The sequence below is a fragment of the Armigeres subalbatus genome, chromosome 3 (assembly GCF_024139115.2).
Source record: "Armigeres subalbatus isolate Guangzhou_Male chromosome 3, GZ_Asu_2, whole genome shotgun sequence".
Lineage (NCBI taxonomy): Eukaryota > Metazoa > Arthropoda > Insecta > Diptera > Culicidae > Armigeres > Armigeres subalbatus.
This window is the reverse complement of record NC_085141.1, coordinates 250,434,471-250,506,559: the sequence shown is the minus strand read 5'-3', so window position 1 is coordinate 250,506,559 and position 72,089 is coordinate 250,434,471. Positions and strand designations below refer to the sequence as shown.

At 40.5% G+C, this 72,089-nt stretch overlaps 3 protein-coding genes across 5 annotated transcripts; 2 read left to right on the top strand and 1 right to left on the bottom strand.

The window, feature by feature from the left end:
• The first annotated feature begins 2,398 nt into the window (after positions 1-2,398).
• Positions 2,399-8,014, top strand: LOC134227951 (uncharacterized). 2 transcript variants are annotated; one of them, XR_009983800.1, is made up of 3 exons: positions 2,399-2,728; positions 2,957-3,112; positions 7,462-8,014. XR_009983800.1 is itself a non-coding variant. In XM_062709667.1 (2 exons), the coding sequence occupies exons 1-2, from the start codon at positions 3,210-3,212 to the stop codon at positions 7,515-7,517; spliced, it is 1,068 nt and encodes a 355-aa protein (XP_062565651.1). In that variant the 5' UTR covers positions 3,130-3,209; the 3' UTR covers positions 7,518-8,014. The 2 variants fall into 2 exon arrangements, 1 of the variants encoding a protein (XP_062565651.1); XM_062709667.1 differs by lacking the exons at positions 2,399-2,728; positions 2,957-3,112 and adding an exon at positions 3,130-4,221.
• A 4,519-nt stretch (positions 8,015-12,533) lies between these two features.
• LOC134223483 (deubiquitinase DESI2) lies at positions 12,534-42,107 on the bottom strand. Its single transcript, XM_062702645.1, has 6 exons — positions 41,628-42,107; positions 40,028-40,535; positions 14,040-14,206; positions 13,822-13,963; positions 13,568-13,656; positions 12,534-13,498 (listed from the first exon to the last, which is right to left on the bottom strand). Exons 2-6 carry the CDS (start codon positions 40,160-40,162, stop codon positions 13,420-13,422), a joined length of 612 nt encoding a protein of 203 aa, XP_062558629.1. The 5' UTR covers positions 40,163-40,535; positions 41,628-42,107; the 3' UTR covers positions 12,534-13,419.
• Positions 42,108-55,163: 13,056 nt separating this feature from the next.
• Positions 55,164-59,550, top strand: LOC134223437 (RNA polymerase-associated protein Rtf1). 2 transcript variants are annotated; one of them, XM_062702585.1, is made up of 5 exons: positions 55,164-55,276; positions 55,636-55,783; positions 56,499-58,229; positions 58,340-58,766; positions 58,844-59,550. In XM_062702585.1, exons 2-5 carry the CDS (start codon positions 55,706-55,708, stop codon positions 58,951-58,953), a joined length of 2,346 nt encoding a protein of 781 aa, XP_062558569.1. In that variant the 5' UTR covers positions 55,164-55,276; positions 55,636-55,705; the 3' UTR covers positions 58,954-59,550. The 2 variants fall into 2 exon arrangements, with proteins under 2 accessions (XP_062558569.1, XP_062558568.1); XM_062702584.1 differs by having other exon boundaries at positions 55,201-55,456.
• The last annotated feature ends 12,539 nt before the right edge of the window (positions 59,551-72,089 follow it).

Below are 72,089 nucleotides of genomic sequence, written 5' to 3'. Positions count from 1 at the left end.
ATTGTCACGCTCTGCATCATTCTGGAGCAGGTCAACGAATTCCAAGAGTCCATTTACTTGGTATTCATTGACTACGAAAAAGCTTTCGACCGTCTCAATCACGAGAATATGTGGGGCGCCCTGAGACGCAAGGGAGTTCCTGAGAAAATCATCGGCCTCATCGAGGCACAGTACGAGGCCTTCTCGTGTAGAGTGCTGCACAATGGGGTCTTGTCCGACCCTATCCGGGTCGTAGCTGGTATGAGGCAAGGATGTATTCTATCACCGTTACTGGTCCTCATCGTAATCGACGAGATTACCGCGGGCTGTTATGGCACCCTATAACCATGGAGCACCTAAATGACTTCGAATTGGCGGATGACGTTGCACTCCTCGCGCAACGGCGCTCTGATATGCAGAGTAAGCTCAACGACCTTGCCGAGCGCTCCTCTTCGGCAGGTTTAGTCATCAACGTCAACAAAACCAAATCGTTGGATGTAAACACGGTGACTCCTTCCAGTTTCACAGTAGCCGGGCAACCAGTGGAGAATGTTGAAAGCTTCCAATATCTTGGTAGCCAAATGGCGTCAGACGGCGGTACCAAGATTGACATAGGCGCACGGATCAAGAAAGCAAGGGCTGCCTTTGCGAATTTAAGAAATATCTGGAAAAACAGGCAGATAAGTGAACGCACCAAAATACGAATTTTCAACTCTAACGTGAAATCTGGGCTGTTATACGCTAGCGAAACATGGTGTGTATCAGTGGAGAACACTCAACGGCTGCAGGTGTTCATTAACAGATGCCTGCGGTATATAATTCGGGCCTGGTGGCCTCACAACTGGATCTCAAACAACGAGCTCCATCGTCGTTGTCCCCAGAGGCCGATAGCAACAGAAATTCGGGATCGGAAGTGGGGCTGGGTCGGCCACACTCTACGTTTCTGTACTTTTTTGACATCTGGCATGGGTTTGACATTCCGTTTCCTCCTGTTCCAGGATGAGTGGAGAGGGTAATCGAAATGTCAAACCCAAGCCAGATGTCAAAGAAGTACAGGGACGGATACACTTTTAAATTAACAGAGCCGCCATTACCGTGCGCGAAGAGCTGGATTAGAGACTAACCCGCATCAGGCAAGCTGATGGCGGCCATTGTCGCTATAATATTGCATGAAGGAGAAGAAGCAGAAAAATAGTGCTGTCCAATGAGAGCTTGAAGTAGCTCGAAATTTCTCCCTGTCCTGCTCATGCCTGCTCAAGTTTAAAATTCTTCTCAAAAACTCTAAAAGCAATTTAATTAATTGTATTTCAATTAAATTGCTTTTTGAATTTTTGAGAAGAGTTTTAAAAACTTCTTCGTATGCTTACCCGTGGATTTTTTTTTAAGTATCATCTTTCTGCTTCTTCTTCTTCATGCAACATCAAAGCGCCAATTGCCGCTCGCGGAAAACTGGATACAGTCGACTCTCTACATCTCGATGTTCTGTATCTCGATCAGTACTGGAATTTCTCATTTTCAATGAGAGATGTCACGCGATGTTTACATATCTGCCCCTTTCAATATCTATAGAAACGCGAAGTATGAATGGCATGCTACAAAAATCTCAAAAAATATTTGTTTCGTGACAGGGCATGAAAGTGTGCAATATCGGCTTTATTTTTGTGTTTATTACCACTTCCAACTCGGCGAATTAAAGGAATATGATTAATTTGACGACTAGTCACTATTCTTCGCATGTATTTATTAAAATACCTCAGAAATTTTAATTTTATTTTAAAGCACAACATTCTTTCATGTCTGCCTTTCATGCAAAATTGATCAAAGAACCCATGATTCTTTCATTTGGTCGCCTGAAATAGAAAAAGTCGCCTTGCTCTCTGTCTTATGACGATCACGACCTTTTCCAGTACTGATCTCGATATCTCTCCCTATGTCGATGGTTTCCACGGTCCCTTCAATCTACATACATTTGGGTACTCTACATCTCGATAACCTCCCTATCTCGATATCTCTCTATCTCGATGTGTTCTGATCATATTCTGTTCTGGATTCACTCTCCTTTTGTCGACATGTTCACATTTTTAGGCTACTAGACCATCTGTGGACAATAACAAACATATCAACAACAAGATATGACACTTGTTTTGTTGTCGCTTTTCATAGCAACGAGCTTTTTTGGATCTAGCAGCCATTTCAATTTTCCTTCTTCTCCCTATCTCGATGGTCCCTTCAATATCGAGATATGGAGAGGCGACTGTACAAATAATCCCGTGATGAATTTCAAATTCACCACTGAAGTATATAGATTTAGTGTGTGGGCGAAAGCTCAGTCGATTATCGGGCGAAACCCGTTAAACGGTAGAAATATGATATCATACGTATGTGTAGAAGCTAGAACGACGAGAATAAAAATGAGATGAGTTAGTTCATTTGGAGACGTCAAAGCAATCAGTAGTTTATTTTATTTCCTCCTACCGAACAGTTCTTTAAATTATAATAGTGGCGACGAGTGATAAAAAGTGTCAAGGTCAAGTTACTGTGCTACCATAGACATATTTCGGCGGACTTTGCGTTTGGCTGATGCAGAGGAAGAATCTTGCTGAAGGAAGAATCTGGAACACTTATGCTAGGGACATAGCTGGACACGTTACTAATTCTGGAAGATTTCCCTATTCTGGACAGATTATCTAACGAGTGATCCATCAGTGAGAGAATCTTTAGAACCTTAGCTTCTAACAACTGGTGAAGTGTACGTATCAGTTCAACATCTGCTGATCATTTAGCCATTGCACAGTTTGAAATTCTAAAGTGATATTTTTCACATTAGGGAGGCCATTTTGGACGCCGAGTGATTTCTTTATCTATTATCAGTTTTATTATGATGATATAATAGACTGGAACAAAGAAAAGAAACTGAATAGCAAAAGGACAATAAGTAGGCCTTTTTACTAATTCATTTTTCTTCTATTTTGTGTAGATAAAACAGCAAGAAAGTGAGACATTGCCGGTAATTCCACATCCAGCCTGGCCATTTATTTCGTCAATTGACGGCTCGTGAGGTTGCTGACTGGCATTGCCGCGAGTAGGAAATCCCTCTAATCCCTGGGTCGGTAAATGCTGACGACGAGTTCCGGTGAGTTTGATCTTTTTTAACTTTTGGGAAGCTGTATCTGAAGTTATTGCCTATTAGCTAATTCCTGCTGTTGCATATTGACTTATTTATAATACCAATGGCTCAGTCCAATATTACAACCACACTGGAACCTTTTCGGAAGGGTTGTTCATTCAGTGATTGGGTGGACAGACTCAGATTTTTTTTTAACATGAATAAGGTTCCCGATGACGCCAAAAGGGATCATTTCATTACTTTAAGTGGTCCGGTGATCTTCCGAGAACTCAAGCTGTTGTATCCTAACACGGATTTAGCACAAATTGACTACACTGAAATGGTTTCCAAATTGAAAGCTAGACTAGATAAGACGGAATCAGATTTGGTACAGCGCCTAAAATTCAATGTTAGAATGCAACAGCCAGATGAGTCATTGGAGGATTTTGTATTATCAGTCAAACTTCAGGCTGAATTTTGCAACTTCGAGAACTTTAAAGAAATGGCCGTTAGAGATCGTATAGTCGCTGGGATTCGTGACAAGGCACTCCAGCAGAGACTTCTCAATGAAGAGAAACTTAGCTTGGAGAGTGCTGAGAAATTAATAGCTACTTGGGAGATTGCAAGAAATAATGCCATAAATATGGATTTTAATAGTGGGCTCGATCAAATAGCTGCACTTAAAGCTAACGGGGGATCTGGAACAAGATTGCAAAGACTAGCAGCTACTATGGAATTAGCATCTAGATCGCTACAAAATGAAGGCCGGGTTGAACGTGGCTCAGTTAAAAGCAGATTAGGTTATTCACCGTATAAAAAGGATCAATGGCGCAACAGGCAATGGCGCACAAACAATGGACAAAGCAGGCAATCGGACAATAGGCGATGGAACGATGGAATGCAGATGAATGACGAAGGTCCTCGACGATGGAAAAGTCCTGATTATTCTCAAATGGTGTGTGATTTCTGCAAAGTAAAGGGTCATATTAAGCGCAAATGCTTTAAATTGAAAAACATGAAGAGGGATGCGGTAAACAAGATGAATTCAAATGAATCAGGCGACAATCCGGAACTATATTTGAGTGAATTGGTCAACAGAATGCGCACTGAGTCGGACAGCGAGAGTGAAGTAGAGGGTGAGAATTTTTTGATTGAATGTATGCATGTGGCTTCTATTGGAAGAATTAGCGATCCTTGTTTATTAAATGTAAAGATTAATAATGTGCCGTTCAATATGGAGGTAGATTGTGGATCGTCTGTGACCGTGATGGGCAAAAACCAATATTATGACTATTTCCAGAATAAGCTATCAAAAAGCAAAAAACAGTTGATTGTTGTGAATGGTTCACAACTTGTTACTGAAGGAGAAGTAGATGTTACGGTGTGTTTAAGGTAGTTATACAACAAAGCCACAAATCGGCCATCTTGGAAACCACATACTTTTTCTTGTGATTTTTCAAGAGCACGAATTGAGAGAACCACAATGCCCATGGGGATGAAACATTCGTAGATCGTTTGCTTACTTGTGCTAAACAATCGACTTCAATTTCAGCATTGAACGAAAATTATTACGGTAGATTTGATCTTTTGATAATAGGAGTAGAAAACCGTATGGTGAATTTGAAATTCACCACATGGCTTGATTGTATAATCACCTTAAAGGGAATTTCCAAGAAAATGAAACTGTTAGTACTTAATTGTGACAACTATTTCATTCCACTTTTTGGAAGACCATGGTTGGATGCTTTTTTCCCGAAATGGCGACAATTTTTCATCAATAATATAACGAGCACTACGTTAACTACACAAGAAGAAATAATTGAACAACTTAGACATAAATATAAAAGCGTTTTTGTGAAAAATTTCTCTTCTCCAATCAAAGGTTTTGAAGCCGATTTAGTAATAAAATGTCAAGATCCGATCTTTAAAAAAGCGTATAACGTCCCGTACCGGTTGAAGGATAAAGTTCTGGCTTATTTAGACAAATTGGAGAGGGAAAAGGTCATAACCCCGATCAAGACGAGTGAATGGGCATCGCCAGTTATCGTAGTGATGAAAAAAAATAACGAAATTAGATTAGTCATCGATTGTAAAGTTTCGGTGAATAAATGCATTATCCCGAATAGTTACCCATTACCAACAGCACAAGATGTTTTTGCGGGTTTGGCTAATTGCAAAGTATTTTGCTCCTTGGACCTCGAAGGAGCATACACACAGTTGTTATTATCTGACAAGTCTAGGCAATTTATGGTGATTAATACCATTAAAGGACTCTATATCTATAATAGATTGCCGCAAGGCGCGTCTTCAAGTGCGGCAATTTTCCAACAAGTCATGGATCAGGTTCTAAATGGAATAGAAAATGTTTCGGTGTATTTGGACGATGTTTTAATCGCAGGAAAGGATCTTGATGATTGTAAAGCAAAGCTAATGGTGGTACTTGACAGATTGGCAAAGGCTAATATTAAAGTCAATTGGGACAAATGTAAGTTTTTTGTAAATAATTTAATACATTTAGGACACGTTATAAGTGAACATGGATTAAAACCATGTCCAGACAAGATTACTACTATAGAGGAAGCCAAAGCACCTAAAAATACTACGGAACTCAAATCATTTCTGGGTTTAATTAATTATTACCATAAATTTATACCCCGACTGTCATCTAAACTATATTATTTGTATAATTTGCTCAAAACTGGCAGTAAATTTATTTGGGACGAAAGATGCAATACGGCATTTGAAGAAAGTAAAAAATCGTTGATAAATACTAATTTTCTGGAATTTTATGACCCGAATAAGCCAATTGTTATTGTCTCTGATGCTTCGGGCTATGGCCTTGGAGGAGTGATGGCTCATATTATAGAAGAAGAAGAAAAACCTATATATTTCGCATCATTTTCCTTAAACGCTGCCCAGAAGAATTACCCAATTCTTCATTTGGAAGCATTGGCTTTAGTATGCACGGTGAAAAAATTTCACAAATTTCTATTTGGCAAAAAATTTTTCATCTACACAGATCATAAGCCATTGGTAGGAATATTTGGAAAAGAGGGAAAGAACTCTATTTATGCTACTCGATTACAGAGATTTGTGCTTGAAATGTCAATATACGAATTTGAAATAAGTTATAGGCCATCGGAACGAATGGGGAATGCTGACTTTTGTTCCCGCTTCCCGTTAAATGTTTCAGTCCCAGATGAGTTTGATAAGGAATTAATCGGTAGCATTAATTTTAGTGACGAATGTCCTATGGATTTTAACATGATTGCTGAAGAAACTTCAAGGGATGAATTTTTACAATCAGTCATTTTCTTCATGCAAAAGGATGGCCAACAAAAGTAGATAAAAGATATATCAATGTATTCGCTAATCAACAAGATTTGGAATTAGTAGATAAATGTCTTCTATATCAAAACAGAGTAGTTGTACCACAGACGATGAGAAAACAGATTTTAAAACTTTTGCACGCTAATCACTCAGGTATCGTTAAAATGAAACGGTTAGCCAGAACCAGCGTTTATTGGTTTGGTATCAATGCGGACATTGAAAGATTTGTTACTTGCTGTGATACGTGCAATAGTATGGCTATAGTTCCAAAGGTTAAAACTGAATCTAAATGGATACCAACAACACGTCCCTTCAGTAGAATTCATATTGATTTTTTTCATTTTGCTCATCACACCTTCTTATTGACAGTTGATAGCTATTCCAAATGGATAGAAGTGGATTGGATGAAAAATGGTACAGATTGTAAGAAGGTGTTAAAGAAACTTGTGGGCTTCTTCTCCAGATTTGGTTTACCAGACGTGCTAGTTTCCGATGGCGGCCCTCCCTTCAATTCTTTTGCATTTCAAATGTTTTTAAAACGGCAAGGAATAAATGTCCTCAAGAGCCCACCATATAACCCTACCAGCAATGGGCAAGCAGAGAGGTTGGTGCGAACGGTCAAAGACGTACTAAAAAATTCTTATTAGATCCTGATTTTTCACACTTGGATTTGGAAGACCAACTACACTTATTCCTAATTAACTATAGGAACAATAGTTTGACGATGGAGGGTAATTGCCCTACACAAATGATCTTTAAATATAAACCAAAGATAATCTTAGATTTAATAAACCCTAAAATGCAGTACAAAACTTTTTATACTCCGATGTTATTCAGGGCAAACAAAATGATATGCAACAACAACCATTTCCCATGCATGATGAAATTCTGGTAAAAGGTGACAGGTACATTACTAGAAATGTATTAGATCCTTTTGAGAATCTGACAGAAGGAGATGAGTTATGGTATAAAACCATAACCCACACCATACGGCTAAATGGCTTAAAGCAAGCTTTGTTAAAAGGCGCTCTCTTAACTTATTTCAGATTCTAATTGGAAACGCGTTAACCATGGCCCATCGAAATCAACTACGTTTGAGTAAGGAACGAAACCCTTTCGACGGTCCAATAATACAATGGAGCAGGCAACAGCCGCAGCAAGCGAGAAGTCCTAGTTGTGACGAATTTCATGGATTTACGGAAGCAGAATTGAAAAGAGGAAAGAAGCGTAAATACGCTGTGGAGGGTAATGAAATGCCTGTAGGCTCACCGATCAGGCGATCGAAAAGGTTGAAAAGGACGAGAAAGATAGATGATAATTTTGTATACTCAAGTTAAAATAATGTGAAATTGATCACGTTCGAATTAATTATAATTTTAATAATGTACCCTTGAATTAAAAATAATTTTGAAATTTACTAAAATACAGTTATAAGAATCTTTCTAAATGGGAAGAGCTGAAGTATATAGATTTAGTGTGTGGGCGAAAGCTCAGTCGATTATCGGGCGAAACCCGTTAAACGGTAGAAATATGATACCATACGTATGTGTAGAAGCTAGAACGACGAGAATAAAAATGAGATGAGTTAGTTCATTTGGAGACGTCAAAGCAATCAGTAGTTTATTTTATTTCCTCCTACCGAACAGTTCTTTAAATTATAATAACCACATGCTTTTCTACTTACATTTTCAAAAGCTTCTGATGTAATACCAACCTTGGTTGGCTACAGCGTCGATACACCTATAGGTATATATGCCTATATGCATATATGCCTGGCGTATTGTAGAGCTCCATAATCGTCGGTCTTGGGCGATGTTCCTCCAGTTTCCTCGAACGTTCAGGGTCCCCAGGTTCCACCGATTCCACCGCGTGCAGCCAGCGTGTTCGTGGCCCTCAACGAAGTCGCCGGCCCCGATCTGGTTCTCTGTTGAATATCGTTTTAGTTATTCTTTCTTCCGACATTCGCACTAAGTGACCAGCCCAGTGAAGTCTGCCGTATTTTATACGATTCACAATATTTTCTTCTTTGTATACTTGATACAGCTCATGATTTATGCGTTTGCGCCACACACCATTTTCTAGTTTCCCTCTGAGTATTGTACGCAGCACTTTTCGCTCGAAAACCCCGAAAGTTCTCCGGTCCGCCTCTTTTAATGTCCATGCTTCATGTCCATAAAGGACCACTGGTAGAAACAGAGTTTTGTATAGAGCAAATTTCGTTTTCGTCTGCATGTTGCGGGACCTAAGCTGGATACGTAATCCGTAAAAGGCCCTATTCGCAGCAGCAATACATCTTTTCACTTCATGGGAAATGTCATTGTCACATGTCACAAGCGTTCCAAGGTAAAAAAATCTTCAACAACTTCAAACACATCCCCATCAAGCACTACATGCACCAACACCACTAGGTCTTCCCCTATCTCTACCTGCCACCATGTACTTTGTCTTGGCAGAGTTAATGGTTAAGCCTATATATAGACGAATCCAAGTAAAAATAAGAAGAAGACACACGACGTTAACTTTGACAGATCCTACAGCAGAGCATAGAGAGATCATTTTATTATCAATTCAGTGCAAAACCGAATTACAGCCGCTATCGAAATTGGATTTTTCTCACAATTCATACGTTAAACCTAACTTCTGAAGTGGTGCGTTGTTTTCATTTGGTGATGTGCTATACAGCGCACCACTTTCGAAATTAGGTTTAACGTATGGATTGTGAGAAAAATCCAATTTCGATAGCGGCTATAATTCGGGTTTCTACTGAATTTATAATAAAATGCCTATAATAAATTCTAGACAAATTGTAATTAAAATCTGATTGATATACGGTACGGAAAAAGTTCTGAATTACATATTCGGAAGCTTATCTAAATTTTTGGAATATTTTCCGAAAATGTATCTATCATACAGTTCGGAACTTTTTCCGTATCATACTTCAATCAGATTTTAATTACATTTTGTCTAGAATTTATTATAAGCATTTTAAAATAATCTTCCTTGTGCTGTGCTGTATGATCTGTCAAAGTTAACACCGTCGTGTGTCTTCTTCTTATTTTTACTTGGATTCGTCTATCCTCGCCGTCTCTCTCTTCACTGGGACAAAAGCCTCCACTACTGCTCTGCGACCGATTCCAATAAGGTCGATGTCCTCCGCAACGCTCAGGAGCATATGCGACCGTGTGATGATAGTGCCGTTCCTCTGCACGCCAGATCTCCTAATAGCGCCTTCGAGTGCAATGTTGAACAATAAATTCGAAAGTGCATCATCCTGCTTCAATCTGTCCAAGGTCACAAACAAGGTTGACACTTTGTCCCGAATACTTGATTTCGGGCCATCCAGCGATGCATGTATCAGTCTAATCAGTTTCGCCGGAAACCCATGGTCGGAAATTATCTGCCACAACTCATTTATTTTTACTGAATCGTACGCTACTTTGAAATCAATGAACAGATGGTGAGTCTGCAATTTGTACTCCCGGAATTTATCAAGGATTATCCACTTGCTAAACACAGAACAGCAAAAATATGTGGAACGAATGAAAATTTAAAATTTGCAAAAAAAACGCTTACTTCGATGCATCACGCTCGCCTACCGCAATGTACCATACTCGCCTACTTCAATGTGCGCCTAGGTCGTCATATAAAACAACGGTCGCATCGTGGCATTCATCCTACCCGAACACAAGTGATTGTACTGCTGACCGGGTTGGTAACATCTAAATACCCGCACATCGATATCCGAGAAAGGCCGCGTGTTTCCAGGTGTGCTTTCGGATATTTTTTCTAACAAAATAGGTGCCATCAGTGGCCATCCGTATTTTATTTTAAACTATCATTAATTTGGAAGGCTCATTTGCTGTAAAGCGTTACGGAGCCGGAATCATGTTTTTGAACACAGTTTTTCATGATTATTATAAATGGCCATCCATCTAGCAGCAGCGAAATTCACTAGCCGTAGGCCGTTGTCATTTGAAGCGAAGTGAAGGCTCTTCACCGATTATGTGGCGGAAAAAGACCTCCGTCTCCGATAACAAAGTTCACGTCATGGTTTATCAAGACATTCATAAAACGTGTCCTTGTTGGATTTATCGTTTGTCAGGGCATAGATGTTAGTTAGGCTGTAATGAAATATTTGTCCCATATCTCCAATGAACAGACGATAGATCTGTTTGCTAATCCTTATAGGTTTCCACCTCATAACTCTTCCTCATATCTGCTTGCCTATGCTTTTTCGATGCCGCTGCAATATATGTCATATTTGAATGCCGTTATCGGATCCACGGCTCTGAGTTCATGTTCTCCCGAATCTAGATCATCGGACCTGCTAGATCATCGACCACCAGCAGGCTCACTCCACCAGATTCAATTAAGGTCTTGAGATTCCAGGTACCGAGTCTTCAATCATTTAACTTATTTCGTTGCCGGGTAGCTTGCCTAAAATATCGTTTTTTCTTCTGTCTCATTTTTGTTGGTGTTGATTATAAGGCTTCAGTAAGCTACCTTACCAGGGTCGCGTTACATACATCGCAGGCAGACGCTGTTTGTGTCACTCCGTGGTGAACAGACGCTCGAGCTGATGTCCAGACTGCACTATCAGCTGCCTCTGTAATGTGTGGAAAATAACTGCTTAGAACATTTTTTTGTTAAATATCTTGGCTGTGCATATGCACAGCACATGTTTTGAAATGGACAAATTGATATGAAATTTGCGAAAAAGAATCCACGTGTCTTGGAGGGACTCGAACCCTCAACCTCCTACTCTCTAGATAGGCGTGATAACCTCTACATAACAAGACCACTTAAAGGTCACGTTTGCGGAAAAGCCATCAGAATCCGAGTACCAACCTCCACCGCGGTTAGCTCTCTTTTTTGCAAATTGAATATCTTTAGGATGCTTAATTTGTCCAATCTCCACATGTGCTTTACTGTTGTATATCCACAGTCAAGCGAGTGCATTGTTTATTAAACGAGAGGATCGCACTCCATGCCCCCAACAACGGGCTGGGCGGATTTGTGAGTGTGAATCAATCACATTCTGCTGTGCCAAAGGCTTGCTTGGCTAAAGCACTTGATGAGTTTGATTGCCTTACGCCTGCGGTCGCGTGTACTCAGACGCGATATTTAACAAAAAATGGTTTTCGTACGGCCGAGCTGCCGATTAATATGCAATTAATTGCTTATAACATGCTGAATTTGATCCACGTTTCACCTTCCACTGCAACCATATAAACTATCCTAGACTCGATTTAAACCAATTTAAACATTCATATAGGTAGGTAGGCACCGCTTAAGAGTTTGGCTTAGATAAAGAAATCGTCCCTTACTGAAACATTATTGGGATTGAAAGATAATAAACTGATGATAAACTGGTGAACAAAAACAATATTCGTTAATTCTCAATAATATCTTTATTTACTGGTTTCTATTCAGTAGTAAAAACAGAAGTAGGAGGAAAATGGCATTGACGATTTGTTTAGTTCTCTCTGTTGGTATGGGGTGTGTTTTTATTCAGTTGTATACAAAAACATTTTGTCGTTATTTTCGTTTGTCAACTTAGCCTGTTATTCTTTCTCGAACAACTTATTAGTCTTATTGAATACTATTGGATGCATCTCGTTCTTCTGCTGCTGTTCAGATGTTGACTGGAGAGGAAATTGTTTGTAAAAACGTACGAGTCAAAAAATAATGTTTGCTTATTATGTGGGATTTTATTTAAAGTAGGTCATATATCACTATTGTGACAAAAATTGGGCAAGTAGACTTTACGGAAACGCTTACAGGAGACCTTAATTTACAAAATAAAAATGTATATATGTATAATCTAAAATCAATCTAATTATCCGAACAATTGTTTTGATGTCGTCTAAACTCCGAACAATCCACTCAATTCGACTAAACTACAACCCTATAATCATAGCTAGCGGTCGATCTGAACGGACCTATTAGACCTAATCTCCCGAACCTAGCCGTCCATCGAAATAAATACTAGTTTGTTTTGCTTGGTGATATATTGGTTGGTATTTTATTGTTCCTTCCTGTGGAGCATCTGAGTTCTAATTTCGTTTAGTCGTCCTTCATTGTCTTCTTAACACTTTAACTTTGGATGATCGGACACCAGTTTAACATACACTAACGAGAGTTTATCATTTTTTCGAATTAGTTAATTCCTTCTACTCTAGTGCATCTCAGTTTCCTTCTCTATGTTCAGTTAGATTCAGTAGTATTAGTTGCCGTTCAAACAGTGTTTAAATCTTTCGGGTTTTAACTGATTTTCTACGTAAATCTCAATATAGACTTTGTTCATTATGCTTCTGTTCCTTGATGATAGGTATTGTATTATTACATACGTTTTGTTGTCGCTTACAATCTATTCTTTATTTTTAAGTTCAATTTGAAACAAATACTTTCTTCGCCATGTCCGTCTAGTTTTAAGTTATAATGTATATTACACCATTTGTTTATTTTCATTGTTCTTTAGAAATTCAGTTACGGTAATATCATTTCGTAGAAAACAATTTTGAGAAACCGATACTCATAAGCTATTTGAAATTATTTCTCCTGGGGTTTTAGTAAAAAAGCGATGAAATTGTTTCAAGATCAATAGTTAAAAACACGTACCTAACCTAACGGTCACAAACGGGCTACAATTTACCTCAATAGTTGATTTGGTTTATTAAAAAATACAATACAAGAGAAACGTCACGAAACAAATAAAAAAACGAATATCATAAATAACATCTGTGGATGGTGCGGGGATACCAAAGTGAACTGAAAAAGGTTGAGGAAATTCACTCAGACACCACACTAGTGCGTATTTTTGAATGTCACCACGAGTTTCGCCCATTATCATTCGCTTGATACAACGCTGGTACCATGTTGAAATCTTTCTACGATTATTTGCGGGTACTACCGTTGTTTTTGCTGTTGCTATTTTTCGCTCCTTGTGTTGTCAAACCCGGCCTAGCTCCCTCCGAAACCGGGACACTATCTATAAGCTATTCTCAAAATGGACTTGCATCGGAGTCTCGATCCTGTATGGCTGTTATCGATTGTTGTAAGGCATTGGGAGTCAACCATTCTCTGGAGAAGAACAAGCAACAATAATCATAAGCCAGCTTTAAATCTACGGCACACTATTGATATACTAACTTTGGTAGACAACGTTGCAGGAAAGGTACACAGGAGCTGAAGTGGGCCAACCGATTCACCCAACTTGGAATCTCTTGCCCGCAGAGAATCTGAGAAACATAATCCAAAGTAATTATGGATATCGATATTTGAGAGTAGACTGTTGACAATTTATTCGAAATCCAACATCTACATCACATTTCTTTTGCATTATGAAACTAATTTCATGCCCGTCAAACGATGATTGAGGAAACAAAGAACATTCAACTACTCACCTGTGTGACGGCCCCGGAGAAGTGATTACAATTGTTGTTCATCAGATGGTACCGATCACCTCGGAATTGATTGCCTAGCTCTTCCACAATCCGACGCACTTCCTCTTCGGTGAAGTCTGTACAACCGATTTGAATGCTTTGCCTGAGGAAGAAGATGCAAATCGTCAAACATCCAACATGAAACGTGGTTCACTAAATATTATTTTCGTCTTGCTTACCGGAATCGGAATTGTTCGCCAAGCTCGTCATGGTCTCGTGGGGATATTTCGAACACACCGGTGAATGGGAAAGGATGGCCTCCGTACGCGAACTCGGTCCCGAAGATTTCCACGCCCGAGTGGAACACACCTAGCCCGATCGAGGTCGTATACTCGTTTATCCAGTACTGCGGATGTAGGCAAAGAACAAATGTAGTTAAAAGCAATTTCATCAGCCATATTATTTGTATCAACCGTACAGAACCAATATATTATTTGAAATGTCCATGACTAATATTTTCGTTTAAGCAGCAATAAGGCGTATTAAGGGATATAGGAAAACTGATAATAAAATCTTAAAATAGAGATTAACGCAAGCTCAACAAGTTTCCCGGAAAATTGACCTAATACAAGTATGTAACTTTAAATAATAACGAGTAGATAACATCGAACATCGATATTGCTAAGCAAACACAAGATCGTATATCATAGCGAATAAGCTTACAAAGTGGAGGTTATACGTACACTTTGCATGCAGTTAAAAAGAGGCATGCGTCTATTTCGCCTCCACCTTGTACACTTATTCGCTAGTATATGCGACTTTGTGTTGATGCTGTAAGCTGGTATTTTTTACAGAGCTATGACACTACAAAGAGCGCATCTCGGTAACACCCCTTCCTGTCCCCGTTAACCGTAGAAACGTACCCGCGTCAATATCCCGTCAAACTCCCAAACGAATTCTTGAAGTTATTTTTGAGCGAATTTTACAACAAATTCAAGGAATTTCTTTGCAAAATCCAATCGGTATTTCTCCGGAAATTCTATTGAAATTTCCATCGTAAATTCCTGTAAGAATTTCTTGGCCAAATCTATGACAATCTTTCAGGCTTCCCTCTGGAATTTTTTTCCTGAAATTCATTAAAGAATGAAATTGGCAATCCTTAAGAAATTTTCGGAAGGATTTGTGACGGAAATAATAAAGGTATTTCCAGATATTTTTTTCTAGGAACTCTTGAAGTAATTTATGAATGATTCGTAATAGAATTGGTTAAAAAATTTCTGGAGAGATTACGGAGAGAATTTCTTAATAAATATCCGAAGGTGTTGATGCGTTTCAAATTAAATTTTCGGAGGGATGTCCGAAGGTATTCCTAAATGAAATTTTGAATGAATTCCTGGATGAAGTTTTGAATAAATTCCTAAGTGAAATTTTAAAGGTATCCCAAGAATTTCTTCCTAGAGCTCCGGAAGGGATTTCTTAAGGACTTACTGGAAGGGTTTGTTTGACAAAAACCTGAAATAATTGCTGAAGCAATTCCTTACAAATATTCGAAAGGGTTCCTAATTCACTCCTGAAAGATTTTCCGTTGGAATTCCAAACAGATTTCCAATGGAATTTACAAAAGATTTGCCAAAATAATTCCCAATAGAATTTGTAAATGAATTCTCAAAGGAATCCCTAGAAGTATTTCCGAAGGGCTACAACCCATAATAAATTTCTTTCAATAACCCCAATTGCGGTCGGCACCGGTTCTGATGATGCATTTTAACTTAAAGCACCAGTATATCGTACTGTAGGGTCATGGGTTCGAGTCCCATCGAAGGGAAAGTGGTTACCTCCAATACATTTTCCAAATCAATATCTTCCACATAATGTACATATTCACATATGAGTTTCCACATTGTAAATTAATGTCCAAGTCGGGTGGTTTAATCCCCGGAAATAGGCAATTAACTTTGATTGAACGTTTCAACTTGTCACTTTTGGTTTTTATGGTTTATGCTAACGTAAAAACAACACGACACTAATAAAACGCGACGCGAGACAAGACATAACACTTATCATTTTTACACTCGTCAACTAAGATTTTTTAAATTACCTTTTAAGTCGACCGGTTTCGGGCGCGATGTTGCCCATCATCAGGACTATGTCCAACTGACTACTTTTCGTACGTTGCTCGTACACGTTCGGTTGCAATTGTTGTTAGGGAATGTTCTTTTCGGTCAGCCCGAAAAGGTTGGATACGATGGGTGGCTCGTCTTCATTCATCAGCATTTGGAATTTGTGATGAACATCGACTCCCATGCGTTGAGCTGGGAGTTTTTTCTTACTGCTCTCAACAGTTTTGAATTCTCCCAGTTTATGTTGTGACTACAGTTTACTGCATGTGCGGCCACGCTCGATTCGTGTGTTTTCAGTGTTTCCACAGCACTGTTGTGTTCCCTTAAACGAACCTTAATTTTGCGGCGGGTCTAACCGATGTAGACTGCAGAACAGTCATCACAGGAGATTCGGTAAACTCCTGACTGCTCTTCTGATGGAACCCTATCCTTCAGGTTACACAGTAAATCACGTAAAGTGTTTTCGCTTTTGTGTACTACCTGTAGTCCCTGTCGTCGAAGTGCGGTCTTAATTGGGTTGGTTATTCTGGGATGAAACGGTAGACTTATTCTTCTATTTTTCTCTGCTGCTGGTTCCAGTGTTGTAATTTCCTGGCGGTGCCTTTTTCGTTTGTGTTTTCGGAGAATTGTTTCCACAAACTTCCTGTCGTACCCGTTCATTTCAGCTGCGTTGTAGATTTTATTTTCTTCTTCTTCGAATTCTGGTTTATCCATGGGTACGTTGTACAGTCGATGTGCCATAGAGTGGAACGCTGCTTGTTTCTGAGCACCAAAATGATTGGAGTCAGATGTTATGTACCGATCAGTTGATGTGGGTTTTCGATATATTCCAAACTTTAGTGTGCCATCTTCTGTTTTCATGATCATAAGGCCAAGAAAGGGAAGTTTGCCATCCACCTCTTTTTCAACAGTGAATTTTATTGAGCTGTGTTGGGTGTTCAGAAACTCTAGTGTCTGCTCAAGGTAGCGTTCTTTCACGGGCGCAAAAATATCGTCTACATAGCGCCGCCAAACTCTAGGAAAACGTTTATCTTTTTGAGCTTCAGCTTCAAAGTCGCTCATGAAAACATCAGCTAATAGAGGCGAAATTTTGCTTCCCATGCTAAGGCCGAATATTTGCTTATAAAACTTCCCTCTGAAAGTAAAAAAGTTTTGGTCCATACACACCTGAGCCACGGGGTATAGCAAAAGTCAAAATCATTGTAGCAAACATAAAATACATACCTAAATATGTTTACTCTTTTATTCCTTGACTTACACAGATTTATGACTTGAAAATTATTTATTCCTCTGAGTCGTGTAGTGCACGCCAAAAAATACGAGTCGTTTACAGGAGTTAACCCCGTTAAAACTCACGGAAAAGGGTCAACTGAATTAAGCGTGCACAAACCGAAAATGTCAGAATGCCCAAAACTCTCAGAATTTCCAAAAATGTCAAATTCATGTTTACTACGGTGCATCTGTATGGGGTTGACAGCTGCGCTATATCCCTGGCGAAAACACTTTACGTGATTTACTGTGTAACCTGAAGAACAGGGTTCCATCAGAAGAGCAGTCAGGGTTTACCGAATCTCCTGTGATGACTGTTCTGCATTCTACATCGGTCAGACCCGCCGCAAAATTAAGGTTCGTTTAAGGGAACACAACAGTGCTGTGGAAACACTAAAAACACACGAATCGAGCGCCGAGGCCGCACATGCAGTAAACTGTAGTCACAACGTCTCAGGCAAGAAGCAACAAGATACTCGAGTTCCAAACTTTTCATACATCTCACCGGAGACACTGAAATCAACGAAAGTGCTTCCATCTGTTGCACAAAAACTCAAGCATTAATACTAATTTGAAGGTTTTTGTTTATCGTGTATCGAGAATGTAAATATAAAAAAGAACACAAACGTCAGTTACACGGCAACACCATCTGTTGTTTTTTTTCTGCAACGAGATTGATTCGTGACTTCTGTTTAGACATATTTTTCTGATAGCTCCTTACTTTTTTCTTTAAAACTCTGTTCTCCTTCTCCACAATAACAAGTCGCTCCATAGATTTAATAACTCGTTCCACATCCAATGCGTAATCATGATCATGGACCAAATAATTATCGCGAGCTTTCCTTGTATTTTCGTTAGTTAGGTGTGTTTCCTGATCGATGTCAACATTTCCCAATTCAACTTCTCCAGCAACATCAATTCCGTTATCCTCATATTCGTGGCCTAAATCCATCGAAGTTGCTTCTTCGTTCGATGAAACATATATTTCCATCGGAGTTGATATTACTGTTGCAGGATTAACTGGGAAAAGTGATGGAGCTGCGAAATGCCTTAAGCTAAAATGGATTTAATAGCTGGACTTTGTTATCATTCAGATTTATTTCTGTGATTTGTAAAAGCAGAGTTGGCGAAATGCATCGTGCAGATTTGACTGCTCTTAACCCGGGTTTTGACAAAACTCGGTCCAGGGTCTCACATTCTTAAACATAATTTATTATTCGCACTTCATTAATGTGCCATCCAGACTACGAGCTATATCACTTGATATAGAGTAGCTAGACATCAAAGTACACAAATCTAATTTTCACTGTAAATAATGCATATGACGTCTCATGTCAAGATTCTCTATATCAAGTAACTATATCACCAGTCTGAACGTAGTCTAAATGAAAATAAGATTGTGAAACATCTTGCCAGTTCACTTTTAAAGAAACTGTTTTTGGCCATCGTCTTGTATGAGTTGTTTGCATGGTGCAATGGCTCAGCTGTTATTGTTTTATTTTATTGACATTTCTTTAAAAGATGATCGATTAAAATTAACAGTGTACTAGTTCGGTTTTTGTTCACTTGGGGCGCTTATCGTGTCTCCGTAAAATCATAGAAGTCGGGTATCTTGTTGCTTCTTGCCATCTTTGGTTGCAGGCTCGGTTGGAAAAAATTAAAACGGTTTGAGTTGTCGGGGGTGTAGTCAAGGTTCGCCGAACATGCTTGAGCATTTGTAGTGAAGTTGCACAAACATAAATTTTGGACATTCTGCTTCAAAAACGTATGCAAACCATGAAACAATAGAAATATGGGGGAAAATATTTTTTTTGAGTTCTTCTAGGGCTTCCAAACCTTCCTTGAGTTCAGATCCTGATGATCTACATAAATAGCAAAGCGTTTTACGGGGCCCAATCCTAATTTGAAGTTGGTAATGCTACTTGAGACATAATGGTACTATGGTACTCCAAACCTTTCTTGAGTTCAGATATTGAAGTTCTACAACACCAACAGAGTGATTCTGAGGGTTCTGAGCTTGTATGTTAGTTGGAGCAACCCCATGGGACATCATTCCACCAGTATTTGCAAATCACAACATTCCCAGAGTTCCTGCGGTAATCCAAACCATTCTTGAGTTCAGATATTGGAGGTCTTCAAGACCAACTGAGTAATTCATTGTTTTCCGAGCCTATGTGTTAGTTGGAGAAGCCCCATGAATCATTATTACACCAGTATATACAAGATACAATATTCACAGAATATCTACGGTACTCCAAATCATTCTTGGGGGGATCTTGGGGGTCTACAAGACCAACAGAGTGTTTCAAAGGCTAATCAGCTTATATATGTGTATGTGTCAGTTGTAGAAACCCCATGAGACATCAGTATCATTACACCAGTATATACAAATAATAAATTCCCAGAATATCTGCGGTACCATAAATGAGTGTGTGCCCCATAGGTTCCAAAACTTGCTTGTTAGTTGGAATTGCTCCAAAGGACATCATTACGTACACAGTACGTACGTACAAAAAACGTGTTATTATGATCACATACATCGCATCCACATTTTTTTCGTTCCATTTATCGTCAATGGTGTTATTTATTTTTATTTATTTATTTGTTTATTTATTTATTAAAATAATTCAACTGACAATGAATGTCTAAATGAATATTAGTTAAACTAATTGGTTACGGTCAGCGGTACGGAAAAAGTCTAGTAACCGATGACGAAACACGTCAACTGATGAATTAAAGTCAAAAATATCGAAGAATTCGTTGAAGCGGCGACTGATGAATCGAATTGGTTCGTGTAGTGCATAGTTGCTAGTCTGTGGTTCTAGAAGCAAAAATAGACGTTGACGAAGAGGTCTTTCAGGTGCATATAGATTTAACTGCGACAGTAGTGCTGGACAATCGATGTGACCCGTGAGCAGCTTCCCAGCAAACGCAGCTTGAGCGGCAATCCGTCTAAACTCTAGTGGTTCGATGCTAATCAACCGGCACCGCTCCTCGTACGGTGGCAAGTTCGTCGGATCACGCCACCTTAGGGATCGAAGAGCGTATCTTAGAAACTTCCGTTGAACGGTTTCGATCCTAGCGATCCATGTGGTCTGGAAAGGGCACCAAACAACAGCGGATGATTCCAGTATTGATCGCACAAGGGAACAGTACAGTGATCTAAAGCATAACGGATCATGGAATTTACTGGCAATTTTGAAAATAAAACCCAATTGACGATTAGCTCGGGCTACAATGTCATCGTAGTGACCCGGATAAAAAATTACTGTAACTTGTATGGTATAAGTCATTGAAATATTATAAATTTTATGGTACACAGTACCATCTATTGTAATTTTATTGTAATTTTTTGACGATAGAAAAAAATCTTTATTGTAGCCACATTATAAGAACAATACATTAAAATGTTACTAATACATTCTATTATATTTGTATTGTTTTGTATTGTTTATCAAAAATGTACAGAATGTTAAAACTGTTCTATTCCATTGATTTGAAAATCATTTTTATAGATAAAAAATAAACGATTCTTCGAATATGTTTTTCATGATAAACAACAGTTAAAAACAGTAAAGTTTCAATTGACTCTATTGTTTGAACAAAAATGTTTTTTTTTCATTATTTTTCATATTCTGTTAACATCAATTTATGCTTTACGAGATGTTTATTATTCTTTTATATTATCGATTTTTTTAATAAACTTAAAATTTTTAATTTCTTTTATTTGAGTATTTCGTAGTTTCCGTTGAGTGTGTATGCTGGCGATTTGACATGTTTTCTTCCGCACCAAAACATGAAACAAGTTTCGGAAAGAGACAGTGTTTGTAAAAGTGTTTTCTGTTGCGGTAATGTTGGAAGCCGCTGGCCAAACGGTTGAAGGGCAGATCAGGTCAGCTGACTTCTGATTCTCACTTGGACATCCGCAACAATCATTTTCCTTGATGGTGTTCGACGTGTATTTCCGGCAGCACCGCATAGTGTCAACATCCTGAATCGCAATATATGCTCCGGTGTTAGATTCAACTTAGCTGGTAAGTTTTCTTCATTAGGAACAAATAAAAAAATCCTGAACAAAATTTGATTTTTTTTTTTTGTTATATTCTAGGTTGAGCTGGTTGGACCACGAGAAACCGCCAGAGTATGGATCACCAGAAACCGACAGTACAGTGAAATGAATTCTTGCTTCAGAGCCACCAAGCGTCGTGACGAGGACGGCGAAGAGGGTTTGTCACTACGAATGAAAAATGCCAATCGTGTGCTCCAGGAAGAACAAGTGCAAGAGTTTCTTTTTATGTAGAATAAGTTAATCTTAATTTATTTTGAAATGAAACCTTCGAATATTTAAGGTAAATGGTGAAAAAAAATAGTTTTACTAGTTCAGTTTATTTTTTAAGAAATGTAGTGATTGTTTCCAATTACAAATTGTAATGATGTTTGGTAAGGATGGCAGTATTTTTTGCATCTAACAAAAACTGTGATTTTTTCTCTGTTAGAAAAATTAATTGTAAAACATTAAATTGTATTGTATTTCTATTGTAGTACTGGAGTGTAATTCATTCTAAATGCTATTCAGTTTTCCGCGAGCGGTAATGGCCGCCAGCTTGCCTGCGGGTTAGTATCTGGTTTGACGTTTGTGGAGGTCAACTGCACCCACCGTTCCGAGCATTTTGATCAATGTGGTATATTAGAAGGCTTGCGTTCATTTCATCAGCACCTTCTTATATGCCACATCGTTCAGAATGTTCGGAACGGTGGGTGCAGTTGACATCCACAAACGTAAAATCAGAGACTCGTAAAATCGTAAACTCGCAGGCAAGTTGACGGCCATTACCGCTCGCGGAAAACTGGATAGTACTTGTATAGTAAAACAATAAAAAAAAGTGGGGAAAAACATTTAAAACACATTGTTTTCTATTGTTTCGTCTATAGAAATCATCCAATTGAAGAACCGTAAAATCAATTGTTTTGCTCTGAATTTTGTATGGAAAATTTTCGATTTTTTTATTGTAAAGATACATAACAACCCCTATTTTTTATTGTAAAAGTCCCATTTACCATTCAATTTATCGTGCAAAACAATAAATTTTTATGCACTTTTATTGTAAAATTTCCATTACATTCAATTGTAATTATTATGTACTAAATGGTGCTGTAGCAATAAAATTTATTGTTTTTTAATGATATTTTTTATCCGGGGAGGTCTGTAGGTAAGTCCGCTATCCAGGATAACGCCAAGATCCTTAATGTGCTGAACGCGAGTGAGCGATCGTCCAGACAGGACATAGTCGAAGATGATTGGTGCGTTTTTCCGGTGATATGAAATGATGTTGCATTTTTCAATACTTAAGTCCATGAGATTTCTTGAGCACCAGTCCGCAAAAATATACAACATATTTTGCAGTTCGTTGCAGTCTGTCAAGTTTTTTATAACGTAATAGATTTTTGAATCGTCTGCGTAGAAGAGGCGGCAGCCTTGTGACAACAACATGAAAATATCATTAATAAAGATCGAGAACAGTAGCGGGCCCAGATTGCTGCCTTGAGGTACTCCCGATTTGTTTGCGAAAACTTCTGATTCTGACGTGCCAATTTTCACACGCATCGAACGATTCTGCAAATATGACCTAAACCAATCGGTAGCCGTTGATGAGACGCCTAGTAACATCAGCTTAGCAAGCAGAATTCTGCATCAACCTGCCATCCGGAATCCAAACAACGCAGGCAGCTGGACGTAAATTGAACCAAGTTCGTAGTAACCGACCGCTTCGGATAAAAACCGTGTTGATCGAAATCAATGTAGTTTTTAAAACACGCAAATAAAGCGTCATGCATGATAATTTCAAACAACTTCGAACAGGCAGGCAGAGATGTGATTCCGCGGTAATTGAGAATGTTCCGCTTATCTCCCTTTTTGTGCACCGGAAATATATACGAATGTTTCCAGTGCGAAGGAAACTCGCTTTGCAGTGCCGAAAGCTGGAAAATTCTCGCAAGTGGACGGCAGAGATTTACAGCACAACGTTTCAAAACTGATGATGGAATCCCATCTGGCCCGGTTGTGAAGGAGAGCTTCAGTTTGCGCATTGCGGCCATCACCATGTCTTCAGTAATGCGGGGAATGTCAAAATGCAGCACATCACGTGGCGTCCCGTCAATGGCACGTAACACTTGCACCGGCGAGGCAGTGAAATCGTGAAACACTTGCTTGAATTGTCGGGCGAACAGATTACATTTCTCTTTTTCGGTATCTGCTGTGTCATTTCCAAGAAACATAGAACAAGGAAGCCCAGATTCCTTCCGTTTGGAATTAACAAACGACCAAAAGTTTTTTGGGTTCTTACGTAGGTTTGCTTCGGTTCGTCTCACGTGTCGATTGTAGAGAAAATGGTTGTACTTGCGGTAACGATTACTTGCGAAATTGAATAGTTGTTTGGAATATGGTGAGCGATAATTGCAGTATTTACGGAGAGCAGCTGAACGCTGTCGTTTCAGTGCACGTAGGCGTGAATTCGACCATGGAGGTTTCTGCGGGGGTCGTCTGGTTGGAACAGTGTTGAGAAATGCATCTTCCAGCGCAATACTAAAGAAATCCACTGCATCATTGATACTGTTAGTCGATTCAATAAATTGCCAATCAATTACCGCAAGCGCGTCATTCAGTGCATCATAATCGGCCCGTCGAAAGTCAAGAGAGTAACATTCAGATGGCGACGAATGACGAATCGGATCAGATAGAGTAAAAGACACTTCGAGAGCAGGGTGGTCGGCATCTAAACTGATCAGTGGTTCGACTGGTAGGTAAATGCGTGTGCTCGGTAATGCGGGATCATTCGCCAGGACTAGATCTAGCAATCGTCCATTTCGGTTCGGAATGGAATTCACTTGAGTGAAACCATTAAAGTTAAATCCATCCAACAGAATACAGCATGCCACCGGCATATGCGAAAGCAGTGGATCTATCACAGGTATGTCGTTGTCGGTGAAGCGCCATTGTAATCCGGCTTGGTTGTAATCGCCAAATAGGAGCGCCTGAGAGTGTGGGCCTAAACTAGAAGAAATTGAGGCTAACGAATCCACATGCTCACGGATAATAGTGCAGTCATTTTTCCGGTCAGGAGGAAGGTAAACTGCGCCTATAGAATAAAGCTTGGTCTACGGGGATCACAGCGTCCCTTGATGACCGGCTGTACATGTGAATTATTGCTACTTCGTAATCGATCAGAATTAGAGTAAGTTGCACCCGAAGGCGTTGGTACTCTCATACTTACTTGCTTCATACTTATTATACATATTATATATTTTATACGATATGTTTACCATTTCTATAAGTATTGAAACCACCAAGGGGTATCATGAGATGACAATATAATTGGTTTCAGTATTGCACTAAAGTGGATTTTACTAAGACTAACATTTATATGTAAGAGTAAAGTAATTTACGTATGAATAATATCACAAAATTTCATTCCAAACGCTTTTCACCATACTTATCCCAAAATGAATTAAATGTAATAGCTAAAATATGTTGCTAAAAAAAATCTATCCCTCAGTTCTTCTACAACCATTTGATGTGATTCTGCGAGATCGTCAACAGAAGGCGCTTTAGTAAAACTGTTGAGACACTAGAAAAACTAGAGGTTCATTACAAGACAAAGGTGACAAAGGGGAGAGGGGTGTTAAAAATGGTAATAGTTCTGCATGACGTACTATATGTCTCTTCCCTAGATGTCCTTCACCATACAATTTTTTGGCGGTAAATTCATGCTAGACCATCGTACATCTTCTTGTTGATCGATTTGAATATAAAGAATTGAACTCATGGACAGTTTGGATTGTCGTACATGTTCTATAATTCTATAATGTGTCTATAATAGTGTAACGAAGTCCCGTGGAGCTATTTCAACTCATAGAAATAGTGGGGACCTCAAAGATCTTCATGTTGATCGATTTGAATATTAGGATCTGAGCTCAAAGACTTCAAACTGTCTGTGTCGTAGATGTCGAATGAATTATTTGATGTGTCTATAATGGTGTAACGAAATCCCGTGGACCTATTACAACTCATAAAAATAGTTTAGACATCGATAATCTCCATGTCGATCATTTTGAATATTCAGATCTGTACTCTAGGACAGTTTGGAGTGTCGTATATATAGAATGAATTCTGTGGTGTGTCTGTAATGGTGTAATGAGGAACCCTGGAGCTATTCCAACTCATAAAACTAGTGGGGACATCGAAGATCTTCATGTTGATCGATTTGAATATTAACATCTGAGCTCAAAGAGAGTTTGGAGTATCGTAGATGTCGAATGAATTCTGTGGTGTGTCTGTAATGGTGTTACGAGGTATCGTGGAGCTATTCCACCTCATACGACTAGTAGGGACATCGAAGATCTTCATGTTGATCGATTTGAATATTAAGATCTGTACTCAAGGATAGTTGGGAGTGCCGTAGATGTCGAACGAATTCTGTGGTGTGTCTGAAATGGTGTTGCGAGGTATCGTGGAGCTATTCCACCTCATAAAACTAGTGGGGACATCGAAGATCTTCATGTTGATCGATTTGAATATTAGGATCTGAGCTCAAGGAGAGTTTGGAGTGTCGTAGATGTCGAACGAATTCTCTAGTGTGTCTGTAATGGTGTAATGAGGAACCCTGGAGCTATTCCAACTCATAAAACTAGTGGGGACATCGAAGATCTTTATATTGATCGATTTGAATATTAACATCTGAGCTCAAGGAGAGTTTGGAGTATCGTAGATGTCGAACGAATTCTCCAATGTGTCTGTTATGGTGTAGTGAGGAACCCTGGAGCTATTCCAACTTATAAAACGAGTAGGGTCATCGAAGATCTTCATGTTGATCGATTTGGATATTAAGATCTGAGCTCACGGAGTATTTGAAGTGGCGTAGATGTCGAACGAACTCTCTAGTGTGTCTGTAATGGTGTAATGAGGAACCCTGGAGCTATTCCAACTTATAAAACGAGTAGGGTCATCGAAGATCTTCATGTTGATCGACATGAATATTAAGATCTGAGCTCAAGGAGTGTTTGAAGTGGCGTAGATGTCGAACGAATTCTCTAGTGTGTCTGTAATGGTGTAATGAGGAACACTGGAGCTATTCCAACTCATAAAACTAGTGGGAACATAGAAGATCTTCATGTTGATCGATTTGAATATTAAGAGCTATACTCAAGGATAATTTGGAGTGTCGTAGATGTCGAACGAATTCTTTGGTGTGCCCTAATTGTGCTACGTAGTATCCTGGAGCTATTCCAACTCATAAAACTAGTGGGGACATCGAATAAGTCGGCCCTTTGCACCACCGGAGGTGTACAGGTTCCATAAGTAAGTAAGTAAGTAACGACATCGAAGATCTTCATGTTGATCGATTTGAATATTAAGATCTGTACTCAAGGATAATTTGGAGTGTCGTAGATGTCGATCGAATTATGTGGTGTGTCTGTAATGGTGTAATGACGTACCGTGGAGCTGTTCCAACTCATAAAAATAGTGGGGACATCGTAGATCTTTTTGTTGACCGATTTGAATATTAAGATCTGAATTCAAGAACTGTTTGGAGTATCGTAGATATTGGAAAAGATCTGTTATATCGCTGGACAGGCGCCGGATATTATCATGAAGCATTTCCATTTCAATTATTTAATCAGAATATGTTAAAAAATGGTGTTGATTCCTTAGAACATCAAAATTAAAACTCAAGGATAGTTTGGATGCTCTAGATCATCCTTAAGGTCACTCCTGACGGAATCCAAGATAAAAAGTGCTCGCTTTTTCGGGGGCACACCACTCGATACGGAAGCAACGCACAACTGCCATTTTTGTTATTTCACGCATGCTGCGACGCAGCAAAGCTAAATCAACAAAAATGACAGTTGTGCGCCGCCTCTGAATCGAGTGGTGTGCCCCCGAAAACGCGAGCACTTTTAATCTTGGATTCCGTCAGGAGTGACCTTAAGTCCGTAACCTGGGCAATATTTTACCTGGATGGAACAATTAATTTTGAACATTTTTGCTGAAGAAAGTAAGGCTCTATCTCTTAAAACTGATTTTTGACAACTGATTTTCGTCTTGGGTCATATATGACCCATCCGTATTGAATCGGTTAAAGTACGAGGTGTTTCTTCGAAGTTTCCCTCAGGCATTTCTTCAAATCTCCAGCTATTCTTTCGAAAATTCTTAAAGGTACTTCTTTGCTCATGTATTCGGATTGTTTTAGCAACTCTTACAGGAATACCTCCAGACCTTCGGAGATTTCTTTGAAATTTCTCCGGAATTCTCTTTGAGCATTCTTTCAAGAATCCCTTCAGAAAACCCTGCAGAAATCCTTCGGGTATTTCATTTAGAAATCCTTTCGAGAATTCCTTCGGGAATTTCCTTTAGGATTTCCTACTTCATCCTTCAATAATTTTTCGGAAGAATTCGTTTAACAAATAATTCCTGAAGTAATTTTGAAAGGAATACTACATTGTTTAACTAAAGGAACATCTGAAAAAAAAAATACAAAAAGGGTTTTGGGAGGTTTTACGAAAGAATCTCTGGAGGAGTATTTAAATGATCTACTGAGAAAATTTAATAAATTATTCCAGGAGGGGCTTTCGAAAGAATATATGGAGGATTTTATTAAGAAATTTTAGAAGATATTCTTAAGGGAATTTTAAAATGTATTTTATTATTGAAAAGAAATCCCAAAAAAATGGATTTTCATATATTTTTTTAAAGATTTCTACAAGAATTCATTCGGAAATTACTTCAGAAACCCCTGCAAGAGTTCCTTCAGGAATATCTGAAGGGAAATTCCTCCTATTTCTTCGGATATTCTCAAAAATTCCTTAGGAAATTACCTTAGGAGTTGCTTCGGAAATTTCTATTTATCCAATAGTTTGTTCGGAGGAATTCCACACATTTTGACGTAGGACTTACGTCTTTCTTTACTATACTGGGTGTCATTTAGATTTTTGGAAATCGAGAGCGTTACGCTGGAAGGGAAGATTTTGAACGTTACTAGCGCCTTTATCTTTCGATGGATTTTTAAGACTTATATATCAATCGACTCGGACACTCTCCAGCAATTTGCGTATTTCATTGAAACTTAAGATTATTAACGATAAGCTATTGAAAATTTCAATTCTTGTCAAATCCAGTAAAAATTTCATATGTAACCAATCCCGTGCGTTCCTAACACGGACATCAGAATGCGGTATGTTACGGGCCTTCGGGTCTATCGGAAGATTTTCTTTGTGTATAAAAGAAGCAGTGTTTGCCGTGTGCGAGTCATCATTCCAGTTCGAGACAGCAACACGTACGGACGTGTTTTTTGCTCGCGCATTTTTTCGAAGTGTTTTCTCTCGTTCTTTCGCTGTTTACGTTTTCGCTTGTCGCGTTGGCGTTATTTTCTCCCGGACCCGTCATGGGAGACTCGGTGGCCGATTCGGTCGCTGGAAAAGTGCCTAAGCGCACTGCTCTTGGAGGCGCGGGTAACCCCTCCAAGCAGCTTTTGCAGAGCAACGTGTTCTCGCCGTTGCCGCTTGATGACGCCGGCAATTCGCCGAAAAAGAGGAAGAAGCAGCAATCGCAGCTGCCGCAGGTGCAACCGGAGCGGAAGGAGAAGTGCCCGCCCGTGTTTGTGAAGGGCGATCCGCCGGATTTACGACCAAAAATTCGCCAGCTGATCGCTAAGGGGCTGAAATGTACTTTTCGGCTCTGCAGCGAGGGCGTGAAAGTGATGCCGGCCAACAGGGACCATCATCAATCCGTCGTGGAGTTCCTCGAGGTCCACAAGTATGAGTACTACACTCATGACCACCCCGGCACGAAGCCGCTCAAGGCCTTGCTGCGAGGACTTCACGACATGAAGGAGGAAGAGCTCCAAGCAGAGCTTGAAAGTTGCGGACTGAAGCCAGTAGCCGTCCACAAGATCGCTCGTCACGACAAGGCGAGGAAATATCGCGACCAGCTTTACCTGATCCATCTGGAGCACGGTTCCACTACCTGGAAGGACCTGAAGCTGGTTGGCGTTATAAATTACACCGTCGTTGACTGGGAGCGATATCGGCCAGTGCACCGCGATGTCACGCAATGCACCAACTGCTTCAATTTCGGGCACGGCACCAGGAACTGCCGCATGAAGCCGCGCTGCAACAAGTGTGGCAAACCCCATCCGACTGACGAGTGCGACAAAATGGAGGTGGCCGATCCCAAGTGCGCCAACTGTGGCGACAAACATCGGGCCACCACAAAGGGCTGCCCAAAGCGAGCCGAGTTCCTGGAAATCCGGAAGAAGGCTTCCACCAGGACCATTCCGAAGAAGAACCGTGTTCCTGTAATCAACGAGGTGAACTTTCCAGCTATCCCGGCTCCCCGTCGTGTGATTCCAATACTCCCACCGCTACAGCCGCACAAGCGACTGGCAGCGGCAGCTGCATCGGTCCAAGCTCCAGCATCGTCGGCACCATCCACCAGCGAATGGCCCCGCTTCCTCCTCCTGGGTTCCGTCGGCAGTCGGAGAACGAAGCCGTCCCACCGGAAGAATCTGCCCGCTGTACACTCCGGAGCAACTGATGCCGATCTTCGCGCAGCTTGCCACTCGACTGCGCGGCTGCAAACCCGATTCGACCAGGTCTTCACACTTGGCATGTTCATCATTGAAAATGGCTGCTAGGGTGGGCCTGGTCAACTGGAACGCTTGCTCGCTAAAGAGCAAAACAATCGAGCTGAAGGATTTCCTTGAGGAGAAGGAAATAGACGTGGCGTTCATCACCGAAACGCACCTAAAACCGGAGGTGAACATCAACATCCCGGACTTCCGCATCGTGCGACTCGACCGGCCGACCAGGGGAGGTGGTGTGGCCATCGCTCTTCGCTACAACATCAACTGTCGTCTGCTTCCAAGTTTCCAGCTCAGTGTCATTGAGGCCATCGGTGTCGAAATCACCACTTCGGTCGGCACAATCGCGCTCATCGCGGCGTACTGTCCAACGCAAGCCAAAGCCGGCGATGGATCATCGGCTGCCCTTCGGAGGACATCGTCAAGCTGACGCGGAGGCAAGGCCAGTATATCATTGCCGGCGACTTGAATGCCAAACATCAAGCCTGGGGCAACAGTCGCGGCAATCGAAACGGCACCATCTGGAGCAACGACATGGAGGAAGGCCACTACACGATCCTGAGCCCGGATTCCCCCACTCGGCTGAGTCGGTCCGGTGCCCACGCAACGCTCGACCTCTACGTAACAAACCTGAGTGACCACGTCTCGCAGCCGGTTGTATACCAGGAGCTCAGTTCGGATCACTATCCGGTGGTGGCGGAACTGGGCTCCTCGGTCAATCGGCACCAGCAGTTACGGCGGAACTACCACCGAGTGAACTGGCAGCGTTTCCAGCAGTGCGTCGATAACACCGTCGACTACGAGGTGCGTCCGGAGACGCCGGAAAGTATCGACCGCCAGCTGTGCGCTATCGAGGAGGCGATCACGGCGGCCCGAGAGCAACACGTACCGACGGCTCGGCAGGTAAGCAACTCCTTAAACATCGATACACTCACCAAAGATTTGATTCGATTGCGGAATGTCACTCGCAGGCAGTTTCAGCGTACTGGACTGCCTGAGCTTAAGGCACGCTGCAATCGAATCACCAAAAATATCAAGGCCAGAATGGTGGACCTCAAAAATAACGACTTCTCGAATAAGATCCGCACTCTCCCAGATTATGCTAAGCCGTTCTGGAAAATGACCAAAATTCTAAAATCCAAACCTCGGCCCATTCCACCTTTGATCCCACTAGACAATAATGGCTCTAAGGATCGCTTGATAACTTCTGCAGAGAAGGTCGCTGAAATAGGTCGTCACTTCGTCAGCTCACACAATCTTGGGCAGAACATCGTCAGTCCACACGAAGCAGCCGTCAACGAGCATGCTAACAACATCCATTTGATTCCCAACGACTTCTCGGAGGAGTTGGAGATCTCAGCTGACGAATTGACGGCCTATATCAAATCGTCGAAGAACATGAAGGCCCCAGGCTTCGACAGCATCCTGAATCTCGAGCTCAAACACATGAGTGCTCCGTTCTTTGAGCACCTCTCGCTGATCTTTAATCAGTGTCTCCGGCTTAGCTACTTCCCATCGTCCTGGAAGTCAGCGAAAGTCATCCCCATCCGGAAGCCTGGGAAGGATCCTTCCTCCCCAAAAGTTATCGACCCATCAGCCTTCTCTCAGGGTTATCCAAGCTATTCGAAAAAGCTATTCATCATCGGTTACTTGAGTCTGCCGAAAATCTCAACATCTTGCTCGAGGAACAGTTTGGTTTCCGACGCGGTCGGTCAACTGTACACCAACTGACCCGAGTTACCAACGTCCTCAGACGGAACAAGTTTGTCTCGAAAACATCCGCCATGGCCTTACTCGATGTCGAGAAGGCATTTGACAATGTATGGCATGATGGCCTGGTGTACAAACTACAACGCTACAATCTTCCCAGCTACCTGGTGAAACTCATCGAAAATTACCTGTCGGCAGGACATTCCGGGTCTCAATCAGCGGAGCGAGTTCCAATGCACACAACGTCGGTGCAGGCGTCCCCAGGGCAGTATCCTCGGGCCCCTGCTTTTCAATTTGTTCACCTCCAACATGCCAGAACCTCCAGAAGGCGGCATACCCTCTCTGTTCGCAGATGACACCTCCATCGTCTACAACGGTAGAGTGATCAGAGCGCTAGTGGCAAAACTCCAACGAGGCCTGGATGCCCTGACAGAGTACCTCACCAGCTGGAAGATCTGTATCAACGCGGCGAAGACCCAGGTCATCATTTTCCCCCACTCCAAATCCCCTAAACTTGTTCCGCCTGGGGACTGTAAAATCATCCTCAATGGCACGACCGTGGAATGGGCCAACGAGGCCGGCTACCTTGGCTTGACCCTCGACAGCAAGCTTATTTTCAGGCAACAGGTTGACAAAACGGTGACAAAGTGTAACGTCTTGTTGAAACTACTGTACCCTTTGATCAACCGCCGGTCGTCATTGTCCCTGAAAAATAAGCTTGCTGTCTACAAGCAAATCATCCTCCCTGTGATCGAATATGGCATGCCAGTCTGGGAGAGCTGCGCTAAAACCCACCACCTCAAACTTCAACGGGTCCAAAACAAATTCCTGAGGATGATCCTCAACACCCTCCCAGGACAAGAACATCCGAGGACCACCGTCTGGCCGGAATAAAAACCTGACATGAACGCTTTGGTGAGTGTAAAAAGAAAGTTTAGGGTCCGTCGCTTGCATTCGGATCAGGCTCCAATTAGGGCGCTAGTTCCAATCTAGGTTATCAAATTTCTTATTGTAAATATTAGTGTACATAGTAGTTAGGTTATCAAATTTAAAAAAAACACACCAGCGCCTCCTAAAGGCCGTCATGATATATCATATTAACACTTAAATAACAATGTAAACATAAAAATTTAAAATTGAAGTTGGAGGGCCAAGCCGGCCGAGCACTGTACATGTAAAAAATAATTGTAGAACAGAAAATGAAACAATAAAGAAGAATTTTACTACTACTACGTGTGCGAGTCATTACAATTTGTGACAGCAGCGCGTACTGACGTGCTTTTTGCTCGCGCATTTTTCGTTCGTCGTTTCGTTCGTCATTCGTTCGTTCGCTGTGTTTACCTACATAGCGGCATCATGCAGTCACCAGCGGTAGAACTGCCGGTGGGTCTGCGAATATGCATGAAAGGCGCATTTTTTTTTGTCATTCTGTGCTTATTGATGGTCGGATGCAGTGGGGTCGGTTGAGATGGATGCAATCGCCCATCGTATCGCTCGGAGTTCACGGCTAGAGGCCGATGATGGCTGCTGCCAGTGGTGGTAGATGAAGAAGTATAAAATTAGAGAGATTTGGTCTGCTCATCCAGGTGATTGGTTTCATAGTCCACATGATCCCGGGATGGGTACGAGTCATGTCATATTTGTTAAGTTGTGCTTGGTACTAAACGACACGTACATTAAAACATGGTTATACTATAACAGTTCTGATTCCCCAGCAAACAAAATCAACTACACTGATGAAAATAAAAATTTGATTTAAATAATTACTTTCATTTGTTTGCAGAAGGCATTAGCAATTAAAGATGCACAATCATGTAAATGTAAATACGTTACGTTTATACAAGTCCTACGTCTACTCGCGGTTATGTTGAAAACATTACCCATTGCTTGTTTTTTCGTAAAGAACACCCCCAGGAATAAGTTCAAATAGTCAAAGATCGTAATTCCCACTCATTCTTTCTCACGCAGATTTTCGCCGGGAAATCGTTTTGCGGGAAAAGTTGATTTGCTCGTTCTCTCATTTCTTTCTTCATTTTCCTGGCATCAGGCTTGTAAAATGTCATCTGCATGTCATTTGACTAATTTGTTCATAACTTTCTTTAGAAGCAAAATTTCTTCCATAATTTTGAATGTACTCATAACGCTTGAGTAGGGTTATATTTTTGTCCAAGGGTACATTGCTCTAAGTATAACATCAAAGGCTGGAGAGTGAAAACTCTCCAAAATGTCACGTGTCATTTGACATAATGTCATTTGAATGACATTTTGCCTCCCACGCCCCAGATTACATATTTACAGCAAAGTCTCGTTAGACAAAGTTGTAGGCCCATTTAACCGCTATAAGTTCGTCATACAACATGAATTGATAGCTACCTTCTGAAAAAAGTTCTGGGAAAATTATACAAACGAATGCAAATGACATTTTACAACACTGCCTGGCATCACCAATTGCAAAATGAGTATCCCTAATGAAAAAAACAACCAATTCCCTTCATGCAGTCGATGTGGTGGTATTGCTATAGTCACCGTTTGCCATCGCTATTTTTGTTGATGCTCTAGGTTCAAATCCCGTTGCGGTCATACAATTTTTGTAATTGCGTACCGAAAATTTTCGAGAAAAATGAGTGAGGCTTTAAAGTGATGAAACGAAAGAAGAAATTCATCAAGTAGGTAAGCACGATTTTTGCTGATTTCCCAGGTTAGCTCTAGAGTTAGCACCTCCCTAGAAAAAAATAGCCCCCCATAGGATTTAAAAAGTAAGTTAGCAGTGATAACAATTTTCAACATAACATAAAGAATTACTGAAAAATTTTGAAGACAGAAGAGTTATCTCCCATATTCATCCTATCATAATGAAATGAGTGGAAGACAAATAACCTTTTCTTCATTTCTGAGCAAGATTCCTATGTGGCACTGAAATAGGACTTAGTGTTAATTATGAAAAGGTGATATCTAATTGATTTGAAAGCATCAAAGTAAGCTCGATATAAAGAACAACGGAGAACCACCAAAACAATAATCAAAGCAATTGTGGTAGCAGTTAAAGACATGTGTTCAACTACCACGGACTAGAGTGAAAGTTTTCCAGCAGACTTCCGCTTGCCTAGCAGCATGATAATCTCTTCAATTCCCATCAGCATTCAAGAAGGATTTTCATCAGAATCTGAGGGGAATTCCCATCAGAATCCGAAAAACATGCTCATTGGAATCTCTAAAGAATTCCTTTCAGAATCATCGAAGTATTCCAACTGGAGCCCAGAAGAACTCACACTGGATTCCTTTTGTTATCGTTGAGGAATACCCTTGGGAATCTGTGGGGGATACGCTTCATAGAATTTGCTTCAGAATCTCTAGTTAATATGCTTCGGAAAAGTCAAAACGTTTAATGCAAGAGATGGCGTTTATTCAGTGGTAGGAAAATCGAAATTTCATCACTATAAAACTACTAATCAGTGCAAACTATGTGCGGGAGATAATATGTTCACCTCATACTTCATTCCTTATCAGTACTTTCTTCTAAAACACCCCAATTTTGAAATTTTCGAAACATAGAGTAGCTGTTTTAAGGAATACTTGCGTCTTAATAACTTCTTCGAAATATCTTCTTCTTCTTCTTATTGGCATTACATCCCCACACTGGGACAGAGCCGCCTCGCAGCTTAATGTTCATTAAGCACTTCCACAGTTATTAACTGCGAGGTTTCTAAGCCAGGTTACCATTTTTGCATCGCCGGGAGTGGGTAGGACAAGTAGGACATGTCCTACGCACGAATTTCCCTGGGTGGGACAGTCAAAGCATTGTTTTACCCATGATTATTGGTAGAAAATATGAAGTCATTGGCTGGCAAAAATCTGTGGTGATTTCAAATTTAAGCAGTCTTTAGAATAATCACAGAGGTTTCTAAGATCCTAAAGGAATAAACTACTGATTGTTCTTTAGGACTTTGAGCGTTTTATAATCACGAAAGCGTCCAAGATGTCTAAAGCAAAGATTTTTTCGATCATCTTGTAATTTGGGTTCAATCATTTAGTAGTTTATCAATATTACCGAATCGCTTAAAGCCAATGCTAATACCATAACTATTGCTCAAACTGGCACTTCCTATTTGTCCTACCCACTACTCGCAACGTGGATGCGCCTCTGTGCCCAGGGAAGTCGAGACAATTTCCAATTCGAAAATTGCCTAGACCGGCACCGGAAATCGAACCCATCCACCCTCAGCATGGTCTTGCTTTTTAGCCACGCGTCTTACCGCACGCCTAAGGTATTTCCGACATTCTTAAATTTCTTCAATCTTCTATCTTTGTTCGGACTTTCATCTATGGATTTCCCCAGAAAATCATTCGACAATAACTTCGGAGATAATCCAGAAATTCCTTTGGAAATTCAAAGAAGGAATTCCAAGAAAATTTCGAAAATTTCTTTGGAAAATACTTTATGAAAACTTTCAGGAATTTCTTTAGAAACTGTTTTAGACATTCCTTTGAAAATTTTGTCGGAAATACCTAAGGGAAATCCTTCGGATATTCCTTTTGGAATATCGACAGAAATTGTTTTAAGAATACCTTCAAAATTGCTTTAGGAGAAAACCTTTGTAAATTTCTTTAGAAATTCCTGTATTTGTTCGGAAATTGATTCAGGAATTCTTTTGAGAACTCCTCCAGGGATAAGAAATTTACGCCAGGTATCTTTTGAAATTCGCCCAAGAATTCCTTCTGAAAATTCTCTGAAAACTTCCTGAAGGAAATCCTTTTAGTGAAGCCACACGGAATTTCTTCCGAAACTCCTGCAGTAATTTCGGAAATTTGGTTTGAAGAATTTTTCAGAAAAATTATTAAAGAATTGGGGCCCTCCTTAGCCGTGCGGTAAGACGCGCGGCTACAAAGCAAGACCATGCTGAGGGTGGCTGGGTTCGATTCCCGGTGCCGGTCTAGGCAATTATCGAATTGGAAATTGTCTCGACTTCCTTGGGCATGAAAGTATCATCGTGCTAGCCTCATGATATACGAATGCAAAAATGGTAACCTGGCTTAGAAACCTCGCAGTTAATAACTGTGGAAGTGCTTAATGAACACTAAGCTGCGAGGCGGCTCTGTCCCAGTGTGGGGATGTAATGCCAATAAGAAGAAGAAGATTAAAGAATGAAATAGGAAATATATATTTATATATTATATTTAGTATACTAAAGGAGTTTCCGAAGGGTTTTTTTAGAAGAATTTGGCAGAATTCTTAAAACATATTCCGAGAAGAATTCTTAAAGGAATTTTCAGTCTTTGAATTTTCGAAGAAATATTATGATGATTTACATGTTAAAAAACCCTCCTAATTAATGTGACCAGATAAATTTTGTGTGAGTGCGGGACAAAAAAATATAGATAAATGTTTTAGTAATAACGCTTAATTAGTTTGCTTAAAAAGTTTGCTAACTTTTCGATTAACGGCAACTCATTTTAGAACTCAAAGCTTTCTTTAAACGTTGAATGTGCAGCTCAATGTAGCTGCCATGGAGTTTCGTATAATTTTGAAGTTCAGTGGTTCCCTGTCCAATATCTGCAACACTGTTGCAACTATCGAATTACAGTTGAAAAGCGTTGCAGTTGAATGACTTTCAGCTGTTGATCGTCTTGTGTATAGAAATTTGTTAGACAATATTTTTGTATGTAGCGATAGAAGCAATGATAGGTATCGAACCTCGAAAATTGTTTTCCGAATAACCTAAATAACTCTTTCTAAAATACCTATCAAAAGTAGATACTGTGATTATGAATTAATTAGATCTTATTTTTCTAAAAGTCTATTCTGGTTGATGTTTTCACCTTCAGGAATTTGGTCCACGTTCCAATTTATTTCCAAACAGGTGATGCTGAATAGATATCTGCTCAGAAAATTTAAACTTCCGCCCCATTTCAGATCGCTTGCGATTCTGCAGGGAGAGCATCGTGCTTGAGTTTTGCATGCAGAATCGCATCGTTCCGCTTATTTGGCAAAATAGATTTCGCTTCAAAAGCACCAAATCCCAATAAAAGCGTATTTTATGTTACCTATAGATTTATTTTCCATTGTTTTAAGCAAAGAAAGTAAATTCGAATTATTCGACGGAGAATTTTTTTTTTCTAATTCGTTTATTTGATAGGCTCAGATATTGTAGGAACAACTCAACGGAGCCAAAAACTTTATGAAAAATATTACAAATTTGATCAATAATACATTTTTCTAGGCAGTTTGAAGGATGGGGTTTTGACCCGTGGTATTGTTTTTTTTTCTTCGCTGCAGCATCCACTGGTCCTCAGTTCCTGTTTTTTCTGCTTCTATACATTCACTCGGCGGGTGGTTTGCACATGCTGCAGTATCGCCATCGCTTTCACTTGCTTGTTTTCTAACACGTTTTTCTATCGAAGGGCTAGACAGATCCATTTCGAATTCAGGCGCCTTCTTCAATTCATGTTCGATGTTGTCCGAAGAAACTTCTACTACTACAGCAGCGTATGAAACTCTGTCACGGATTTCCTTTTTCTGTCGCATCTCGGTGTTCTTGCGTTGTTTCGGGGGCTTCCGTTTGGGACATAAGTTCATCCGGTGTCCGTCCATCTTACATAGGAAACATTTGTCTTTGTTTCCGTTATAAAATATGTGTCCTTTCCGGTTCATGAAATGCAAGACTGAGGGTATTTCCTTCTTTACATCCATATACACGCCGCGTACACCTGTGTACACGTCGAAGCAGAACTCAGCCGGGAACTTTTCGCGTACAACATTCTTGACTTTACCATACTTTCCCAAAACTGTAGCAAGTTCATGGTCGAAAACTTCTGGTGGTAGGTCGTACACTCGAACATACTGTATAAATTCCCCCGCATGGGACATGCATACAGCAGCATCTTTTCCATTCGCATAATGGAAAAACAAATCTTCGGAGTTGGAAGTCAATGCATGCAGCATTGCTTCTTCCGTTTTAAACTTTATACATACGGATCTCTCCAGTGCCATGCGATAAACAGCTTCTACTTGACCGTAATCCATGTCCAACATTTTTACGGGACAATTTCGCTTATGTTTGGCTTCTCACTGCCAATCGGGAAGCTGAACTCTATTGTGTTCTTTATCTCACACATCGCGACGGCAGAATCGACTTGATGGCAAATACAATGCACTGTTAAACAACAGACAGCTACCGCGTGGTACGTGACGAACAAACAACCAGTTGCTCTGTCGAGAGCCGAAAGCAAACTGTTCGACGGAGAATAACACGCAGAAATCAAGCAATGATGCAAACCGCGAGTCGAATCATGAACGGTTCTCTGTGCCATGAGTCGGGTGGTGTTTGACTCAAGCTTGATTAAAATTTTGGAAGAGATTTAAGAATTTGAGTTTTTCCCAACACTGCTATCGATATCCAATAGGTATTATTTAGCACAGTAAAGGTCGTTTTCTAACTGGGGTAGATTTTCCGCAAGATTTAGGTCCGCATGGCATTTAAATGGGGTGGAATTTTTGACGTTCCGTGTCGAAATCCAAGCAATTACGCAGCAGGAAATACATGGAAGCAGGGTATAAGGCTTGGGTAAAAAAAAACTATAGAGACAATTTAGTCTGAGTCGTAGGAGAACAATTTAATCTTGATTTCTATGATCCATATGATCATACCTTACAAAACGTTAGTCTTAGTCAAAACTATATTTTTTTTCAAAATCTAATATAATTTCGTTTAAAATACTAAGTATTAGCTAATAACGTATTCTATTTTTCTGTATCTGCGGGACGTATTGTCACATTACTCCTAGTGTAAACATAGTATTAGTGCGCTTCATGGTATACCCAGAGACGATGTTATTATATAGAGACACGCGGAGAGAATAAGAGCAATTCTGGCTTCACGGCCAGCAGACAAAAATATCCTGTGCGATTGGCAACATAAAAATTTGTAAGAACTTGAAGTGACTCTCAGTATGAGCAGTTATTTCGCTTGCTCCAACCATATATCCTGCCTCGTTCAGCACCATTGCCATATAATGCAACGACAAATATGATGAAATGCAGTAATAAACTTGGTATAAGAACTCCAAAAACAGCTTAATTTGAACTTTTTCATATTTTCTATGATGTTGATTACAATACTTATCTCACATTTAGCACCGATCGATAATGTTTGTTTACTTTGCTCGTTTGGTACCGCGTTTGACGGTTCGTTTGGTACTTTCGGCTTCACTCTGCGCGGGTCTCTATCTATAAACAACGTCTCTGGGTATACCATATATGTAAATGGAAGGACTCTGCGCATCCCAAAAGAAATCAAAAACAATTACCACGCGATTACATTGCTGGAAAACCCAGTGTTTTCAAATAACTGACGACACGCAATATTTTAAAAAATACGAAGAAGCTAATATCAGTTTGCCATAAATGCGTCATAATGAAACCATACCAATTGCAAAATCAAGCAATACCTAAAATAAACCCATAATCACATTCAAACACATCGATTAACTACTTACCATGTCGTACACGTTGAGTATGACCGGCTCGCGACTTCCCATCGCTGTTGGTAGTAGTTCGTCGCTACCACTATCCTTTGGCACCCCGAGACAGCTGGGAAAGGGCAGATTGCAGGGAAGCCCGTTCGAGAACATCACAACATCCAGCGGCAACGCGAAACGAAGCAGCGACAGAGATTTGTTTTATGTGATTTAGCGGCGGTGGGCACAGTAGGATGATTTAGTTGAAAATTTGGCGAGTATTTGTGCACAATACTTCGAGTAGATCATGTACTACAACTAATAAAATGGATCACGAATGGATTTTATGGGCAAACGGCGATGATGGACCAGATCGTGATCAAACGGACGATGGCGGTCCCTGGGATGTATGCTTGACCGGAAAATGATGGGGTGCGTCCAAAAGTTTGATGGTTTTTTGGGGGACGGAAGGGATCGTTCTGCTGGATGATTGTTCTAGCTCTGTATGTGTGTATGATTTTGAAGGCCGGACAGAAGAAGGTTGCAACTAAAAGAAAGAGGAGAAAATCGGAATGGAAAAATGAGTACGGTGGTCAAGGTGAGATGAGTCTATGTGGAATTTCTACATAAGGAAATGCAGATATTAGAAATCTATCGATTTTAAACCCTATTAACTGTTTATTGCCTTTCTTGTACACTAAGTATACGTAACGAATATAGGATTACTTCAAAACCGAACTTTTGATAGAAGGCTCGGAGACCCATAGTATTATATTCCAATCGACTCAGCACGACAAATTGAGGCAATGTTTGTGTGTATGTATGCAATAATGAGAGGCACACTTACACGTACTTAGCATTATTAATTTTTTCGCAACAGATTTCGGTCTAGTGTTTCCTATTGAAAATTAGCCCGATCGACCATTGCGTTATAGAGTTATTGAAAAACATTGTTTTTTGTCCAAAAAATTGTGCAACGCAGATAGATGTTAATTGATGAAAATAATGGGATCTACCCCCCTAAAGCACTATTTTGACCTATCTTATGTGTTTTTCTCATTACATTTTATAAAGCGCGCGAGAAAGGAATCACCATTGCTAAGTGGATTATTCTGGGTTTTAATTTTAAGAAAACAATAATCTACAAACCACTTAACAAATATTTGAAAGACGATTCTATCATTCAATAAGATAAGTATTCCATAAGTTTCTTCTTTAATAAATACAAATAACTTTGTAATTTGTAATTTATTTATTGTCATAACGGAAGCCTACAGGTTACCCCATATTTTAGGTCAAGTAAGTAAGCAGTAAGGAAGATACATTAATATTAATATTGAAAGAATCGGTCGGGGTTTTTTTTATTTGATAAGCCAAAAGGCTCTGATAAAAGTTGATCGATATTTTTTTTTGTTTTGCTTACTATCGCAATTAATGAATCCAATAAACTTTCTGTTGGACAACAAAACTACCGGAATTTATAATGAAACCCTAAGAATAAGAAATAATAAATAAAGTTTATCTGTTTGCATTGCATCGTCCCAAGACGCCAAGATATTCACCCCCGCCCCCTATCAAAACAGTTATCTACTATGCATTAAAGATAGCTCATGAAACAAAACAAAAGGATATTACTCACGGGGTTACACTGGGTTTGATCTTTCCTTTTTCTTCCAAAACAATGGGACTCAACGCAGGAAGTTTGGTAGGGTGGTGTCCTCTAGAGAAAGGGGCCACGGAGTACAAAATTTCACCAACTTGATTCGCGTTTGATATTTGCTTGGAAACAAGGGATACTCTGTCCTCTGGTTGCTTCGATTTTATTCCCCTGGGGTTTCTTCGCCGTAAGAAAAAAAAGTACTAATGAAGACTGGGATGATGATGTACTGAACTAACTACTATTGCTGATTTTGTGGAGCTTCTGCTGATGTTGCATCACTGTTTATTTCTGATCCACCGCTGCAGTGCGATTTTTCGGAGCGGGCGAGATTCTTAGGTACTTATGGACACGATTTAAATGCTTAAAAACTAAAAATCTGTCGACATTTGCTAGTTAAAAATTTTCGACACACTCAAATTTATACTCCTCCTTCGCCTCCTTTTCTTCCATCACTGACAGCAAAAGAGATCAAACCAATGAGCATAGATAGAAAGGTGAGGAAGAAGACCAAATGCAAGTGTATTAGTGGATGATGGAAAATGTAAACAGCAAATGGTGACGTACATATTTGCACGGCTTCTTATGGGAGCTCGTTTGAATGTAGTAGTGAAAATTTTTTCGCCATACACGAAAGGCACGCACACAATATATGGATTTCCATACCTTAGTATTTATTTACATTGAGATCAAACAGATTGTCAAAAAAAAGCCTGTTAGTCTACCAGGGGTGGAACGTTGATTAAAAGTCCTACACTGAGGATATTGTATCCACAAAAATCTACTCCGCTTTATTTTAAGAGCATCATTACCGGTCGCGAGTATTTTAATCACCCGCGCAGCGCTTTCATTTTAGTTTCATCACTCGTTTCCGTATCGGTCATTTTTTTCGGCTCTCAATTTGTTGCTGTATTCCGTACCGGTGACGTTTGACAGTGGACAGTTCATCAAATAGCAGCGCTCTTATCGCGCTACCAAATTTGGTCACCTGTCAGCCGCGCGTTTAGTAGCGACCGGTAAAGTGTCAAGTATACTTGTATATGTATTGATAATGCGCTGCCAAACAGCTTAAACTCACCACCGGTAATCTTGCTCTAGGCCAGTATCGACTCAAAAAGTAGAGATGTTACGCAATTTTGTTAAATATTGTATTTTTCACGAATGATTAGATTTGCTCGACGAAATTCAAGAGTTGTCAATTTTGTATTTCAAGGCATTTTCGACAACCTTTTTATAGATTACCTTGATTGTCAAGCACGTGGTCGGTTGAGAACAATAGGACTGAATGTAAACATCGAAGCACCAGCTGGTTTTGTTGTGTAAACATGATCAGCTGGAGAGCTGAGAACAATGAAAAAATATGTAAACATGAGTGGGCTTGCGGCAGCTGTCACGATCTTCAAGTGAAATGCGCACGGTAGCCATCAGCGAAATCGAATGCGAAATCTGAGTATAAGACGAAATTTTTATCATAAGAGTCTAAATGGTGAAAAAAATCGCAATATTACCAAGAGAAATTTTGACAACTGATACCCGCATACATATTTACCGCACGTTGAACAATTCAAAATTTAACAAGAGCATATGAGAAATACTTGTTGTCTGCCACTGGCCAGACAGAAAATTTGGAAGCAATTTTTTTCACATTTGATGGTTCCATCGGTTTTGTTTCGTAAACATATTTTTTTAAATTTAATGTGCGTCGTTTATTTTAAGTTAAACTAAAATTAATTATGCATTACTCCATTGAGAAGGAGCACAAAAGGTTTTTTGTATTACACGGATAAAAATATATAATCTAAATAGATTATATACTTTAATCTAAACTCATATTCAGTCTATCCACTCATTCTAATGATTATTTTTGGGGTAAGCTTTCCAATGCTTAAATTTCGTTTAATCCTTCGAAATGCTTATTCCCTGTTTAATATTTGTGAGGCTTCTCTTTTGACAGGTCCTTTATACCAACAGAAAACAAAAACAAAACAAAAATAGTGAAGTTGAAAAAATAATTCAAACGCTAGTATTTGTATTATTACCTATTTATTGGCAAAGACAAGAACATGAACTTTCAATTGATTTCTTTTGAGCAGCAGATTCGCCTCATGATGCCACGGCGAATGTAAGTATTTGTTGTAAATTCCGATGCTTCCATTTCAACCCAGAGTAGCAAGAACGGAAGCTCCAAATTACCTATATCTGAGATGCAATCCACTACGCTGATCACTCTTTGCTGTATGTACGTGTCTTTTTATTTAAGTTTTTTCACTTTCTACCACTTTCTTCTGATTCGGGCAGATGTTGTCCGGAATCGGCCGATTAAATTTCTGCATATTATGATCTATAGTTAATTGATAAAATAAGTCGAATTTTATTGTTTAAACGTTTTCAATCAAACTTACTCTTTCTGCTGAACATTTTTGTCACCAAATTTGCAACAACCACTTGCGCAACGGCTTCAATCTGCAATCAAAAAATGAACAAGTCCAAATTTGACACATAGAGATAAACCAAAAAATGATTATTTTATCGATAATCTTAGCTAACCTAGAAACTAACATTCCAGTGCTTATTTTTCAATATTCGCAATACATATAAAAGAAGTAAGTAAAATAAATATTAAAAAGTAAGCAAAATAGGTTATTAGAATTTATCCGTGTATGTGAGGTGAGTTTTTTTTTATATTTACACGCCGCAGTTGATTGATGAAAAACTAACATTTATTGTGTCGCCAGCACTAAATTGTATTCCGACTTCCGAACTTACTTCCGACATCATGAACGTCAGAACAAAATTTGAATTTGCTACCAAAACATTGTCGGAAGAGCGTTCAGAAGTGTGGAAATCGACTTCCGAACTTCAATTTGGTGCCAGCGACGTTGTCAGCGACAAAACAAGCTCGATTTTATGACAGATAACACCGTGCAGTGCTGCATATTTATTTTATTTTTCCGTGTGAATCTCGTCGGAAGTGGGCCTTGCTGCCAGTTCATCAGCGTCATATAAACAGTTTTGGTCTAAATGCACAATATTGTTTTCCAACTCCTTCCGAAGATTATCGCATCCGTATCGAAGGTAATCATGCGGGTGGTCAGACTGTCAACGGGGAGTGGAGTTGTAAATCTGGGGATAATTATAACCACCAGGGTATTGGGCAAACTGCCTGCACAAAAATTCCGGAAAGCTGTTTGGAGTGTTGGTGAAACTGGACTTGAAGTCAACACCTGTTGGATACGTCAGATCTGCTGAGTAAGTACCTATCTAATTTTATTTCATTTAGGGTAAAATACCCAATAGTGGACCCCTTAGTAGTGGAATTTTGTTCTTCCTGTTATAAGGAGTAGGGTAAAATGCCCAATAGTGGACCCCCTAGTAGCGAAATTTTGCTCTTCCTGGCATAAGGAGTGGAAATTTTCAAAATATTAATTCTGCGTGATATCTAATATCAAGCTCTGCATCTCCTCTTCACGATACATACATGAAACACGCAAATACTCGACGTTATTCGTTGAAATTAACATTTAAAAGTCTGACTGAATTCAACCTATAGTAGACCCCCTGGGGGTCCATAATAGGAAATTGCTTCCCTATAGTCGACACTTCATTTGATTTTTATGTTCCGTTTCGAGACGTTCTTCTTCCCTATTATGGACCCCTCAAAATATTCCTATAATGGACACTCTCGTGTTTATTTTTTATAGAATTGTAAAAAATCATCTATTTTTACTTTCCATAGCATTTCCAATGCATGTAATCAATTCATAGAACTGTAAGGTAGGTTCTCCCGATGGAATTTCATAGCAAAATGTTTACATTGTGCTGTAATAATGCAAAAATGGCTAGAGGGTCCACTATTGGTTGGGGGTCCACTATTGGGCACTTTACTCTAGATGTTCATGGTAGAATTAGAGGTGAAAGCATAGAACTGATAGTTCCGTTAGGGAAGATCCATCAATTACGTAACGCAAAAAATGGAATTTTTCAACCCCCTCTCCTCCCTATGTCACACTTTTTGTATGAAGCTCCTGAAATTTTGTATGGATCGTCACACTTCACTCAACCCCCTCTAAGCGTTACGTAATTTGTGGACGTTCCCTTAGGATACGGTACACGCAAACAAATGTTGCGGTAGAAAATACCATTCCGAGGGTTAATTTAAGAATACGCACCGACGATTTTCAGCAGACAACAAACCCGTTTGATTTTACCATGCGCACAGTGAAGGGGCAGCAGGGACTATGTCCAAGGGTGTTAGGTGGGACGCTAAACAGCCCTGACACGACGGCCTTCCGACGAGACAGGAGGTTTGCGCAGGCCCAATAAGCCGCCTTTAAAAACAACTATTACGAACGACATAGAAGATAATACGACTCGATACAATCGGCAACGACCTAGGCGACGAATAAAGGATCACGATTGGAAGCTTGGAACATGGAACTGCAAGTCGCTAGGCTTCGCAGGTTGCGATAGGATAATCTACGATGAATTACATCCCCGCAACTTCGATGTCGTAGCGCTGCAGGAAATCTGCTGGACAGGACAGAAAGTGTGGAAAAGCGGGCATCGAGCGGCTACCTTCTACCAAAGCTGTGGCACCACCAACGAGCTGGGAACCGGCTTCATAGTGCTGGGAAAGATGCGCCAACGCGTGATTGGGTGGCAGCCAATCAACGCAAGGATGGAGGATAAAAGGCCGTTTCTTCAACTATAGCATCATCAACGTGCACTGCCCACACGAAGGGAGATCCGACGACGAGAAAGAAGCGTTCTATGCGCAGCTGGAGCAGACATACGATGGATGCCCACTGCGGGACGTCAAAATCGTCATCGGTGACATGAACGCTCAGGTAGGAAGGGAGGAAATGTATAGACCGGTCATCGGACCGGATAGTCTGCATACCGTATCGAACGACAACGGCCAACGATGCATAAACTTTGCAGCCTCCCGCGGAATGGTAGTCCGAAGCACTTTCTTCCCCCGTAAGAATATCCACAAGGCCACATGGAAATCACCTAATCAAGTAACGGAAAACCAAATCGACCACGTTCTAATCGACGGTAAATTCTTCTCCGACATCACGAACGTACGCATTTACCGCAGTGCGAATATTGAATCCGACCACTACCTCGTCGCAGTATGTCTGCGCTCAAAACTCTCGACGGTGATCAACTCGCGTCGGAGTCGTCCGCCGCGGCTAAACATTGGGCGGCTACAAGACGGTAGACTAGCCCAAGACTACGCGCAGCAGCTGGAAGTGGCACTCCCAACGGAAGAGCAGCTAGGCGCAGCATATCTTGAAGATGGCTGGAGAGATATTCGATCCGCCATTGGAAGCACCGCAACCGCTGCACTAGGCACGGTGGCTCCGGATCAGAAGAAACGACTGGTATGACGGCGAATGTGAGCAGTTAGTTGAGGAGAAGAATGCAGCATGGGCGAGATTGCTGCAACACCGCACGAGGGCGAACGAGGCACGATACAAACGGGCGCGGAACAGACAAAACTCGATTTTCCGGAGGAAAAAGCGCCAGCAGGAAGATCGAGACCGTGAAGAGACGGAGGAACTGTACCGCGCTAATAACGCACGAAAGTTCTATGAGAAGTCGAACCGTTCACGTAAGGGCCACGTGCCACAGCCCGATATGTGTAAGGACATAAACGGGAACCTTCTTACGAAGGAGCGTGAGGTGATCCAAAGGTGGCGGCAGCACTACGAAGAGCACCTGAATGGCGATATGGCAGACAACGGTGGCGATATGGTAATGAACCTAGGAGCACGCGCGCAGGACATGCGACTTCCGGCTCCGAATCTCCAGGAAATCCAGGAGGAGATCGGCCGGCTGAAAAACAACAAAGCCCCTGGAGTTGATCAACTACCAGGAGAGCTGTTTAAACACGGTGGTGAAGCACTGGCTAGAGCGCTGCACTGGGTGATTACCAAGGTTTGGGAGGATGAGGTTCTGCCGCAGGAGTGGATGGAAGGTGTCGTGTCCCATCTACAAAAAGAGCGATAAGCTGGATTGTAGCAACTACCGCGCAATCACATTGCTGAACGCCGCCTACAAGGTACTTTCCCAAATTTTATGCCGTCGACTAACATCAATTGCAAGAGAGTTCGTGGGGCAGTACCAGGCAGGATTTATGGGTGAACGCTCTACCACAGACCAGGTGTTCGCCATACGTCAGGTATTGCAGAAATGCCGCGAATACAACGTGCCCACACATCATCTATTTATCGACTTCAAAGCCGCATATGATACAATCGATCGGGACCAGCTATGGCAGCTAATGCACGAAAACGGATTTCCGAATAAACTGATATGGTTGATCAAGGCGACGATGGATCGGGTGATGTGCGTAGTTCGAGTTTCAGGGGCATTCTCGAGTCCCTTCGAAACCCGTAGAGGGTTACGGCAAGGTGATGGTCTTTCGTGTCTGCTATTCAACATCGCTTTGGAGGGAGTAATACGAAGGGCAGGGATTGACACGAGTGGTACGATTTTCACGAAGTCCGTCCAGTTATTTGGTTTCGCCGACGACATTGATATCATGGCACGTAACTTTGAGAGGATGGAGGTAGCCTACATCAGACTGAAAAGCGAAGCTAAACGGATTGGACTAGTCATCAACACGTCGAAGACGAAGTACATGATAGGAAGAGGCTCAAGAGAGGTCAATGTGAGCCACCCACCACGAGTTTCTATCGGTGGTGACGAAATCGAGGTGGTAGAAGAATTCGTGTACTTGGGCTCACTGGTGACCGCCGATAACGATACCAGCAGAGAAATTCGGAGACGCATAGTGGCTGGAAATCGTACGTACTTTGGACTCCGCAAGACGCTCCCATCGAATAGAGTTTGCCGCCGTACCAAACTGACTATCTACAAAACGCTTATAAGACCGGTAGTTCTCTACGGACACGAGACCTGGACGATGCTCGTGGAGGACCAACGCGCACTGGGAGTTTTCGAAAGGAAAGTGTTGCGTACCATCTATGGTGGGTTGCAGATGGCGGACGGTACGTGGAGGAGGCGAATGAACCACGAGTTGCATCAGCTGTTGGGAGAACCATCCATCGTTCACACTAGAGATGGGCGCTCCGCTCAGGAGCTGTTCCAAAGATTCGCTTCCTTACATTGAGCTGATGAGCCATGGATCTTTTTTAAAGAAGCCCAGCTCAGCAGTTCACTTTAAATTGATGAAATCATTGTCAAACACGCGCCTAGAGAAACTCCCTCGAGCGTACGCACTCGAGTACGCGCGCTGTTGTATTTTGTACAGCACAAACGAAAATACCACGCTCGCGGTACACAACACAAGCGAGCTTGTATGAGCATTCCAGTCCAGTACCGCGCACGTGCTGATCGTTTATTATTTGCACCTCAAGCACCATCAAGCCAAGCGACAGAAATCATTTCTGCTGCAGAGAGGAATAAGAAACACACAAGCAAAAATAATCTAGCTTGCCGCCTATTTCTTAACCCATACCCATATACTCGGCGCTACGAACGGACACACAAAAGATATCTAGTAGTGCGGTAGCGAACGAACCGTACTAAGCAAAAGATCCGAAGATCCGAACAACTCTCAGTTCCGCTCATGTCGTCGTCCAGCTCGAAATTGCTGTGACATGGAAGCGAGAGCTGCGCCACTAGCTCAGATCCGTGCGACACGGATCTCGATCCGGATCAGTCGCGACCGATTCTAGCGAGCGAACCGTGTGGTTCAAACGAACCGAGCTGGGTGCTGTGTCTTGCACGGAGCGGATCTTTTACTTGCGACTGGTTTTCCCGCCAGCATACTGCTACATGTGCACTCGGTTTGTTTGTAGCACCGTGCTCTGTATTTTTTTACTCTCTTGTTTTTATTTCTCTCGCATTTCGGGAACCAATATAGATGAATGGGCTCGCTTGTATGAAAATGTCAACTACGCATGGTTAGAAGGGTTAGAAGCGCGCGCAAACAAGGCATTGATTTACTGCACCCAGTATGAAGAGAAAACTTATGACACGTGATATGGTTCATATACATATCAGAGATTAGGGACTGAATTATTTAAATTAACGATTTGAGAAACGTTATCAACAAAATGTAACTTAGAATTATGAATAGAAAATAATGTTGAGTTAGTTTTTGTACAGAAATAAATGTGATGGTTCTAAATGAACTCCTAGACTTCAAAACTAGACGGCCAGAAAACAGCGTAATAAATGTTATTAGTTTAAAATTGTCGGTTTTTCAAAAGAAATTATTACCTCACTGTAGCTAAACATTTTAAAAATTTCAAAGAAAGGTAAATAGATGAATGATGAATGAATTAATAAATTAATGAATGACATAAATTTTTCAAATTTTTGAACAATAATTAAAATGATAATATTAACAATTATGTTTTATTATATGTAGCATTAAAGAACTGAAGAGCTGATCCAAGGAGCTGACTCTTTTCAATGAGCTGAACGGATCAGATCCGCTCACTGCAATGAGCTGTTTTGCCCATCTCTAGTTCACACCGCGAAAATCGGAAGACTGCGGTGGGCCGGGCACGTAGCCAGAATGTCGGACAGTAATCCGGTGAAAATGGTTCTCGACAACGATCCGACGGGAACAAGAAGGCGAGGTGCACAGCGGGCAAGGTGGATCGATCAGGTGGAGGACGACTTGCGGACCCTCCGCAGACTGCGTGGTTGGCGAAATGCAGCCATGAACCGAGCTGAATGGAGAAGTCTTTTATGTGCAGCACAGGCCACTCCGGCCTTAGTCTGATGATAAAATAAAATAACAGTGAAAATCAACTATGGTCATGGTGGAATGTTATTACATGAACTGAATCAGTGGTGAATTTGTTCGAATGCATGGTTAATTTAACTGAAAATTTGTGGTTGTTTTAAAAACATGGCGTAGTCTACAAAATAGTAATTGTTACCATGGAATTTTTTTTGTGTAGGAATGGAGAATGTTTTTATAGAAGTCGATTTGATAGCGAGCGGAGGGCAATATTTGTGATGGCACAGTAGAGGATTTACTTTACAATAAACGCACAGCATGTAGATTGTTATGTGTACCATACCATCTATTGCATTCCAATGGATTATCCAAAAGATATTTTAGTTTCAAGATAAACATTGTCGCTGTCGTCGCTGTCCGGAACATCTTTTGCTGGCGAGGATGGGGGATCTAGATGTCAATGAAGGAAAAATACATACGATTTGACAGTTAGATACCACACATGTTTCGGACAGCAGAACAAAGGGAACTGAAGCGACAATCTTTATCTGGTAACTAAAATATCTTTTGATTATCCCTGTACTGTAAATTTCTATCCGGGCAACCTTAGAGTAAAATCAGCAGTGATTCAAATCGTTCGGGGCTGTCAGTTTGAATATGAATCTGAAACATTCATTTTCCCAGCAGCTGTTCTAGATTCATTTTTTATACCAGTCAAATGTCAAAAAAATAAAACTGGTATAACGCTCCGTTCTATTTTCTACAGATTTGAACCACGATTGAATCACGAGATTCAAATGTTTTTCAATTGTTTTGGTGTATGAATACGTCATTTTATCTACGTAGCAATCCACTTTGCAATCACGGCGCCTTTCTTGGCAGCAACATAATGATTTCATTTAATTGAAAATTTGAAAAACATGAATGGAACACTGCTGGGGAAACCAGAGAGTTTTTTCTATTGACAATATTGCAAATTTTGCGCCGTGTTCGACTCCCATGCAGAAAATATTGTCCCACCAAAATATGTTCCCACCAGTTTCTCCATATATGGTTGACGTCTCAACTGCAAGAAAGAGCTTTTGGGGTGTGAAAAAAGGTGCAAGAATGATGTTTTGGGATTGTGCTTTCGCTAATTTCTATACAATTCGACGTGTGAGCATTTGTTTTGGTACTTCGACAAATTTGCACGGTAGTCTATTCTTCGGTGAGAAAAGCAATATTTAATTTTTAATTTTAAGAAAATCAAGCACTTTTCAAGAAGAAAGTGCAAAACATTCTGTGAAACCATGTTTGTTTTTTGTGTGTAGACCCCCTGGGGGTCCATAATAGGAAATTGCTTCCCTATAGTCGACACTTCATTTGATTTTCAAGTTTCGTTTCGGGACGTTCTTCTTCCCCATTGTGGACCCTCCAAAATGTTCCTATAATAGACTATATTGTGTTTATTTTTTATAGAATTGTAAAAAATCATCTAATTTTACTTTCCATAGCATTTCCAATGTATGTAATCAAATAATAGGATTGTAAGGTAGGTTCTCCCGATGGAATTCCATGGCAAAATATTTACATTGTGCTGTAATAATGCAAAACGGCTGGAGGCTATTGGTTGGGGGTCCACTATACATGGAGAGTGTTTACGGTGGGTGAGATTTTCATTGACTCTGTTGTGTTTAGTGACCGTTGCGTTGCGATTACCTGAAAAGCAACCAGTAGGAAGCCGCAGTATTCTATTTTATCCGAGATTTATCTCGAGATGCATAATACCTACATGTTCATGATAGAATTAGAGGTGAAAGCATATAGAACTGATAGTTCCGTTAGGGAAGATCCATTAATTACGTAACGCAAAAAATGGAATTCTTCAACCCCCTCTCCTCCCTATGTCACACTTTTCGTATGAAGCTCCTGAAAATTTTGTATGGATCGTCACACTTCACTCAACCCCCCTCTAAGCGTTACGTAATTTATGGACGTTCCCTTAGTCCCCAACAGTTGTAATTGTAATTGTATTTTTTATTGTAACAGTTTATGTAAATTCAAATAACGATGATGTCATTAATAAAATTAAATTGATTTAAAATGAATTCAATTATATATTAATAATATTGTGAACAAAATAAAAGTGTTTTCTGAAATTAAAGCTGGAAAAATCACCCACATTTGGGTGAAATTCACCTATAAATTCTTTCTTGGTGAACTACCCATATATAGGTAGCCGCCATTTCACCCATAAATACGTATGTGCACTTTTTGGGGATTTTAGGTACTCTTCACCTATATTTGGGTGAACTGAAGTAAGCGTGCAGGAATGGAGAATGTTTTTATACACCCAAAAAAATCTGCACGTTCTTTCCACCTGAAAAAATACGTAGATTTTTTCCACCTGAAATTCACGTAACTTTTACCTGATTTTCCGATAGAAATTTCATTCTACGTGAAAATTAGGTAAGTTCTACCTGAGTTTTGGATAGAATTCACCGGACACGTAAGTTTCACCTGAATTTTCTGAAGCATTTGCAGCTACGTGTGCACGTAAAATGTACCTGAAAATTCAGGTGGAAACAACGTTTAGATTATTTGGAGTGTAGAAGTCGATTTGATAGCGAGCGGAGGGCAATATTTGTGATGGCACAGTAGAGGATTTTTACAACCTTGAAAAATCTACAATAAACGCACCCCGAATAAAAAAGTCCAATAGAACTACAATAGAAATTATTGTAACAATATGATAAATTCAATTGTTATTACAATAAACTGTATTGTTATTCACAATAGAATAACAATTAAAAATATTGTTTTCCACAATAAATCGTATTGTAAATGGCAGTTTTACAATAGAAAATAGGGGTTGTTAGTTACCGTAACAATAAAAAAATCGTTTTTTTTCTCGAATAAATTTTTGCCATTACAATAGAATTTATTGTAATTCTATTGTCAACATTTTTCTGTCAATAGATTTTATTGTACGTTTATTGGAACAACAATAAGGCAATTTAATTTGTACAATAGAAGAACAATAGAATTAAATGTTCATCAATAAAATGTATTGTAATTTTATGATATTTTAATGTAATTCTATTGTATTTTCTATACGGGACAGCATGTAGATTGTTATGTGTACCATACAATCTATTGCATTCCAATGGATTATCCAAAAGAAATTTTAGTTTCAAGAAAATCATTGTCGCTGTCGTCGCTGTCCGGAACATCTTTTGCTGGCGAGGATAGGGGATCTAAATGTAAATGAAGAAAAAATACATACGATTTGACAGTTAGGTACCACACATGTTTCGGACAGCAGAACAAAGGGAACCGAAGCGACAATCTTTATCTGGTAAAGGTTGGTATCGTGTTCAAAAGAAAATTCTTTTTCTATCTCAATCACATGTTAAATTCCGTTCACTGAATCGGAAAAGTAAAGAATCGAAACAAAATTCTTACAGCAGTATCCACATGAAAAGGTTGGTATCGTGTTCAAAAGAAATTTCTTTTTCTATCTCAATCCCATGTTAAATTCCGTTCACTGAATCGGAAAAGTAAAGAATCGAAACAAAATTCTTACAACAGTATCCACATGAAAAGAACAAAAAACAAAATTGGCATTTGTAAGGTTCCCACACAAAGTAATGGGAGCTGTCACTTTACTTTCGGAAAAATATTCTGCTCGATTATTCCGTAAGTAAAAGTGACAATTTGCTCCATGCAGATCAGTTGTCAAAATTCCTCTTGGTAATATTGAACAAAATTCCGTAACCTCTCTACTTTTTAAGTCGATACTGGCCTAAAAGAACAAAAAACAAAATTGGCATTTGTAAGGTTCCCACGCAAAGTAATGGGAGCTGTCACTTTACTTTCGGAAAAATATTCTGCTCGATTATTCCGTAAGTAAAAGTGACAATTTGCTCCATGCAGATCAGTTGTCAAAATTCCTCTTGGTAATATTGAACAAAATTCCGTAACCTCTCTACTTTTTAAGTCGATACTGGCCTTAACTAAAATATCTTTTGATTACCCCTGTACTGTAAATTTCTATCCGGGCAACCTTTAAGGCTACCTTAGAGTAAAATCAGCAGTGATTCAAATCGTTCGGGGCTGTCAGTTTGAATATGAATCTGAAACATTCATTTTCCCAGCAGCTGTTCTAGATTCATTTTTTATACCAGTCAAATTAAAAAAAAAACTGGTATAACGCTCCGTTCTATTTTCTACAGATTTGAACCACGATTGAATCACGAGATTCAAATGTTTTTCAATTGTTTTGGTATATACACGAATGTGAATGCGTCATTTTATCTACGGATCAATCCACTTTGCAATTACGGCGCCTTTCTTGGCAGCAACATAATGATTTCATTTAATTGAAAATTTGAAAAACATGAATGGAACACTGCTGAAGAAACCAGAGAGTTTGTTCTATTTTGCTCCAGATTCAAACAAGAATAGTGGTCGAAAATTCAGAATAAAACTGAATCACTACTGATCTCGGGAAAATTTTCCGCCGGATTTTGGTCCCCGTGTATTTTAAAGAAAACATCGCATATGCAAAAATGCATGGAAAAAAAATCCACGGATCGAATTCCCGAGGTGTGAGGCTATACCTTTATGCGGAATGCGGACATAATCGCAAACAATCCCGAGAACAATCCCCCACTCCCGGGAGCTTTTTGCGTTACGTAATATTTGACCAACCCTCATTCCGTGTGCGGAATATCGGTAAAGTAGATCTGGATTGAACCCCCAGCCCTACCGAGAAAAGGCCTTTTTTATAGAAACACTGCGGAAAACGAAACGCGAGTCCGCGAAAAAATCCACCGACGACCGCATCAAAAGGAACGAGCTGAGATTGTTGTTGTCATTCTCGTCTCGCATCAGCAAGGAAAAGTCGCAAACGCGATTTTAGGTGAGTTTTTCTTCGATTTCGTCCGTTGAAAAACTGTCCATTTTGTGCTGAAAAGTTCACCGGAGGTGACCGGCATCTCCTCGCACTGGATTAAAGCGCAGTCACTGGTTAAATCATCGCGATAATCCTCGCTATATTTTGCATCGGTTCGATCCAAGCCTTCCGCAGAGAGAGCTAAAGGTAAGTGGAAGGTGGTTTTCTTCGCTACTGTCATGGGTGACGTTAATTTTTTTTAGGTACTGCGCTGTTGACGCTGGTTCGAAATATTTTATTTTTATATTGGAAAATCTATCATTCACTTACGATTTAAAAGGTGCAATTGCATTAAACAGTGGTTTTTCCATTTTTTCTTTACACAGGACCGATTGAGCCCAGGATTCCGACTTTTGCATCGGAAGGTACGAAGCGGCTGGAAGTTCCTGTCCCAAAATGGTGAAAAGGAAGACACAACCAATAATCGATTCCGAGAGCAGCAGTGATTCTGGTTCCGGGTCGGATCTTGATTCGGTGAGTCGTTGACGGGAGGGGAAGTATATCTTATAGCCCTTAAAGATGTTCACTTGCGGAAGAATTATTTAAAAATTGAGATAATGATGAATCAGTATTTCGTTCTAAAAAAGAAATTTCATGATGGCCCGATTGAAAATGTTAATGCATTTGTCGAAATAAAATAAAATGCTGTAATATGAAAGCACAGGGGTAGGGTTGTTGACAGGGGTTCTGGTGATTCAATAGGGAAGAATGGACATTTTTGTCTGTCTATTTGTCCCGTAGCATCGAATTCCAACCACGAAAAATCATTAACTTTTTAGATGTCTAAAGTAAAAATCGAGTTTTTTTTATGTCTATTAAGAAACTTGCACTTGAAACTGTTAGCAAACATTAAATAAAATTCAGTTTAGAACCATCGGAATCAGCCTTATGAGGAAGTTGATCATGTATATCATTTGGGTATAAGCTTGATTGGGCAGCTAAATAAAGCTTTTCATGCCCTAAATCCAATTTACAGTCATATAATTAGTTCGTTAGCTTTGATACCCTTCAGTAAACTGTTACTCATGAGTTTGCATGAGACTAATGATACTGGTTCTTCGATAAAAATGACAAATAGCGAAGATAAATCAAAACGTTTCAAAAATTGGACTCGACGGTCATACAATTTGGAACACAAAACTAAGAAATAAACAGCAAATAAGCTTACAGTTTTTATTCTTATTTACAGGAGCTACTATCGTTAGCCAAGAAAAAGAAAACTGCAAGATTGGCATCAAATTCTCCCGGAGGAAAGTCATCTGATTCTGAATCGGAAGATGATTCAGAGCCTGAGGCAGCGGTGCAGCGTAAGAAGCGAGGGGCAAAGCCGGCCTCCTCCTCGGAGTCTGAAGACGAAGAAGATGAGGAAGAGGATGAAGAAGATGAGCCAGAAGAGGAGGTGAAGCCTGCGGCCAAAGTGGGTTTGAAGCGTAAGCCACAAGATGAGAAAGAAGAAAAGGGCGAATCAGAACCCGAAGAGGGTCAAGTATCTTCCGAGGAGGAATCGGGTTCCGGGTCCGGCGATGACAGCGATGACGAAAGTGGAAGCAGCAGCAGCAGCGATTCCGAATTCAATGACGGGTACGACGATGAGATGATGGGAGATGAAGAGGATCGCGCCAGATTGAATGCCCTGTCCGAGAAAGAGCGTGAGACTGAGATTTTCAAACGTATTGAGCGGCGCGATGTCATGAAGACGCGTTGGGAGATCGAACGGAAACTGAAACTAGCTAAGAAGGCTGAACGCGCAAAGGACAAGGAATCGCAACCCCCAAAGAAGAGGAAGAAGAAGGACAAGAAGAAGAAATTAGCCCAGCAAAAAGAGCAAGAAGAAAAGAAGAAAAAGGCGAAGGCACCGTCTCCCGAACCGAAGGAACCATCTCCGCCGCCTCCCGTGCAGGTGGAAGCACCTTCCGAGGGCGAGGCCAGCGACACCTCTCAGTCATCACCGGAAAAATTACGAGATGCTGAATCGGCTTCTGGTGGTTCGGACTATTTCGATCCGAAGGAACGTTCCAAGGAACGAAAGAAGAATGTGGAAGCCAATCGAACCGATGACAAGCGAAGCAATGCCATGGCTATGTTGAAGGCGAAACGAGAGGGAAAAGCTAAGCGTGAGGAAGAAGAAGCTAAGAAGGAGGCACAACGCAAGGCCGAAAACGAAGATAAGGACGATTCAGAAGACGTTTCCGGTGGTAAGTCTTCGCAGAAACTCAAAGCATCGGATATTTATTCGGACGATTCAGGAAGCGACAGCGATGACGAGAAAAAGTCCGACCGACGATCCAGATCAAGTTCCAGCAGTGGTAGCGGAAGTGACAGCCGATCCGCTTCCGACGAAGAAATGTGGGACAAAGATAAGGATGCGAAGGAAAAGAAACCCTCTTCGAGTTCGTCGAGTTCTAGCAAAAAGCCAACCGCGATTGGGAATAAAGAAGAACTCAACAAGCTAAGAATCTCGCGACACAAGATAGAGCGCTTCATTGCACTCCCGATGTTTGATCAGATCGTGCTCAACTCTTTCGTTCGTATCAATATTGGAAACAACAATGGCAGGCCGGTATATCGAGTGGCAGAAATCGTGGGCGTGGTGGAGACCGCCAAAATCTATCAATTCGGAAAGTGTCGTACTAATAAAGGATTCCGATTGAAGCACGGCAGCCAGGAACGGGTGTTCCGATTGGAGTTTATCTCCAACCAGGATTTCACGGACAGCGAGTATCAGAAATGGTTGAGCGTTTGCGAAGCCACCGGCACCCCGCTGCCTTTTATCGACGTAATCGAGAGGAAGCAGCAGGAAATTAAGGAAGCAATCCAGTACGAGTTCAAGGATGCGGACATCGACAAGCTGATCGAGGAGAAGAATCGTTTCCGGGCACATCCAACTAATTATGCAATGAAGAAAACGCTGCTGATGAAGGTAAGTGATGGTTTGGGCCAATCAAGCGGACATTTTTTTCACATTCGAAAGGATTTTTTTATTTTATGATAAGTGCATTAGAATCCTTAGTTCAAAACTTTAATTTTCAGGAGCGCGACGCAGCTCAGCTGCGTGGAGAGGACGAGCTGGCCCGTGACCTCAACACTCAAATCATGGAGCTGGAAGAGCGTGCCAGCACCCTGGACAAGAAGCGGAGCAGCAGTATTAGTTTAATTTCGTACATCAACGATCGCAACCGGAAGCGTAACGTGGAAGATGCTGAGAAGGCGATCAAAGAGGAAATTCGTGCCACACGCGGCATGAAGATTGAAGATCCGTTCACACGACGTCAAACTCAACCTCGGATGTCTTTCAAGGCGTCGGATAAGAAGGACGAAGTTCCTACCATTCAGATGCCAGCACCTCCACCGCCCGGTCAGAAAAAGAAACCAGACGAGAAAAGGGCCGCGTCCAGTGCCGACAACAACCTGTACTCGTTGCATGATTTCGAAATCGATCTGGACGTTCCTCTTCCTGGTAAGTGATATCTAAAATAAACGCTCAGAATAGCGGCATGCAATTGACATACAATTCCTTCTTTCATCCCTTTTTAGTCGGCTCGGTCAATGTACTTCCGAAACCTGTTGAGAAGCCGGTCAAAGAATCCGGTCCGAAGCGGTCGCTCAATCTCGAAGACTACAAGAAGAAACGGGGTCTCATCTAGAATAATACTAATGTTACCGAACAAGACAACTATCGGTATTCTCTTACTATTATTCTATATTCTACATTACTAAGTAGTAACAGAATAAGTAGCAGCATTGGAATTCGCGTCAGGCTGCATCTGGTCTGACAGAGCTCCACCCACAGACAAAACACAGACACACATACATACAGGACACATTACCGAACAGTTTTGTAATGCTACAGCCTGAGACAAAATGGTATATAATAAGCACAAGCAGAGGTGCTTTTTCATTACTACACCATTCGCATGATTTACATCGCCACGATCAAGGAAATGCTTGAATTGAACAAGGATATTACGGTTACAACCACAATCCGGTGCGGATTGCCACTGAACAATAGCAAAACTATTACGTTGATAAATTGTATCCCTTAGTCTGTATTTTATTTTAACTTATTTTCGTCATCACCTCACGATATCAACGGATGATGATAATGCTAATTGTGTAGGATAATAAAATTACTACTGCTGGGAGAGCGTAATACACATACTTATGTATAAGTTCATTGCAGAAAAAAAGCGGACGAGTCGAAGGAAAAAACAAATATAACAAAACTATAATGTTATAACCTATATTGGAAACTGGTGTTCATTGTAGAAAGAAAGTATTATTTATCAATCATCGAAAACATTAAATGGAAACATTGGCGGCGATGAACTCACGGAGGTTCACAATATCAAGCAGTTCGGAAAGAAGGAATTCGTCGTGGCACTAACTCAAGGCCCATTGTCCAACAAAGGAAAAAATAATAGTGTAGGTAGACATACCTAAAGAATTGTAAGTTGATGTTCCTGAAAAGCATCCTCCTGAGATCGGCTCATTTGTCCAATACAGCAGACAAAACAACAACTCAGTCATCATTGGCAGTGATTCCAACGCACATCATACCCCAGATATCAACAATCGAGGAAATGAACTAACAATTTCTGAGGCAATTAGATAAGAGATCATAGATTTGACAATGTGCAACGGTCTGTATGAGAGAATTACGAATTCGAAAGTCTCGAGGATAGATCATTGTCAGATCATAGAAAAATAGGAAAACGATCAACTACAACATTTAGAAAGCCTAAAAGTACAAAATTGGCCAATTTGAATAATAATTTGAACTCAGATAGGTAGACAGATAGGCCCTTATTATGGCTTCCACTACACGGTGAAAAAAGCACATAATGAAGTTGAATGAGCGATTCCTTATTGAGGATTCCACTATCATAAGTTAGAAATACTGCTGAACAGGGTAGAACGAGGCAAGATGAGCACCCTAAGGCTGATCCCTAATACCTTCTCAGTAAGCATGCCTTTCTGGCACGGTAAAGGCTGGGTAAAGCGTACCATTGGTACTTCGCGTACCTGAAGGAATAAAATAGACCCCATCACGCGGTCGCGGGAAGATTGGGTAACCAACCCCGGTGGGAACTATGGTCGTATGCTGACAGGGAAGGGGGGGTTTGCTCCTCTCCGGAGGTGCAAATCTTACTGAGCGTCTGTTCTCCATGTCAGGATCGGCTTACAACAGCGTCTGTTCTCCATGTTAGGGGCGGCTGATCATCGTCCGAGTGCCAGCGAGGGACTCTAAGTGAAACTGTGCACCATGGTTCACCGGGAATAAGGAGGAATGGTCCTCCGGAAATTTAGGGGGTTTGGTGTTAGGCCCTGCAAGCCAGCCTTTAATAAAACATACGCAACGAACAATCAACAAGATAGTACGGCCCGGAACCATCGGCGAAGACCACTGCGACGAAAAGGGACTAGCGATTGGAAACTCGGTTCGTGGGACTGCAAATCTCTCAACTTCATCGGGAGCACAAGCATACTCGCCGATGTGTGCAAGGAGCGTGGATTCGGCATCGTAGCGCTGCAGGAGGTTTTTTTGGAAGAGATCAATGGTGTGACCGTTAAGAGGTAATCATACCATCTACCAGAGCTGCAGCAACACACACGAGCTGGGAACAGCTTTCATAGTGATGCGCGATATGCAAAGGCGCGTGATCGGGTGGTGGCCGATCAATGAAAGAATGTGCAGGTTGAGGATCAAAGGCCGGTTCTTCAACTTCAGCATCATCAACGTCCATAGCCCACACTCCGGAAGCACTGATGATGATAAGGACGCATTCTACGCGCAACTGGAACGTGAGTACGACAGCTGCCCAAGCCACGACGTCAAAATCATCATAGGAGATTTGAACGCTCAGGTTGGCCAAGAGGAGGAGTTTAGACCGACTATTGGAAAGTTCAGCGCTCACCGGCTGACGAACGAAAACGGCCTACGACTAATTGATTTCGCTGTCTTCAAGAATATGGCCATTCGCAGCACCTCGGGAATTTGGTCCGTGGATTTTTCCCCATGTATTTTTACATATGCGACATATGAAAATCAAAATCCTGGCCCCAATTAAAATACACGGGGACCAAAATCTGGCGGAAAATTTTCCCGAAGTGTAAGGTAGCCTTAACACCGATAGTCATCTACGAAACGGAATTTGGTCCCCGTCCATTTTAAATGGGAAGGGTACGATGGGTAGGGCATGTTGCAAGAATCCCCGACAGCAACCCTTCAAAGATGGTGTTCGCTTCCGATCCGGCAGGTACGAGACGCGTGGAGCGAGGTGGGCAGACCAGGTGCAAAACGACTTGGCGAGCGTGGGGAACATTCGAGGTTGGAGAGATGCGGCCTCGAACCGTGTATTGTGGCGTCAAATTGTTGATTCAGTGTTATCTGTTTAGATGTACACTAAATAGGGGAACTGTTTCGTTTTCCATCTCACTGTACATATATTCATCTCATCGCCAAACAAAGAAATTGAAAGCCCTGAGCTTCCCCTCATACAATTCACCCCGGCCGGGCGGCCTTGAGCAGAGTACTCCCATTTACCTTCGGATTTCGGATGGACAAAATGAGAACAATTAAAAATATTTCAAATTAAAAACCTTATATTCTATTCTGACCTCTTGCTCCCCCTCGCTACGGCATTGGTCGATTCACTGCTCTCGTTGGGGCTCCTTCGTCGACAGCAATACAGCAGCAGCTTCCGCCGACAATCGCTGGATATTGTAACGTATCGTTCGCTGTGATCTTTCGTTCGATACAGTTGACAACCGTGATCGAATTTTACTGACAACGAGGTAGTGATCAGAGTCAATGTTCGGACCTGAATGTCCGCACATCGATAACATCCGAGAAATGGCGCCCATCCACCAGAACATGGTCTATCTGGTTGCAAGTTTCACCATTTGGGTGTCTCCAGGTGTGCTTTCGGATGTTCTTTCGTGCAAAGTAGGTGCTACTGATGGCCATCCCTCTGGCAGCAGCAAAATTTACTAGCCGTAGGCCGTTGTCATTGGTAGCGGAGTGAAGGCTCTCCCTACCGATTATGGGACGGAAAAAGTTCTCTCTACTCTACCGACCTGAGCGTTAGCGTCTCCGATAACAATTTTCACGTCATGCTTTGGGCACTCTCCATAGGCTATATCAAGACATTCATAAAACGTGTCCTTCACGTCGTCGGATTTATCGTTTGTCGGTACGTAAACGTTGATTAGGCTGTAATTGAAGAATTTGTCCCGTATCCTCAACACACAGATTCGTTCGCTAATGGGTTTCCACCGCAGCACTCGCTTCATCTGCTTGCCCATCAGGGGCCGTACACATATTACGTAAGCACTTATTGGGGGAGGGGGGGTTGGTCAATATCTTACGCGCCATATAAATAAAAAATCTTTTGTTTGGAAAAAATCTTACATGGGGGGAGGGGGGTTGAAAAACCCAGAAAAATTGCTTACGTAATAAGTGTACGGCCCCTCACTACGAAACCAACCCATGCTCTGCTTTTTCACCGCCGCTGTGATAGATGTTATACTTGAATGCAGTGTTGGTCGTGGGGTCCACGGCTCGGAATTCACGTTCTCCGGATCTATGCCATCGGACTTCTTGAATAGCGGCCACGTTCACTCCAACCTTCTGCAGTTCACGAGCCAGAAGCCTCACTCGTCCAGGTTCATTTAGGGTCCTGACATTCCAGGTACCGAGTTTCCAATCATAGTCCTTATTTCGTTGCCGGGTCGGCTGCCAAAAATAACGTTCTCTTTTTCTTCTATCTCCATTTTTCGTGGTATTTGAGAGGCTTCAGTAAGCTACCTTACCGGGGTCGCGTTACCTACATCGCGATGATGGGGCTGCCACCTTAGGTATAGCTGACGCGATACAGCATTTCGTTAATCAGCCGCTGGGTACCAGGCAGACGCTGTTTGAGCCGCACCTCCTGGTGAACAGACGCTCGAGGCGTACCTTCTCACTCTAACTGATGTCAGAAGGACAACAGTGCCCAGGCTGCACTACCAGCTAAGTAAACAACCCTTAGCTGGCTGTCTTTTGTCATCGGACGACCCGTGGAAGCGTGAGATAGGGACTTGTGGGGACCAGAGCTCTGTTGGGCGATCCTTCCTTGATGTCAACCCACCATTCTGCACCATATTATGTCGAAAATATGGGAAGACGAGGAAATGCTTGCTAGCTGGTTGGACAGCCTCATTTGCCCTCTCTTTAAGACAGGGCACAGACTGGAGTGCGCCAATTACCGAGGAATAACCCTCCTTAATTCGGCGTACAAAATTATGTCCCGTATTCTGTTCAACAGATTGAGACCGCTTGAAGAGTCCTTCGTCGGCGAATACCAAGCAGGTTTTCGTGAGGGCCGATCAACGACGGATCAAATGTTTACCCTGAGACAAATCCTTGATAAATTCCTGGTGTACAACTTGCAGACACACCATCTGTTTATTGATTTCAAGGCGACGTACGATTCAGTGAAACGGAATGAATTATGGCAAATTATGCTTAAACATGGTTTTCCGGCGAAACTGATACGGCTGATTCGTATAACGTTGGACGGATCGAAATCAAGTGTAGAGTAGAGTGGGGCAAGAGTGCGCGTGGGGTAAGAGTACGTTTTCGATTTTTTTAAGTAATAAAAAAAGATAAACTGGCAGCACTGCATCAGTTTGACAGGTATTCTGGCCAACTATTATCATGTGTAATTGTAAACGATTTGAATAAACAACAAGGGAGATATGGAGTTAGATAATTTTTTGGTCATTTTGCTAAAAATAATTGGATTTCCGCAACTAGTATTTCATTGCCATATATACGTTCAATCAGGTGAACATTATACCATTTCGATAACCTATTGTATAGAATACTTTATAGTACAGAACACCAATCCGGTTGGTTTTCCAAGAAGTCAAAACCATTACTTGAATATTTTTTGGGGCTGTGGGGTAAAAGTACGCAGGAACCGGTGGGGCAAGAGTACGCATATAAATTTTTAAATGATGATGTCAAACCCGTATCTCCGGTCGAAATAAGACTTCTTCCAAAGCGTAAAGATCCACAACTAAGAAAAAAGGGACAGAATTCGAAATTATCACAAGTTTTTAGGATAAGTTGAAGTAATTCGGTGTTAGAAAGGCTTTAGCGAACAAACCACTGAAGCGAAATAATGAAATTGTATTAGGACTTGTTGTACACCTAAACATTGTACGAAAACACAATTTCATCTAAATGATAATTCCATTTAATCAAAAGAAACATTCATAAATTACGCAACGTTTAGCTGGGAGGGGTTGCAAGATGTGTGACGATCCATATATTTTTTAGAGGATTCACACAAATAGTGTAAGATAGAGGGAGGGGTGATGAAATAGCCAAATTTTACGTTACGTGATTGGTGGACTTTCTTTAAGGAAAATGCCTTTGTATACGCCACGCGAAACCTGATATATATTTTTACCTCTGTAGTTTTTTGTATATTTAAAAAACAATGGTTTTTCGTATGAAAGTGCACATTTTTAGGACCCCCTCCCCCTTTAAAAATTGCGTAATCTTTAAACATTCCTTAATATATGCTCATTAAACATCAATTAAATGTAATTAATTCTTATTTGTGTAAATATATACTTAAAGCACATGATTGGATAAATGCGTACTCTTACCCCACCTAATCCGCACTTTTACCCCACCGGTGGGGTAAGAGTGCGTTTTTAACTTGTCTTGCAATAAGGGTTCTACTAAAACGAATCTCAATAATTTCAATATTTTTTACACTGGGTAACATAAAGGAAGAGCATATGAATCATCGACACTGATTTGATATGCAGAAGCTTGCTTTATAAGGGCTACATGATCGATTGAAAACTAAGTGCGTACTCTTGCCCCACTCTACTCTAATGGTTGCGGATGAAATAATGTTACCGTAGATGGATTAAAGCAGGGTGATGCACTCTCGAACCTACTGTTCAATATAGCGCTCGAGGGAGCGATTAGGAGAGCTGGTGTGCAAAGAAGCGGTACCATTATCACAAGATCGCATATGCTCCTGGGATTTGCGGACGATATCGATATTATCGGGATTGATCGCCGTGTCGTGGAAGAGGCTTTTGTGCCTTTTAAGAGGGAGACAGCGAGGATTGGACTCACGATCAATACCAGCAAAACGAAGTACATGGTCGCTGGCAATCAACGTGGGTTCATTAGTGGTAGTGGTAGCGAAATGGTGAAAAATTTGAAGTGGTGGAAGAATTTGTGTATCTTGGAACATTAGTGACGTGCGATAATGATTTTACCCGCGAAGTGAAAATGCGTATTGCAGCTGCAAATAGGGCTTATTACGGACTTCGTAACCAGCTTAAGTCCCGTAGTCTGCAAACGAAAACAAAACTCGCGCTGTATACTACTCAGATTCTTCCGGTGGCTTTATACGGCCATGGGACATGGACGTTAAAGGAGGCTGATCGGAGAGCTTTCGGAGTGTTTGAGCGTAAGGTGCTGCGGACCATACTCGGCGGTAAACAGGAGAACGGTATCTGGCGGCGTCGCATGAATCACGAATTGTACCAGGTGTATAAAGGGCTGGATATTATTAAGCTTATACAACACGGCAGACTACGGTGGGCTGGTCACGTTGTTCGTATGCCGGAAGATTGTCAAGCGAAGATAATATTTAGTAGAGAACCCGGAAGAGGCCGCAGGCTTCGTGGAAGGCCGCGTACACGATGGCTTTTTGCAGCTGAAGAGGACCTGAGGGCGCTCAATGTTCAGGGCGACTGGAAGCGATTGGCACAGGATCGAGTCCAGTGGAGAAGGATACTCCATTCGGCGTAAGTTCATCGAAGAGCTGTAGCCCATCAAGTATCAAGTAAGTATTACCTGTCTAATCATTATTAATATATTTAAATTTTATGAACACATAATTATTAAGACTTGTCTCCAGTGGCGTTTCCCTAACCTCAATCTACCTGTGCACTGAGTTTAAATTCAAGGAATTGGTGTGCGGAAATGCCTAGAATAACTAGATTTTGATTAGTATTGCGATTTTTTTCACCATTTAGACTCTTATGATAAAAATTTCGTCTTACTCAGATTTCGCTTTCGATTTCGCTGCTGGCTACGATGCGCATTTCACTTGAAGATCGTGACAGCTGCCGCAAGCCTCCTCATGTTTACATATTTTTTCATTGTTCTCAGCTCTCCAGCTGATCATGTTTGCACTGAAAACCAAAACTACCCAAAAGTGGGTTGTTTGCACTCAAAACCGTGGTTTGGGCCAATAACCCAAATTTGAGTAAAATGACTTTTCTGGCACTAGGTAGTTTGCCTTTAATCCCATGTAAACAATTTACCCAAAGCTGAGTTTAATTTATCCAAAGCGGACCTTAATCAACCCAAAATAGAGAATATTGAATTTACTCAAATTTGGGTTATTGGGCTGAGCAACCTCGGTGAGGTGTTTGCATCTTGCTCTAGTTTTGATAGCAATCATGGGAAAGAAAGGGAAAACTACCCAATTTTGGGTAAATTTTTTCTGCGATATTCTCATCAGTGCGTATATTGAACTCAAAGTTTGGGTTGATTTATCTGTCCGTGTGCATTACAAAACCAGCTGGTGCTTCGAAGTTTACATTCAGTCAAAGATATTTTAGTTACTAGATAAAGATTGTCGCTTCGGTTCCCTTTGTTCTGCTGTCCGAAACATGTGTGGTACATACCTGTCAAATCGTATGGATTTTCCTTCTTTGACATTTAGCTCCCCTATCCTCGCCAGCAAAAGATGTTCCGGACAGCGACGACAGCGACAATCTTTATCTAGTAACTAAAATATCTTTTTTCTCAACTGACCACGTGCTTGACAATCAAGGTAATCTATATGAAAAGGTTGTCGAAAATGCCTTGAAATACAAAATTGACAACTCTTGAATTTCGTCGAGCGAATCTTATCATTCGTGAAAAATACAATATAGAGGAATCCAAGTAAAAATAAGAAGAAGACACACGAGGGTGTGTTAACTTTGACAGATCCTACAGCACAGCATAGGAAGATCATTTTAAAATGCTTATAATAAATTCTAGACAAATTGTAATTAAAATCTGATTGAAGTATGATACGGAAAAAGTTCCGAACTGTATGATAGATACATTTTTGGAAAATATTCAAAAAATTGGGATAAGCTACTAAATATGTAATTCAAAACTTTTTCCGTATCGTACATCAATCAGATTTAAATTACAATTTGTCTAGAATTTATTATAAGCATTTTAAAATGATCTTCCTATGCTGTGCTGTAGGATCTGTCAAAGTTACCACCGTCGTGTGTCTTCTTATTTTTACTTGGATTCGTCTATAACTCTGACTCTGATAATTTTCTTTTCCATTTGGGCTGTCAAAATATCAGCCCTTTGTACGCGGCTGTCTTCGCTCTCTTTGGCTGTTAACTGTGGGGGCGAGGAACTCTATTGACTGATCCCCCACAGTGAGATCAGTGGGTGTTTTGGGGCTCTTTGACTTAACCGCTGGGAAGCGAAACACTCCTTAACGGCGAGCTTCCCAGTATGGCGGCTATCCTACACTCTGATGCACTGCACTAACACAGCACTTTTCTTCGTCAGGGGTCCAGTATTTGACATTATACCCTATATTTTTAAAAAGTTTTATTTGGAATTTAAATCTGCTATTAAATATCTTCTTTTTATATTTAGCTTACATCTACGGCAGATAACACTGAATTAACAATTTGACGCCACAATACACGGTTCGAGACTGCATCTCTCCACGCTCGCCAAGTAGTTCTGTACCTGGCGAATGGGTATCAACCCCAATATGAGAAGAGAAATTTTGTCTGCCAGCAACGATGTTTGCATACGTGGGTACATTTAAGAAATTATAACCCAATGAAGTGCTCGCTACCCGGTGAGGAGTAGGAGGAGCAAAATTTGTTCGTCTAGCGTACTGTAGGGTTCATGGGTTCGAGTCCCATCGAAGGGAAAGTGGTTACCTCCAATACATTTTCCAAATCAATATCTTCCACATAATGTACATAGTTTTCACAACATTGTAAATTCTAAGTAAAGGTCAGGTTCAATTGACAATTGCTTCAGACTCAATCCAGCTTAAGAAAGGTTTGATTTGACAAATTGATTAAATTCAACCTATTTCAAGTATGGATTTAATCTTGGATCTAATACATTCGTTATATTTCGTTATATTTCCAATCCCTTCATAATCCGAAATGTAGGACTAGTATATTTATTTTTTTCCGTCCGATGAAGAATAATACATACAGCTTCTTGAAGGAACTCAATGATCCTAGTTGAATTTCCAAAGCAATTCATATAGGGAAACTGCTCGTGGATGAGCACGCATGTTTACAAAAAGAAGCCACGAAATTGGTGCCGTTTCCCTTTCTTTTGCGATGAGATCAATATATGTTCAGTGAGATGGAGATCGGAACAGTTCCCCTATGATGAACGACAGAAAATCGAAATTTGCGGGAGATTTTCTGGAGGAACTTCTTGAAGAACATACTAAACAAAAAAGAACCGTTTTTAATGGTAACAATGTTATAGAAAGATGAAGCAGAATTATCAACCATTTCGCCTGACGCAAAAAAAAAATGGAATCAAAACCATTTGCGGCACCATACTAATGGTATTGTTTAATCATGACTTTAAACTACCGGCAAAATCTGTTACTTTTATTTTAATTCAATGGATTTCCAACAAAATAGTCGTTTCTAAATTCATCATTGATGTGGAAAGTGAATATTTTGAGCAATTCAATAATTGTGTAACATCGAAAACGATTTAAAAATTTTGATTAAAGCCAAAATCTTTAACCAAAAAACCTCTTTAAAACCAAAATTTTCACTTGCCCTTAAGTTTTAACATTACATGGGGCAAGTGGGACATATTTGAAAAACATTTTCTATAGACCCATTTTACCTGTTTTTAGATCGTTTTCTAGTGAAACATAACTTCGACACTCACATATTATATGGATCTAAATCAAATGCAGTTGATATCGTTGGTTTCATTGTTAAGAAGTACTGTACAGTTGATTTACCAAATGTGTATTTTACTTTCTGGAAATTATATTCCTCATGGAAAAGAGCAATGGTTATAACTATGCCAAATTTTCCATTTACAGTTTACAGCAAACAATATATTTATTCTACAATAGATCAACAGGTTTTTTCTTGTGTTTTGTTATTTTTAAACATCGCATCAGATTAATAGATTTTCAGATAAATAAAGTGCTTAAGACATAAATTGGCCATTTCGTCTATTACAAATTTACAACACTGCGCATGACCTGAATAAAAACGTTTCTTTTGAAGTTCTTATTTATGTAATAAACACTCAAAAAATTCTTCTAAACAGAGAAACATTCATTCGAAAAGTGAACAAAGATTTGCCCATCTCTTCCATCTAACACATTTGGTAAGAAAGTAAGCTCGTGGAAACCCAGACAATAGCCAATTAAACAGTAAATCGGCTGTTGTCTTGTTTTTATATCTGCTAACATTGTATCTAATCCCTTTCTTTTTGCAAAAACAAAAGTCTGACAAGCAATAAACCTCCATCCATGATCTAAAATACTTCGTCTCAGAAATTACATGAACATTATATCTACATTCTTCAAATTAGTTTCGTTCGACAGTATAAAGCAGAAAGGTCCCACTTGCCCCGTTTAAATGGGTAAGTGGGTCCCACAGGTAAATTTATTTATGTCACTACCAATATTTTTGTAACTGAATAAATGGCTTACAACACGGAAGCATATAATGATGTATCCGTGGTTATTGTCCTGAAATACCCTGTTTTCTAAGTATGCGTTAATGATTTTGCTGAACTAGCATTTTTTTAGGTCCCACTTGCCCCGGGGTACCTTATAGTATTCATTTACCTTGAAAACATTTCAAAATATTCCAACGGAAATGCGTTTTTCATGTTGCCAAGAATCTCTGAATAATGAATAATAATAAATCAACATTTTTACGATGAAGTTAATTTTTCCTAAATACTTAAAAACTACGTAAAAACTACTTCAACGACAATCGATTTTTTTGGTTTTAGATATCCCTCGTGTTTTTAAGAACACTACGCAATATGAAACCACTTTATTTTCAAAATCCGCCTATAAAAATTCGCTTGTTAATAACCCGAATGTATTTGATAATTATTCATCAGGGCTTCATCATATTGATCCGCTATTTCAACATTGATCATTTTGACGGTTACTAAAATACCACTGGGCGAAAAAAACATTAAGAAAATAATCTACCGGCTATTAATACACATATTTCAAATGAAAGAGATTATTGTACTGCCAGTTAAAAACCGAAGTGAGCTCTCGCGACAATCGAGTTTTCTCCCGTTTCCTTTTGTCGCAACTACGTCGCGACTAGTGCGCATCATGGCGCACGACGGTGGCATAGATGCGCACTAGTCGCGATGCAGTTGCGACATCAGGAAATAAGGAAAAACTCAATTGTCGCGAGAGCTCACTTCGGTTTTCAACTGGAATCATAATATTTCAAACATACTCAATAGTCAATGTAATTTGATCAAATTATTTTGTTTCTATCAACGACACTTCCAAACGCACTTTATGTAGAATGGAAGATATTGTCAACAAATAACAATAATTGTAGCAAACAATCTGCATTTATTTATCGCACTGCAGTGATTTTAAAACAGAAAACATGAATTCCTAAATTACATTTATCTCTGACCAGGCGGTGGATGGATGGATTTTTAATTGCAGTCATTTTTAGATTATTTTCTAAGAAGAAATTGCATAAATGAGTTTCAATTATCTGCAAATACATAACTTTTTAATGTTGTAAAGCAAGCAAACAAAACACAATCAAAAATATTTGTCGTTCATTTCTTGGCGGGCATTTAATATCATTTCAATTTTCTCGATGAATTCCAAATGCACAATGTGCACTACCCGTGCTACCCGAAAGGGTAGTGCAGTCTTTGACTCGCACGCAGCGATGCCAGATTGCTTCAACATCAATTCCGTAGATTTTTTCCTCTTCACGATACATTTTTATTTATTTTTATTTTATTTTGGAGCAGGGAAAAGCCCCTGGGAGTGGAATTCATACTGAAGCACTTCTCCCAAAGGCATAAAACCTCCTCTTCTTTTCGTTTTTTTTGTACAATTTTGGTGCACTTCCAGTGACAAATATTCTCTTTTAAGGAAGTACAATAGTTCATTTACAATTCACATAATAATTACTAAGAACATATAAACTATACTACTAACAAATTTAGAAAATCAGAATTATTCACTATACATATAAACATATTCAATGAAATATTAACATTAACAACTGATGATGAGATGGCGATATTTTGGCAATAGGCAAATGGACTAATGAAACTGGACTGACGGGAGAGGCTGCCAAAACCATGTTGTGCTGGGAGAGAAACTGGCATTTCTTGTTGACCGAGCTTCTACAGATGTAGCTGGAGAAACCACAGGAGCCATGAGGGGATAGGCTGCCAAAACATATTGTATTAGGAAAGATCCATTAATAACGTAACGCAAAAATTGGCCATTTTCAACCCCCCTCCCCCTATTTCACACTTTTCGTATGAATCACTGAAAATTTTTGTATGGATAGTCACACTTCGGTCAACCCCCCTCCCCCTCTGAGCGTTACGTAATTTATGGATACTCCCTATTGATTATCACAAAAATTTTGGCCAGACCTATTTCAGCGCTCATCCACAATACAAGACCACTAAACTTCAACATTTATAGTT

Bases quoted from the DNA above. Each gene is read 5' to 3' on its own strand.
- LOC134223483 (XM_062702645.1), bottom strand. From the start codon at position 40,162: ATGTTCTCGAACGGGCTTCCCTGCAATCTGCCCTTTCCCAGCTGTCTC. The intron at 13,964-14,039 runs GTAAGCAAGACG...CTTCTTCCTCAG, and splicing joins GGCGAACAATTCCGATTCCG to GCAAAGCATTCAAATCGGTT. The intron at 13,657-13,821 runs GTGAGTAGTTGA...TATGTTTCTCAG, and splicing joins TCTCCGGGGCCGTCACACAG to ATTCTCTGCGGGCAAGAGAT.
- LOC134227951 (XM_062709667.1), top strand. From the start codon at position 3,210: ATGGCTCAGTCCAATATTACAACCACACTGGAACCTTTTCGGAAGGGT. The intron at 4,222-7,461 runs GTGAGAATTTTT...AACTTATTTCAG, and splicing joins CAGCGAGAGTGAAGTAGAGG to ATTCTAATTGGAAACGCGTT.
- LOC134223437 (XM_062702585.1), top strand. From the start codon at position 55,706: ATGGTGAAAAGGAAGACACAACCAATAATCGATTCCGAGAGCAGCAGT. The intron at 55,784-56,498 runs GTGAGTCGTTGA...TCTTATTTACAG, and splicing joins CCGGGTCGGATCTTGATTCG to GAGCTACTATCGTTAGCCAA. The intron at 58,767-58,843 runs GTAAGTGATATC...ATCCCTTTTTAG, and splicing joins TCTGGACGTTCCTCTTCCTG to TCGGCTCGGTCAATGTACTT.